General features: G+C 40.2%; 1 protein-coding gene across 2 annotated transcripts; it reads left to right on the top strand.

Moving 5' to 3' along the window:
* The first annotated feature begins 805 nt into the window (after positions 1 to 805).
* LOC148035572 (uncharacterized protein At2g34460, chloroplastic-like) lies at positions 806 to 42,638 on the top strand. Of its 2 annotated transcripts, XR_015690844.1 has the most exons (7): positions 806 to 992; positions 1,079 to 1,267; positions 39,813 to 39,929; positions 40,832 to 41,104; positions 41,194 to 41,607; positions 41,770 to 41,966; positions 42,052 to 42,638. XR_015690844.1 is itself a non-coding variant. In XM_087677537.1 (5 exons), the coding sequence occupies exons 1-5, from the start codon at positions 858 to 860 to the stop codon at positions 41,350 to 41,352; spliced, it is 873 nt and encodes a 290-aa protein (XP_087533663.1). In that variant the 5' UTR covers positions 806 to 857; the 3' UTR covers positions 41,353 to 41,768. The 2 variants fall into 2 exon arrangements, 1 of the variants encoding a protein (XP_087533663.1); XM_087677537.1 differs by lacking the exons at positions 41,770 to 41,966; positions 42,052 to 42,638 and having other exon boundaries at positions 41,194 to 41,768.
* The last annotated feature ends 29,451 nt before the right edge of the window (positions 42,639 to 72,089 follow it).

Here is a 72,089-nt window from a genome sequence, read left to right on the forward strand (position 1 = left end):
ATATTTTTTAGATATAGGTCTTAAATACAGAGGTAGGAAGAGAAAAGCTTATATAACAGCTATCCAATGCGTTAGTAAACCTGGGTTAAGAATCTATTCGGATCACCGAGGGATTCCAAGAATTTTGGGTGGTTGGTATTGATAAGATCAATCCAAATTGTTTACGCTTCTTTAATTTGTTCAAACCAATATAATCTAAAAAAAAGAATTGCTTATTCGGCTCGTCAAAGTGGTTCAACACATTGTTGTGCGTAAAAAGGACTGTGAAATGGTTCAAAGCATTTCGGTAGATTTCATTGGCGGAAAAAAGAAATCCATACGAACGATATTGTAACAAGGACTTATTGGACGTGTATTGGCAGACAATGTCTATTCAAACCAGAAATGTATTGCTATTCGTGACCAGGATATTAGTGATGGGCTAGCCAGTAATTTGGTCTATGCGAAGCAACCAATACACATAAGATCTCCTTTAACATGCAGAACCATTTTTTGGATATGTCAGTTGTGTTACGGTTGGAGTCTCGCCCACCATGACTTAGTCGATGGCCAGCTGCACCTATCATCCTTGGTGCTGTTAAATCTTTTACTCCAATGAAATGAAAAGAATGCATTACAAAAAGAGAGAGAGAGAAAGTGCCACGCTAATTAGAAATTTTGCATGTGAGAAAGAGAGAGAGCACCTGCCACCATGCTAATTTTCTATTTTTTAAATTCTAGCCTCCCAAGAAAATCATACATTTGACATGTCAGCGATGTCAGGTTTGTGGTTTAGGCTCGGGAAAAATAAGAGAGAGTATAGATATAGATTAGATAGAATAGGAAGTTGTAGTTGCGGTCGAAGTGGGCAGCGGTCAATGGCCGGCCTCTTCTGCCAGCAGCAGCAGCTATGCCTCGTTCCAGCAGCGATAACGAGCACGGGCTTTACGGCAGCCCTGCCCTTCCCACTACCGCAGCGGCCCAATCGTCATCGTCATCCTCTTCTCAGAACGGTCAGAATTCTCCCACCTATGTTATGATATGCCACGGAGCTAACAATCTCCAATGGCTGAAGCTAACATTCACGCGGGATTTGCAGGTGTGCCGCAACGGTGAAGCTCGTGATGCCCCTCCCTCCGACAGAGTGTTTGTTGCTGGTGCGACTGGCAAGACTGGTAGAAGAATCGTGAAGGAACTGCTAGCCCAAGGTGCTTATGTTCGAGCTGGAGTGCGGGACCCCGATGCAGCCAAGGCTATCCTGCCAGTCAATAATGCCAGCCTAGAAGTCGTAAGACATTCCAAACCCATGGCCTGTATTCCGAGTTATTTTAAAGTCTGAAAGGAATAGTTAGGCTCAGCTACACAAACAAGAAAACATCTTTGTCATCCTTTAAGCTACTCATGTGTGTAATGTGATGCCAGATTCGTGTGGGCATACAATGGACACATTCTTTTGTGATATTTGATGGATCACTTTGTATGTTATTGGGTGTAAGATAGGCCATATTCCTATGTGGTTGTGTGAGAGTGTGCGACGGAAGAGAAACACGAACACTGAGAGAAAGAGAGAGAGAGAGAGTGAGAGCGGAAGATGAAGGAAGAATACTGCACTGATTGAAGAAGAATGCTGATACGAAGGGGTGTTAGAGCGAAGCAATGCGGAAGTGAATGACCGTGACAAAGAGTGAACAGAGAGAGAAGAGAGAGAGAAAGAGACTGAAACATAGAAAATCTGCATTGAAGAATGCTGTATAAGAATGCAGAATTATACATGGGTGTAGAGGAAATATGTGTGTATGTCTCCACCACGAGGATCTCAATTTCTGTCAGCCCCGAGTGCAGTCTCTGTCACCAGCAGGCTGAAATCTGTCAGATGCAAGTGTGGAAGTTTGCTAGAAACTCAGCCTTATAAAGGCTGAAAAGAATGCCTGAAAAATACCTGAAATGATTAGGTTGGCTGCATCCGACAGTCTGACTGCTACCACGTGGCAGACTACCATGTGGCAGGAGATGACTCTCAACAAGGGGATGGACTGATTAGTCCTTGATGTAGCCAATAGTGTTAGTGAGGACACTAGATCAGGCTTATGACGATGGCAGCACCAAGCACGGAGTCTCGGAGTGTGCACATGCATATGACATTGTAGAGAGTGTGTGTCTACCAAGTAGGAAGGCTGATTGTAAATAGTCAACAAAACCAAAAACTAGCTGACTGTATGTTTAGGTGCAATTAATGTTAGCCGACCAGCATTCAATGTAGGTTGCATTGGAAAAATGCAAGAAAAATACCAGGAAGTCATAGAAAAATCTCAGATGGTAGGGACAATGTCTAACAAGTAGAAATAGACTGGGAAAAGCTAAAATTGACCTAGGATGCATATAGGAAGCCGACAACTTAAGGAAATGCATCTAAAAGCCAGAGCATGTATGTCTTTGTTAGACTTTGATAGGAGCTCACAACTAGGAGATGTTAGGTTGACATGACTAATATAGGTAGGATAACATCTCCTCTCAAATCTTGGGAGTATTTGAAAATCCAACAATCTTATGTGATAAAGCATAGGAGCCTAGGGTAAAGGCTTCGTGAAGAGATCTGTTGCATTGTCTGCTGTGTGATAGTAGGCTACTTGTCACGGGGACGTGAAATTTTGAGATGCTTTAATCTTGCTAGTAACATTTGATTAAGTTATTAATCAAATGTGCAAGGTTGTTCAGCACATGTGATGCACATGGGAGTTATTTCATGGGAACGGGCCAAGGACCCCGAGGATGCAGTAGGTGTTAAAGGAAAAAGTTGTGTTAAGCTATGCCAACTGGGTTCTGGTGGTCAGTTGGTGCCAGGATGGACCCTAGGACAATTGTTTGGTCATTAAGTGTTAGTGGTGACACTAGGGACTAGCATTAATTAATTAATTAATGCTAGTCTAAGGGTCAATAGAGGTTGGGAACCACTCCAAGTTGCAAATGGCCTAGCTAATTTCATTACAGATGGGCATGTTTAATTTTGGGCAGGGTCAAAGGGGCTGAAATTAATTTTCAGAATTAATTAATTCTGAAAAATTAATTTAATGGCTGAAAATGCATTAGGAAGGTTGCCACTTGGCAAAACTTTCCCATGCAACTAGGGAGAAGGCTGTTGGAGGGTGGTGGAAGCTGAATTGCAGCCATTCTGAGCTTGGTGGAGGGAGAGGAGGTGATCAGATTTGGCTTTGAGAGGCGACAACAATTGATTGCGTGCCGCGATAGGACAGGGGGCAGCGGGTTTTCTCTTCCGCCTCAAGAGAGGCGGTGGTAGAAGAGGAGGGCTCGCTAGTTGAGTAGCTGAGCTGGTGTTTTACCCCCCTTTTGAAGCTGTTGGTGCCACCAGATTTGTCATCAGAGCTATGAATCAAAAGATACATTTCAGCCGATTTCCCCTCTTTCTACAGCATTCTCTCATCTCCTCCAGTCTATGCTCAAGCATTCTTAGCCATTGGTAGCAGAGTATAGCCAAATTTGGTGGACAACAGAGAGTTTATTGCTATAAATCCTAAATTACAACAGTAATTAGGGTTTAGCAGCCACCTTGGGACCCGTGCCATCAGTCAAAGGCATTGTACACTGAAATCAGCACTGGAAATTCGTGGAATTGTGAGGATTTCAGATGCCAGCCCATCTATTGTGAATTTGGGGCAGCATTTGACCAGTTGGGGTTCCATTAGAGCAAGTCTTGGGTGGAAATCAAGGGGCAATTTGCATGAATGCCTTATTGATTATTGGAACAGCAAGGGGCTTTTGAATCAGCCAAGGAGATCGTGAAATCTCGGCTTGTAATTTATCCATCAGCAATTGAAATTAAAGAAATACCGAAAGGGGCGCCAGTTTTGGGGCCAACAGGGTGTCCACTGTCCAAGTTTATGAAGGTAAAGTGAGCATTTCAGTTTATGTTCATTTACTGATAATTAAGTGCTTAATTAGGTTAAACCACCCTATCCGAGAAGGAAGGTTGGTTTCACTATTGCTAACTCGGAATCCATGATGCGCTCTTAAACATAGTGTTACTAAACCTCAATATGCTTCTTGCAAGCATAGAAGCATGAAATACAGTGCTCTTCGCTAGAGCTAGAGCACTTTGGTTGTCCACATGCAACTCCATAGGTCTAGGCTAGGAAAAGGCAACATGCGGTGAAGCGAAACCACCTCCATAGCAGTAGAACATAATGTATGATACTTTGCCTCTGTAGAAGAAAGGACCACAATAGGTTGCTTCTTACTCCTCAATAAGTTAGCTACCGATCCAAGGGAGAGGCCAAAACCTATAGTGGAGTGTCTCGAACCCACATCACTTGCCTAGTTAGAGTCACTTCAACTAGAGAGAGTAATCTTCTCTCCATACTTGATCGAGTCCCTTGCAAATAACGAAGAATGTGCAAGGCCACTCTTCAATGCTTTTGAGTGGGAATCTTCATGAAATAAGACAACAAAGCCACAATAAAAGAAATATCTGGCTAAATGTGAATAAGCTAGATAAGGGAACCAACAAGATATTGGTAACAGATGGTGTCTGCAAGGGGATCTCTTGTTGTCAAAAGCTTGGACCTTGGGTCCATGGGGCATGAAATATATCGACAATTGGCCATATCAAACTCTGACAGCAACTCAGAGATGCATTTGTGTTGGAAAATAAATATGCCATGTGCCATCTGATAGATCTCCAATCTAAGGAAGAAGTGTAGAATCCCACGATCCATCAAGTCAAACTCCTATCTCAAAATCTCTGGGGTTTGATCAACCTCTTGAACATAGCTCCTTGTGATGATAAGATCATCCACATACAACATGATCAAGACATACGTGTCACCCTCAACCTTTTAGTATAGGTTAGAGTCATGAGCTGAGTGATGGAAGCCACTCTGTAGAAAAAATTGATCAATCCTTTGGTACTAAATTTTAGGAGCTTGCATCATGCCATAGAGGGCCTTTCACAATCTATAGACATGGTTCTCCTTCCTTTGCACAAGAAAACTTGGAGGCTAGGAGATATAAATCTCCTCCTTAAGGACGCCATTCGAGAAGGCAGACTTCGTGTCCATTTGATAAATAGGTCAGTAGTTGTGGGTTGCAAGAGCCAAGATAGCTCAAATAATAGGCATCTGAGCCGTAGGTGCAAAAGTCTCAAAATAGTCCAAATGTGCCCTAAACGCTTGGCAATAGGCCTAGCTTTGTGCTTATCCAAGGAATCATCTACAAGGTACTTGGTCTTGTAGGCCCACTTCACACCTATCACCTTCCGTCAAAGGTGGTAGAGAAGTCGATGCAGAGGGTGGAGGAGGGGGAAGAGTTGAATATGAAGAAGGGTTGTGAAGAGGCAACTAGGAAGGGAGGAGAGGAATTGAGGGTGGAGAGTCAGTCGATGACGGAGAATCGCTTGCAATAGAACCATCAATAGGATCCTTGGAGGTCGTAGCCTCGTCAAAGATCATATCCTTACACACCTCGGTCTTTCTTGTCATCGGGTCATAAGAGTCGATAGCCCTTCATGGTAGTGTTGTAGCCTACGAAGATGAGCTTTCTGGATTTTGAGTCAAGCTATATCTTCCTCTTCTTCTTGTCCACATGGACAAATGCACCACATCCATAGATGCGAAAGTGAGACACGGAAGGTTTCGTGCCAAAGAAAGCCTTGTATGGAGTCATGTCCTATAATGCGGAAGTCCGGGAGCGATTGCGGATGTGAACCACTGCAGTAGCCACTGCCTCATGCCAAAGGGAATGAAGAAGACCCTAATGCTTCAACATTGATCGAACATCTATTGGGCCATCTCTAGCATGGTCCTATTCGCACGCTCCACCACACCATTCTCCAATGGTGTGTTCGGATGGGAATACTCCACTCGAATATTGTGATCCTTGCAAAATTGAGAAAAGAGGTTAGAAGTAAACTCTCCACCATGATTTGCTCGTATGCCACAAACTTTGGAAGTAGTTTGCTTCTTTGCAAACACCTTTCACTTGCAAAATTAGGAGTATCCAAGTACGCTTTGCTCTGGTACTCTAGAAAATAAGACCACATATAACAATTGAAGTTGTCAACAATTAGCATCAAATACTTGGCCTTCTCAAGGGAGGCCATGCCCATAGGTCTCCAAAGGTCGGTATGTACCAAGTTAAGTGGGGTAGAAGCCCTCTTCCAACTAGGGCATAAAGTGTAAAGAGGAGGGAAATTTGGAAGTCCCTCCACCTTCTTCTTTTGAGAAGCTCGTGGAATAGCATCAATGTTCAGATGACCATAATGAGCATACCAAAGTAGCTCAAGCTTGTGGGAAGACCTCACAACTAAGGCTATGAGTGTATAAAGCCCACTCTCTTGTGAACTGGTCCAACGAACGACACTTGCAAAAGCATCCTCTATGGTCACTGGATCTTGTGTAAAGACAATGCAAGTGCTTAGCCGTGTAGGACCATGAGCAAACAAGAGGTTAAAACCCAAATCTAGTACATAAAGGACTCTCGTTGAAGAAGACTGCTTGTTTGGCAATAAAGGAATAGTCCCTACTCCTCAAATGGGAATGGTAGAGTTGTCACCAATGGTGATTGTGCCCCCTCTGGCACTCATATCGTGAAGCTAAACCTGTCTGTAGGTCATGTGAGAAGAGGTCCTACTATCCATGAGTTGAGGCTTCTCTTGTGTGGAAGAAGCAAGAGTTGTATTCTCCTCGACAAAGACGGACTTTGTCCTAGCTGGGGTGGCCTTTGAATCCTTTAAATCCTTCTCGTTTGGCTTCAAATGGGGTACTCATTCCAGCACTTCTACTTCGGATGAGTGCCCTTCCCAGAGCATGGGCACTTGGGCTTCTTCTCCTTCTCATCCTTCTTGTGCTCTTGTTTCTTTTCCTTGGCCTTTTTCTTTTTCTTCTTCCCTCCACTTATACATGTAGTAAATGCCTTGGTGGAGCTAGAACCATTGGTCCCAACCTCTTTGAGTCGCTCGTCATGCTCCAAGACAAGCGGTGAAAGCTCCTCCCATAAGAGTGTCTCACAGGTCCTCAATGTGAAAGGTTGGTGTAGAAGACATCGAACCGAGGAGATGGTAGTTGAGTCAAAAGGATCATAGCCATGTCTTCAAAGGATATCATCTGACCAAGAAAGGCAAGCTCCCACGCATGTCCTCCATCTTAGTGATGTGCTTCTTCATGGAGAAGGAGTGAGCATCCACAACTTCTTTTTTCAAGGGAAATCTTGTGTGCAAACGTCTTGTGCTAATACAAAGGTGCAAGCTTCTTCAACATTTCCATTGAAGTCTTCAACTTGCGAATATGCACAAGGACAAAATCTTGCAAACTCATAAAGAGAAAGGATTGAGGGCTAGAGAGTTGAGCCGATTCCACAAGACTACATGGCCCATAGAAGTTCCATCTATGGGATTCTTCTTAGGATAGGGGATAGAATCAGAAACAAGCTTCCAAAGATTGAAGGTGTCAAGTATGCACTCCACTTTATATGACCACAACGAATAGTTCGAACCATCTAGTTTTTCTTCTTTGGCTAAAGAAGGTAGAACATGCAATTGCATTGAGGGTATTAAGGATGACACCTTCATTGCGGATGGAGCCTTCTGTGATAGATGAGTAGAAGAGGGATGGGTGCAAATGGGAGACTCCTCTCGTTGACAATAATCATGATAATCGTGTCTCCGTTCAGAAGAGTGTCTGGAAAGAAGCTCCTTCTCAGAGTCATTAAGGCTTGTAAATTGGCAAGATATCGTCGATCCTACAAGTACCTAGAAATCTGCGTTTTGATGGAAACAACATGGAAGGTAGGAAGTGGTCAGCTACAACGATTATAGATGTGCCCCTTGCACATAGAAGCTGCCGCTTGCCACTAGAAGGATGCCACTTGCTCTAGGAAATTGTCGTCCCCACCCAAAAATTTGCATTTTCAGCAAAACGTTGAGAGGGAGGGGCCACTTGATGCCTCAAAGTTGTTGCCTATACCTAAATGCTACCGCTTGGCCTTTAGATGATGTTGCACTGCACCAGATGGGGTTGCTTGGCTGCCAAATGGGGTTGACTAGGCTGAAAACCTCTTGTAGAGGTTGCACCTGCTAAAAACCTTTGTTTTGATGAGTGGGTTGCTCCTCAATGAGAGATCACCTGCTCCTTGAAGAAGAAATCTCCGAATTGTGTTCTCACTTAGGCGATGATACCATGTGAGAGTACGCAACGGAAGAGAAACACGTATATATATATATATATAGAGAGAGAGAGAGAGAGAGAGAGAGAGAGAGAGAGAGAGAGAGAGAGAGAGAGAGAGAGTATTCCACTGATTGAAGAAGAATGCTGATACAAAGGGGATGGATTGATCAGTCCCTGCACACAATCCATAGTGCTAGTAAGGGCACCAGATCAGGCTGATGACAATGGCAGCACCAAGCACGGAGTGTCGGAGTGTGCACCTACATATGACAGAATGAAGATTGGAGAGTGTTTGCCAAGTGGGGGAGGTAGTCTATAAGTAGCCAACAAAGCCAAAAATTGGCCAACCTGCACTCATAAGTGCAATAAATGCCGGCTAACCAGCATTTAATGCTGATTGCACTGGAAAAATGCCAAAAGAATACTAGGAGGCCATAGAAAAATCTCAGATAGCAAGGACAATGTTTGGTAGATAGAGGTAGACTAGGAAATGCAGAAATTGACCTAGAAATGCATACAAGGAATCTACAACTGAAGGTAATGCATCTAAAACTGCTCGAGCACCTATGTCTTTGTCAGACTTTGACAGGAGCTAATAACTAGGAGATGATAGGCTAATAGGTTGGACATGAGATTCACTTCTCCAAAAAAGGATATGGTAATTTTAAAAGGCCTAGGGATCTATAAAGTGCAAATTTAAGGGATTGGAAGATATAGGTCATTATAGTTAAGATCATGTTAGCCTGCTCTTTATCATTCTCAGTCTGTCATCTCCTGGTTGTGAGCTCCTGTCAGAGTCTAACAGGAGACAGAGGAGCTCTGTCAGTTCTTTAGTGGCTGTTTTCATCAGTCCACAGCCTGCGGGAGTCACACAGCCCATACTGGGCTGTTATTGTGCAGTCGGCCCAGTTTTCTGGGCAGGTCGGCCAGATCTGGCCAAAGTCGGCCAGATCTGGCTGGTCGGCCAAATCTGGCCAGGTCGGCCAGATTTGGCAGGTCGGCCAGTTTACTGGCCTGGGGGCTATATATAGCAGCCCCCCCAGTCATTCCAGCATTGTATTCTGCAGGTACAGCATTGTCTCCGTCTCCGGCATTGGTGCTGCCATTGCTTCGAGTCTGTTCTGGTGCCCTCACTGACGTTCCGGGCTGCGTGCAGGGACTGCTTTGTCCATTTCAGTGTATTCAGCATTCATCTCAGTCAGTGCAGACTTTCTTCCTTCATTCCCTGCTTTCTCTCTCCTCTCCTCTGTGTTCGTGTTCTTCTTCTGTTGCGCACTCTCACATGGTATCATCGCCTGATTGAGAGCACGGAGGACATACCCTCAGGAGTGAGATACCTTACTGCTGCTGCCATTTGATCAACAACTGCCAGGCGACTTCTTCTGGAGGCTTTTCAGCCTGTGTTTTCTGTCCACGCTGTCTACAGAGTCTACCACGTCATCCAGCGACGCAACAACCCTGCGTTTTCCACCAGGCTGTCCCTCCTTCTACTGGGCGACTCATCTACAGCCTGCGTTTTGCTGTTCTGCTGGTCGCTTCCATTCCAGGCGGCACATTTCCTGCTGGCAACTCCTTTCCTGCCTGTTTCCTGGTGCTGGTGGTCTCTTTTCTGGTGATCGTCATCAGTTATTTTTGCGTTTTGCAGATCCAGGTGTTAGTAGGCATTCTCAGCCTGCGTCTTGGTGGTTGGTGACCACATTGCTGGTCATATTTCACCATCGGCACAACTTTCTTTGGTATTTTGCAGATTGGAAGATGTCTTATCAGTTTTCAGGCTTTGATGACTCAGAGGATGAACTTCTTTCTCATCATTCCTTTGAGCGGAGGCGGGATTATCATGAGGTTCGACGTCGGGAAGAACCTCCTCGCACTCGTCCTTCTTCAGTCCATGCATCTCAGAGGGTTCCATCTACCGCGAAGGTCTCTTCCGTGAAGACTGCTTCAGATGTGCGGATGCCTTTCTTGATTCCCTCTATTCAGGTGCCGATTCTCCCTTCCTTTCCGAAGGAAGATAAGTTGGATGGTTCCAACTACTCCCTTTGGTCATGCAAGGTGGCCTGCATCCTTGATACATTTGACCTTTGGGAGCTTGTTTCTTCACCCATTGACCGTCCCCCCTCGGATTCGTCCGATGGCACCTCTATGGACCGTGCAGCCTTATGGGATAGGCTCAACTCTCGAGCCCGTTCCTTTCTTTTTATGAGTCTCCATGATTCCGTTCTTGTACATGCTCACAGGTTACAGACTGCAGCGGAAGTGTGGAAGAAGCTTGCGTCTTTGTATCAGCACAAGACGTTTGCCCACAAGATTTCCTTGGAGAAGAAGTTGCGGATGCTCAGTCTTGATGATTCTCCTTCCATGAAGGAGCACATCACGAAGATGGAGGATATGCGAGGCGAGTTAGCCTCTCTTGGTCGTATGATATCATCTGAGGATATGGTGATGCTTCTGTTGACTCAACTGCCATCACCCCGTTATGATGTTTTCTATATCAGCCTCATCACTTCGAGGACCCATGAGACACTCCTATGGGAGGAGCTTTTCCCGCTTGTCTTGGAGCATGACGAGCGACTCAAAGAGGTGGGAGCCAGTGGCTCCACCAAGGCATTTACGGCCGGCACAGGTGGCGGCAAGAAGAAGAAACAAAAGAAGGAGAAGGCCAAGGACAAGAAGGAGGACAAGAAGGATGCGAAGGAGAAGAAGCCCAAGTGTCCCCATTGTGGGAAGGGCACTCATCTCGAGGAGAAGTGTTGGCAGAAGTATCCCCATTTGAAGCCTAAGGAGAAGGACTCGAAGGCGGCCCCAGCCACAACAGAATTTGTGTTTGTGCATGTCTTTGTTGAGGAGGATACAGCCGTAGCTTCTACCACACAGGAGAAGCCTTGGCTCGTCGACAGTGGAGCATCTTCACATATGACCTTCCGTCAGGATTGGCTTCAGGATCTTCGTTCCAGAGGGGGTACCGTCACCATTGGTGACAATTCTACAGTCCCTGTTCGAGGCGTGGGGACTTTACCTATGTTTTCTAACAGGCGGTCTTCCTCCGCCAAAGTTCTCTATGTTCCTGATTTGGGTTTTAACCTATTATCTGTGCATGGCCTTACTCAGCTAGGTACCCGAGTCATTTTTACACAGGATGCAGTCACAGTGGAGGATGCTTCTACAGGTGATGCTCTTTGGACAGGTACACAGGAGGGTGGGCTTTATACTCTCACAGCCTTGGCTGCGAGGACTTCCCATGAGCTTGGGCTGCTTTGGCATGCTCGGTATGGTCATTTGAACCTCAATTCTCTTCGGCGGGCTTCTAGGAGGAAGATGGTGGAGGGACTTCCTGATTTCCCTCCTCTTCACACTTTGTGCCCTAGTTGCTTGAGGGGTAAGCAGCATAGGTAGCCTCACCCTCAGGTTGCTTCTAGGAGGGCTACTTCTCTGCTTGAGTTGGTTCACACCGACCTTTGCGGACCTATGGGCACGGCCTCCCTTGGGAAGGCCAGGTATTTGATACTGATTGTGGACGACTTTAGTCGTTATGTGTGGCCTTATTTCTTGGAGTACAAGAGCGAGGCGTACTCCCGTTTCTGTGAGTGGCAGGTGTTTGTGGAGACCCAAACAACTTCCAAGGTTCGTGGCATTCGAGCTAATTACGGTGGCGAGTTCACTTCTCACCTTTTCTCTCAGTTTTGCAGGGATCATGGTATTCGGGTGGAGTATTCCCATCCGAACACACCATCAGAGAATGGTGTGGTGGAGCGTGCGAATCGGACCATGGTGGAGATGGCTCGATCTATGCTGGAGCATAGGAGTCTTCCTCATTTCCTTTGGGGTGAGGCGGTGGCTACAGCGGTGCATATTCGCAACCGCTCTCCGACTTCGGCTTTATAGGACATGACTCCTTATGAGGCTTTCTTTGGGAAGAAGCCTTCCGTGTCCCATTTTCGCATCTTTGGGTGTGATGGTTTTGTCCATGTGGACAAGAAGAAGAGGCAGACGAAGTTCGACTCTAAGTCGAGAAAGCTTATCTTCGTGGGTTATAGCACGACCACGAAGGGATATCGGCTCTACGGACCCGATGATGTGGAAGGTTGAGGTGAGCAGGGATGTGATCTTTGATGAGGCTTCGGCCTCTAAGGATCCGATTGATGGTTCCATTACAGATGTTTCTTCGTCATCGACGGACCCTCCCCCACCTTCTCTACCTTCTCTTCCTTCCAGGATACCCCTTAGCACCCCCCCTATTCCTCCTCCTTCGGCTTCCCTTTTCCCTTTGGTGGATGTGACTCCGTCTTCTACGAGCTCTTCCACCTCCACTTCGGGATCTTCACGGGATACACAGCCTTCTTCTGATGCGGAGAATCTACCTTCACTCGGTGAGGGGGAGTCCCTCTCCGATTTGGGTGCTTTGCAGGTTCCGGAGACCCCCCGGTCTCCCTCACAGCAGCAGGAGTCTCTCAGGATTCCTTTATGGTATCGCCGGCTCATGCAGGATTCAGGTGTTACTCACTTTCTTGCTTCTTCTACAGGTCCACGTCGATCAGCACGTTTACAGGCCCAGCGGGATAGTTCACTATGTGTGAACTATGCTCTTATGTCAGATTCTTCAGGATTCCGAGCCTTCCACTATGGAGGAGGCTCTTGCACAGGATATTTGGCGACAGGCTATGCAGGCCGAGCTCGATTCCATCGAGCGAAACCATACTTGGGAGCTTGTTCCGCGTCCCGCGAAACGGAAGGTGATAGGTGTGAAATGGGTCTTTAAGACCAAGTATCTTGCAGATGGCTCCTTGGACAAGCATAAGGCTAGGCTTGTTGCCAAGGGTTTTGCACAGCGCGCAGGCTTGGACTACTTCGAGACTTTTGCTCCTACAGCCAGGATGTCCACCATTCGAGTTCTTTTGGCTCTTGCTGCTCACCACCGTTGGCCTGTTTATCAGATGGACGTCAAGTCTACTTTTTTGAATGGCATTCTTGAGGAGGAGATTTATGTTTCACAGCCTCCTGGTTTTCTTGTGCAGGGGAAGGAGGATCATGTCTACAGGCTGCGGAAGGCTCTTTATGGCCTGAAGCAGGCTCCTCGTGCTTGGTACCAGCGGATTGACTGCTTCTTTCTACAGAGTGGCTTTGCGCGCTCCGCTTATGATCCCAACCTCTACTTACGGGTTGTGGATTCTCTTTCTGTGTTCCTTATCTTGTATGTGGATGATCTTATCATTACAGGGAGTGACACTCAGCAGGTGGAGTATACTCGGTCCATTCTTCAGCAGGAGTTTGACATGACGGATCTAGGGATTCTTCACTTCTTTCTAGGCCTGGAGATCTATCAGATGGCACAGGGCATTTTTATCTCGCAGCACAGGTACATCTCCGAGCTTCTTTCAGAGTTTGATATGGCTGCGTGTCGGCCTATCTTATGCCCCATGGACCCAGAGTCCAAGCTTTTGACAGCTGGAGTTCCCCTTCCAGATGCCACTCGTTACAGGTGCCTTGTCGGCTCTCTTATCTGGCTGCTTCACACTAGGCTGGATATCTCTTTTGTGGTGGCTTTATTGTCTTCTTTTATGCAGACTCCTACACAGGATCACTTGCAGGCAGCCTTGCGGGTTCTTTGCTATTTACAGGGGACTCGATCCTTGGGGATCATGTATGGAGATGGGATTACCCTTTTCTGGATGGAGTGATTCTGATTGGGCAGGTGATGTGGATTCGAGATGATCCACTACAGGTTATGCTTTCACCCTTGGATCCGGTGCTGTTTCTTGGAGCAGCAAGAAGCAGCCTACTGTGGCACTTTTTTCTACAGAGGCTGAGTATCGGGCCCTATGTTCGACCGCTATGGAGGCCGTTTGGCTCCGTCGCTTACTAGCGGAGATTGGCTTTTCCCAGACCGGACCTACGGAGCTGTGCGTGGATAACCAGAGTGCTCTTGCTCTGGCCAAGAACCCGGTGTTTCATGCTCGCACGAAGCACATTGAGGTTCAGTATCACTATGTTCGAGAGCGGATCGTGGATTCGGAGCTGGTGGTGGTCTATTGTCCTACGGCGGCCAATGCAGGCGATCTCTTTACGAAGCCTTTGCCTCAGGCTTCTTTGCTTCATCACATGCGGTTCTTGGGTCTTCAGACCCTCCCAGGATTTGAGAGGGGGTGTTAGCCTGCTCTTTATCATTCTCAGTCTGTCATCTCCTGGTTGTGAGCTCCTTTCAGAGTCTGACAGGAGACAGAGGAGCTCTGTTAGTTCTTTAGTGGCTGTTTTCATCAGTCCACAGCCTGCGGGAGTCACACAGTCCATACTGGGCTGTTATTGTGCAGTCGGCCCAGTTTTCTGGGCAGGTCGGCCAGATCTGGCCAAAGTTGGCCAGATCTGGCTGGTCGGCCAAATCTGGCCAGGTCGGCCAGATTTGGCAGGTCGGCCAGTTTACTGGCCTGGGGGCTATATATAGCAGCCCCCCCAGTCATTCCAGCATTGTATTCTGCAGGTACAGCACTGTCTCCGTCTCCGGCATTGGTGCTGCCATTGCTTCCAGTCTGTTCTGGTGCCCTCACTGACGCTCCGGGCTGCGTGCAGGGACTGCTCTGTCCATTTCAGTGTATTCAGCATTCATCTCAGTCAGTGCAGACTTTCTTCCTTCATTCCCTGCTTTCTCTCTCCTCTCCTCTGTGTTCGTGTTCTTCTTCCGTTGCGCACTCTCACAGATCAGACGAGTTATTAATTGGATTCAATGATTATTACCACTTTGGCCTTTTTCTTTTTGTGCCATCTTAAGATATAAAACATTGCATGGACTTTTCTATTTGGTAAGATTAGAGTTTCCTATGAAAGTTAGAAAAAGCCATAGTCATACATGTGCTGAATTGTTAGCGATATAGCAACTAAGAATGTGTTTCTTTTAGTTTGAAACTTATGAAACGTTTTTAAAGTACGAAATGTTTCTCAGAGTAAAAAACGTGGGGTTTTTTTTTAAGTTGAAACCCAAAACATGGTTTTTTTGATAAAAACTGTTCGGCAATGTTAAACATGATGATGATGATGTGTAATAACTCGTGAGGGCTAAAGATTTTGGATGAGAGACTGATTTTGTTTAGTTATTGAACTTTGTCAATCTAGTATCTATTCTTGTCTTGAGAGTTGATTATTATACAACTTTAGTCTCATTTATGATAATTATGATTCATTCTCGATTTTGTCAGTTTGTGATTCATTCTAGTATCTATTCTTGTCAATCTAGTATCTATTCTTGTCTTGAGAGTTGATTATTATACAACTTTAGTCTCATTTATGATAATTATGATTCATTCTCGATTTTGACATTTGTCAGTTTGTTTTGAGATGAGAATCATGATGTTGCAACTTGATTTAGTCCATATTGTAGATACGCTATTTACATGTTTATTTCAATTTTCTTTGTATGATATATATGAATCATAATGTTCGAGTTCTAAACCGTAATATAGCTTGTCCAAAGACTAACTTTGATATAAGTGACAAGTCAATAATGGATCATGGATATGTAATGTATTATTCTCAATTGACTCTATTATTACTCAAGCTCAATTGGCCATTCTTTGTTTAAAAGAGAGTTCCATAGAGGTTTAGAATCCCTTTCCCTAGTCAAATCTATTAAAAATCGCTATATAAAAAAAGCCGCTTTTCTTATTTGATCCCTTTTTGAAAGAAACTTACGAAACACATTTCTAACTTTTTGTTTCTAAACGTTTTTGATGTTTCTGGCTGCTATGGTTAGCGATGTAGACTTCATGGGTGTTTGGGGATTTATTTGGCTTTGTACTTATGGGAAGTTGGGTAGTCCGTTTGGGGTCTAGCTCATTTGTCTAGGGTCTCTACCCAATGTCTATATATACTCCGTTCCTCCATTCTTATAGTATTGGATTCGGGATCACATCTACTTGGAGAAAGGGAGTCTAGAGGTTATGTTGGTCACCACATGTGCCATTTACCTATGTGGTGTTCTTTGCAATGTTCTCCATTCTTTATGTTCTTGGAGTCTATCACAACAAAGTCTCTCACTTCCATTGTTGTCCCCTATTCTGACATATTATTAGATATCTGTGTTGGTGTTCTTGGTCTTACATATCCTTGCCTTTCACTGCTATGACTTGTTCTAGGTGTTGGGCGCCAATGTCTATAACTTATTCACCTTGCATTTTTTGTTATTCACCCCTTCTTGCTATGGACATGGTGATGGTTCCTAGGGGCTTGTTGTTCACCGTCATTGTATAATTTATTGTAATGACCTTCCACAATGTCACGAGACGTAAAATTTTAAGATGTTTTAATCTTGCCAATAACATTTGATTAAGTATTAATCAAATGTGCAAGATTGTTTAGCACATGTAATGCACATGGCAGTTATTTCATGGTAACAGGCCAAGGATCTCGAGGATGCAGTGGGTGTCAAAGGCAAAAGTTGTAATAAGTTATGCTAGTTGGACTTTGGAGGTCAATTGATATCAATTTTGACCCTAGGACAGTTATTTGGCCAATAACTGTGAATGGTGACACTAGGGACTAGCATTAATTATAATTAATACTAGTTTAAGGATCAATAGAGGTTGGGGATCACTCTAGGTTACAAATTGGGCTAGCCAATTTAATTATTGGTTGGTGAAATTAGTTTTTTGAGTATTAGAATAATTATTAAATTAATTTTCAGAATTAATATTCTAAAAATTAATCTAATAAGTTGGATAATGTTGAAAAATAGGTTTAGAAGGTTGCTACTTGGCAAAAATGCCCATGCAAACAAAGAAAACGTTTTTAGGGGCTGGGTCTCAACCATTTAGTTAGTCTACGCCTTGAGAGAGAGAGAGAGAGAAGGCAAGGGACAACATGGAGATACCTTCTAGGGGCTAGTGACAACATTGCTGATCATGTGACAACATTTTGGAGGTTCCTGACAGTAGGTGACTGCATTAAATGCAGACTGGAGCAAGCAGAAGGCAGATTTTAGATTATCCTTGCGAAGAAAATGAGATTTCTTTCTCATCTTGGCTTTCTCTCACATTCTCTAGTAATTTCTCAAAAGATCTCAGCATCTCTTAGTTATTTGGAGCAGATCTCAGCCATAGTGGTGGACAATAGTAGGATTTTTGCTGTAAACTCTAATTTTTTGTAGAAAGTAGGGTTTGATAGCCACCTTGGGACTCGTGGCAATAGGAGAAGGCATCGTGCATTGAAATCAGCACCTGAAATTCGTGGAATTGATAGGGAATTCAAATGACAACCCATTCATTGTAAATTGGGATAGCATTTGGCTAGTTTGTGGTTCCAATTATGCAAGCCTTGGGTGAAAAGTTAAGGGGCAATTGGCCCAAATGGCTTGTTGATTGTTATTACAGTGAGGGACTTTTGGAACAGCAAAGGAGATTATGGAATCTCAGCTTGCACTCATTCCATTAGCAATCAACTTTAAAGAAATACCAAAAGGGGTACTAGTTCTGGGGCCAACAGGGTGTCCTATGTCCAAGATTATCAAGGTAAATTGTGCATTTCAGTTTATGCTCAGTTGTTAATTGCTATAATTAAGTGCTTGATCAGGTTTGACCACCCTATTTGAAGATGAAGGTTGGCTTCCCATGATCTAAGAGGAGGTGTTATTGATGTACATTTCATGGGTGTTTGGGCAATTCGTTTGGCTTTGTACTGGGTGCCTCATGGGCAATTGGGTAGTTCATTTTGGGGCTAGCTCATTTGCCTTGGATTCCTCCCTAGTGTCTATATGTACTCCACTCCTCTATTCTTGTAGTATCGGATTAGATCCACTTGGAGAGAGGAAGCTTAGAGGCATTGCTAGTCACACACATGCCATTCACTTGTGTGGTTTGTGTAGTATATCTCTTGTATTGTGTCATGGATTCCATTCCTTGTTTGTTCATTGTTTGAGCTCTTTGTAATCTTTGCATTGTTCTTCTCTGTTCTTTGTATTCGTGTAGTCTATTATAGTAGTGTCTCTCACTTCCATTGCCGCCCCCTATTCTAAGATGAACTTGGATTTGTGAACAAGCTGGTTTGTCTAGGTTTTGTAGCTGCAGGCATCCACTCTACCATTTCTTTTAGATTTCAAGCAAAGGCAATTTTGTGTGTTAGTTGTGGGGCTCCTTATAGACCCTTGAGACTATGAGCTGGCTAGAAGATTATGAGCTGGTTAGAAGTGTCTAGAGCCAAGATTCTCAGCTATGCCAATTTCTTAAAGAATTGAACAACATTAAGGGTTTGCTTTTTACCAAGAGCAATTGTGCAAGATGAGATTTAAAGCTGATAATCACATTAAAGTTGACAGTCAAAGTAGTCCAAAACCTATCGAGAAAGCTAGAAGACACAAACACAAAAGCTGAAAGATGAAAGTTAAAATGCATCAAAGGTCTCAAGGAGCAAGCACGATCTATCACAAAGCAAAGTGAGTTGTGTAACTCCTCCAACTTGCTAGGTCATTATTAGTAAAAGCTATTGTTAGCACAATTGCATCAACTTGTTTTTTAGGGATTTATTTTCGTAGCATCATTGTCGAGGTCTAATTTTGGGGTAATGTGAAGGGATTGACCACGTGAATAGTAGAGCATCTTTCAATCAGAAGAACGCTTGTGCTAGTGTACCGTATCAATCTTACCTTTTTACTCCTAAAAGGCTCCTTGCATTGTGCAACCTTTGGCAAAACTGCTCTTGATTCCTTTAGTCTAGAATGTGAATACGCCATGAACATCTACATGATGTTGTAATTTGGTTCTTTATTGGCATACTTGTGGGTCACAATGACTTGAGATCCAAATTCCAATACTTGAAGTCTTGTGGTATTTCCATTGAGAGGCTGTCTAGGTTCATGAGAGTCAGATTACAAGGGGATTCTAGGCCATTTGTAAGGGTGCTAGGGAGTCCTTACTTCCTTGGACTAAGAAGTTTCTTTTGGAACTGGTTCAGTCTATCCGCTTCATGTTGTGGAAAAAGAAAGGGAATGGTTTGGGCCACGTGTGGAATTCTTGGCAGCATGTGACTACTCCTAAAAGGATGGGGGGAGTAGCTTTGTTGGATGTTAATTTCCATATGATTGCTTTGAGATTGACACTTTTGTAGGCTTTATGTGTGTAGAGTCATCTTGGACAGATATTGCAAAATTTTTTATTGAAAAGACTAGTATCTCGCATGGTCGCATGGTTATTCATGTTTCTTAGTTGCATGTGCTGAATTCCACGAGGTCTACTAAGGTCTCCCATGCTTTTTTCCTTTCTCTTTTGATTACATCGTGGCAAGAGATTTTGCGTTTCGCTATTTGGCACCCTCCTGATCTTCGTGAGGAGGAGAATTCACTGCAAGGAGAAGTGTTGACTACCTCCAGGTTGTTGGACTAGCATGATAAAGACTTGCAGTGAGATAAGTTTAATTGGATGGCTCGCTTGGGGTTGCAGATAGTCCATGATGTGTCATTCCTGGGCAGCCCTGTCTTTATTCTTTCCAATGCATTGTTCAGTACTTTTGGGTGCCTCGTGGCTATCATGATATTTGGTCGTCCTTATAGGAGAAGCTTATGAGATACTCTCCATTGCTTGCTTTACAACCCTCGTCTCTTTGGCGATATTGGATGTTTGTGCTTCTTGATGATTTTGACAATAGGTTAGCTAAGCAGATCTATAATTAGATGTTCAAGATTAAGAGAAGGGACTTTGGAAAGGCCAATAAATTATGGCATATTCGAGAAAGTAAAAAGAAGCTCCGTGCCATTTTTGGCGTACTCGGAATGCCTTCATTTTTGATTCTGTCTCGAGCATCCATGGTCATGTGGCACGTGTTCGTGGTTTATTGTTATGGCAGATCTCCTCTATGGTTTCAGCTGACCTGGTTCTTCTTGACGTTGCTACTTCTTGGTTGGATATTGTTCGCTCCACTCCAGGTGTCCTTTTGTGTGATATTTGTGTGTTATGGCTTAGAGGCCTTTCAGCTTGATTTGTGTCTATTATGTTTTTCTTAGCCGACTTAATAGTTTGATGTAAATATTGCTACTTAATTCAATTATATTCACAAAAAAAAGGAGAGAGAGAAGGCTACCATTGTTGCTACAACAATTGAGAGGTCATTTCTAGCTAGCAAGAGCAAGGGACCCTCTAGGAGCTGGTGACATGCCTAGACTATAGTTGTAGGTGATAGCAATTTGAGGGCTATTTCAGCCAAGCAACATCATATTTGAGGTGCTTTATCAATGGAGATAGCTTTCATGGCTATCTAGACAGGGCGGTAGTAGATTTCTTCCATTTTCTTTCAATGGAAGTTTGGTTTTCTCTCTCCTTAGCATGCTCTCTCATCCTCTAGCCTATTCTCATCCTTCCTCCGCAATTTCTAGTTCAGCCATTAGAGGTGGAGATTTTAACTAATCTCTAATGTGAAGTCTAATTTACAGTAGAAATTAGGGCTTGATAATCACCTTGGGAACATGCTAAAAAATTGAAGGCCTAGAGACTTAAATTTTAATCATTGAAACTGAGGCGATTTTAGGAGATTTAAGTGGCCATTCAACTAGCAAACATTTGAGGCTGAATTTGTCACCCAAGGAGCACAAGTGAAGGCCAATCCCTAAGCAAAGCAAGGGGCAAATTGGTGTGAAGGCTCGCTGGTCATTTTTGACAATAAGAGGCAATTGCAGAGCGAAGGAGATTTAGGGAATCTTATTATATTCCATCCAGATTGCAATTCAAGATAAACAAATATTGCAAGAGGCGCCCATTTTGGGTCCAATAGGTTGCCCATTGTCTACCCATTGTCTACCCATTGTCCAAGATTAAGTGGTGACATTTGCATTTTCAGTTTATGTGAATTTTATGCTTGTTGTAATTGTTGATTAATCAGGTCATTACTACTCTCTCCAAGAAGGAAGGTTGGTTGCATGGTTTCATCGGCGGGATAGATATACCATCAAATTCTCGAGTAGGTGGGGCCGAGGCACTTGTGTGCAAGCTAGTAAAGTTGCATATTGGTGAAATTGTGATGAGCTGAGTGCATTTACAGGAAGCATTCATATAGAGAGTTGGATTCAAGTCATGATGTCCCTCAATTTACTGGGTTTTTTAATTCTTTCAAAAAGAATAGCAAGGGCAAAAAGAGAAAGTCATTTGCTAGAGCTTCGAGATAGCAAGTTGTATTGAAGGAAATGCCAAAACCGTCTCAAGATGCTCCCAAGGTTGTCAATGAGCAAAAGCAACTAGTATCAATGAGGCAAGACACGCAAATGCAAGGCCATCTTGGTAGTGTCAATGCAATGGATTTTGAACAAGGCATGCATGCAAGTATGGGGCAGCTGGGATACTTTGGTGGTGGTACTATATTTCATGCTATTGTGGGTCAAGGATTGCATACGGGGATGCATGGTACAACTCCTTATGGTACTCCTTATATATGCAGCAACCAATGCATGGAATGCAAGGCCCAATGTATTTGGGTATGGCAAGTGGAACGCAAAACCCTATGTATGGTAGTATTGGCATGATGCATGGGGCACAAAGTGGCATGTATGGCAATGCATTTGCACCTCTTGGTATGTATGGGCTTAAATGTTGGTCATGCAAATGCTTCTTATAGTGCCGGTTATGATACAAAGGCAATGAGTGCACCCTATTTGTAGCAGTGAGTTGATGATAATTGGCTTCTTGAGGGGGCAGCAAAGGACTATGATGAGGGCGGGAAAGGGGTAAAGTTTAAGGCCTTAAGTGGTACATAAGATAGGCTAAAAGCTTTGACTTTCATTTAGGAGTTTGATGCAACCTATTTGGAAGATAATTTCACTGAATTGTCTAAGACTCAAAAGATAGCCACTTTCTTGAAGGGAAATGCATTGTAGTGGTGGTCTGCACTCCTAATGCAAGGTATGTAAAGAAATACTCTAACACAGAAACATAAATAGAAACCGTACGACAAAGCACAGACTGATAAAAAAACACAGTTAGGGTTAGGGTAACTTAGAGACAATGAACACAGTGAATGAATGAAGTGATATGACTACTGAATATACGATGCTCATGCAGCAAACACACTATGCAGTGAATGAATACTGAACCTCGAACTCTTGTATCTCAAGGATTAGGGTAGGGGTAATGAGTTGGAGAATATGTCGTACTTTGAACGGATCCCGAATCGTAGCAAGGCAGCCTCTGGATATCGAACACCAACAAATGCAGCAGTGAGAGCTGGACTTGATGCAGACAGCAGTGAGAAGAGAGATAGACTAAAAACGCAGCCACGACAGCCTGTAGGAGAGAGAAAGACTAAAACACAGGATGTAGGATAGCCTGCAGGAGAGAGAAAGACTAAAAACGTAGGCAAGATAGCTTGCAGGAGAGGGAACTGCTAGACGTAGGTAGAACAGCCTGGGAACAGCTTGTAGGAGCTGGCGATTGCTGGAGGAGAGAGAAAACTGCCAGTCAACACCTGCAGCAAGTGGGCAATAGCCTGCACGAAGCAAATGCAGGGCTGTGATGACATGTAGGTTGTACGGCAGCAGGTCTGCGCAGGAACAACAGTCGCTTGGTTGGAATTAGCTCCAAATTGCGTGAAGAGGGCTGGAAATTAGGTGCCAACTGATGGAGATAGTAATGGACAGCTTCGATTGAGATGTCCTCCGCGAACGGGGTGTGGGCAGCAAGCTGAAACACTTGAAATCTGCAAAAATGAGATTAGGGCTGAATGGAGGGCAGCATACCTATTTATAGAAAGTTTGGGCCCTCCCAAAAGGATTTGTGCATATGGGACACAAAAACTCTCTAGGATTGCGTTTCTTTTAAATGAACAAGTTTTCTTCATTAATTAAGTATGTTTTGGGATTGTTTAAGTAAAGCTAATGCATTTTTAGCTCAACAAGATGGAGCATTGGCAACATGGGTACAATTTAACGAAATGTTTGCTTTTAATTGGTTGATGAGCACCTTTGAAATGGATATTGTGACTACTTGGAAAAAGTTGGATGTATCACAATGAAAAAATTTGAAGTAATATAATAAGAAGTTTCGGGATGCATTGCTGCTCAGGACTTCTTATCGAGTTTTCACTCTTCATGAGCAAATGGGTAAGTATTGTTGTGGGTTGCCTAAAAGAATTAGGGATTTTTGTATACAGACCACTATGACTAGTATGCCACAACTTATAGAGATGGCAAGTACAGCCAATGCTTTGTTGTATGGAAAAGATTCATGCTTCCAAGATGGTGACCATACTCTAATGATCATACACTGATGCAAATATATGGTTTTAGAGCTGTTGTGAAAACCATACCCATCTGCATACCAACTATAGTGACTAGTACACTAAATAATGACCTTTTGGCAAACGTACTATCAACAAGCATTACCCTGGATGCATGAAGAATACACCCAAGATGTCAAAAGATGATGTACTAGCGAGAGAGTAGGGTTAGCGGAGAGGAACACGGAGTGAACTCCGCAAACATGGAGAAGAGAAGAGAAGAGAGAAGAAACTCTGATGAATGGAATGATGAAGTTCTAAATCATGGAGTGAATGTGATACAAGGGAACAAGGGTGCCGTAGCACAAGGAAGATGATGAAGACAGCCATGAACCACAAACCACAATGTCCTTTTGAAGGGGTGTGAGGGTAGTGGAGAGGCTGGAGAGAAGAGGTGACGGACTGAATGAATTAGCCGTGAGGAATGAATGAGAGAGTGGCCTATAAATAGGCCCAATCAGTCTAGGATGGCGCCCCTTTTTGGGGCTGCAAACCCTAAATGCAAAACGTAGAAACGCAAAAAGGCAAACTGCGGGTGAAAGGTTTCTCAACACTCCCTCCCCTCTCAAGCCCAAAAAGGGGAACAAGAGGAGTGAGGTGGGGATGCAATGCTACATGCTGAAGAATGCTCATGCAACAGGTGCCACTTGGAAAGTGTCCCTCCTGGGAAATTGTTCACTTACCCAAGCGCCCTAGTATATAGATGATGAAACCATGCAATGCATAGGAGGAATGTCGAACTTTGTGTGGTGCCGAGAACCATAAGGATAGGCCCGTACTCGATCTTAGGAGGTGGCTCCATGCTGACCAAGGGATGAAGGCAAGAAGAAAAGGAGGAAAAAGATGCAGAGGATCTCGAAGATCCAAGATTTCCACTGGAAAGGGAACCTGCAGTAAAGAACAATAGACAGAGTGAACTAGAGAACCCGAAACTCAACCTTCGGAGAGAAGCCACTAGCTTCGTGCATCCATGCTGGAAGGAATACGAAGGCCTCGTCACCAAGTCGCGGTTGAACCTACGAGGTCCCGATCTAGATGGTACCTGAAGATCCTGGGTATCAGTAGAAGAGATGACTGGTCGAAGACAGGCACCCCAAGAAAGTAGAGGATGGGTGAAGAACTTCATGTGTGGGTTCCCCCTCTGAGGTGGGAGGTGGAGGGGCCCCTGCTGAAGTCAAAGAAGAAGTAGATGCCCCCTTTGAGGGCAAAGAAATAACATCCCCCTCTAAATCCCCCTTTGAAGTAGATAGGGAATCCAAAAACTCATGGATTACGGACTCCGAAATGTTTGATGATGAAGGAAGTGCCGCCGGTCGTGCTGAAGAAGGTATTTGGGGTGCCGAAGAGCTCCCAGAGATGGCCTCTCGAACTTAAGTAGTCGGGGTGGGGAAGGGTGGGGCTCAAAATGAGCAAGAGGTGGGCAACAGTCGTGGTCTCTTAGTGGAGCAGATTGGGTAGCCGAAGAAGAGGAAGGAGTCAAGCAGCCACTGTCTCTTGAAGGAGCAGACTGACGAGGAGACGATATCAAACAATCACTGTCTCTCGATGGAGCGGACTGTAGATCCGTAGGTCGTGGAAGCAATTGTACTTGAAAATAAGTGGGAGAAGATTGCCGCTGGCATTGCGACGATCTCCAGGAGGTCGAAGCGCCAATCGATCCTCCATGTGATTGAAAGGACTTAGTGCGCATCAGATGCATCTTAGTGCCTTTAGCATAGTACTCTGATAGCCGATGCAGAACAATCTCTATGGCCCAGAGAGGAGAGGTGACACAAGGAGTGCTTGGTGGAAGACGCATGTACTCCGGAGGGATGGGGAGAAAAGGTTGATGTAGATAGTCTTTGGTGGGATGACCGTTCGTGCCATAGTAGGAACACCTAGTAGTCTGGACATCTGTTGGCAATGAAGCCATGGATACCAGTGTGCCTTGCTGAAGAAGGAAGAGGTCAACCACCATGAACCACGAACCGCAAGGTCTGCCTCAAGGGGTGTGAGGGCAGTGTAAAGCATAAACCACAATGTCTGTCTCAAGGGGTGGGAGGGTAGTGGAAGGGTCGGAAGTGAGCTGCCAGTGGGAGGAGGATGTGACCAGTAGGAAGAGGTTGCAACCAGTAGAAAAACGCAAGTGAGGAGAGAGAAAGACTAAAAACAAGGTAGGATAGCTAGCAGGAGAGAGAAAGACTAAAAACGTAGGCAGCAGGTAAGAGAAAGACTAAAAACGCAGGCAGGACAGCTTGCAGGAGAGAGAAAGACTAAAAACGTAGGTAGTAGGACTGTGATGACGTGGCAGAATGTACGGCAGCAGGTCTGCATAGGAACATCAGTCGCCTGACTGAAATCAGCTCCAAACTGTGTGAAGAGGGTTGGAAATCAGGGGCCAACTAATGGAGACAACAATGGACAGCTTCGGTTGAGATGTCCTCTGCGAACGGGGTGTGGGCAGCAAGCTGAAACACCTGAAATCTGCAAAAACGAGATGCTGATGCAACGGAAGAAGAAGAGAAGTGGATGTTGAACCCGCCATCGGTCTTTCCCTTCACTGGAGTGGAGGATCTTTGCTGCTATGTGAGCAGATCCAGCTCTGATACCATGTCAAAAGATGACGTACCAGCGAGATAGTAGGGTTGGCGGGGAGGAACACGGAGTGAATTCAGCAAACATGGAGAAGAGAAGAGAAGGGAGAAGAAACTCTGATGAATGGGATGATGAAGTTCTGAATCATCGAGTGAATGTGATACAAGGGAACAAGGGTGTCGTAGCACAAGGAAGATGATGAAGATAGCCATGAACCACGGACCACAATGTCCTTCTGAAGGGGTGTGAGGGTGGCAGAGAGGCTAGAGAGAAGAGGTGATAGACTGAATGAATCAACCGTGAGGAATGAATGAGAGAGTGGCCTATAAATAGGCACAGTTAGTCTAGGATGGTGCCCCTTTTTGGGGCTGCAAACCCTAAACGCAAAAAGCAGAAACGCAGAAACGCAAACTGCAGGTGAAGGGTTTCTCAACACTAGATTCACTATATACTAGAGTAGTCCATCATTAGAGGAGTGGAAGTGCTACCTCCCCCTTGTGCATCAAGCAATGCTCTATATCTTCTAAGCTCTACTAAGCCTGACTAAGCCCGATCTAAAGTCAACTCTCCAATCATCCTTTTGGCATCCATCGGTGAATTTTGAAATTCCACCAAGTACCTCTTGAAAGCTTTACCTCTAATCTTCCTTATTTTCAGCTTGCTACCTACTGGGAGAATCCCTTGCCATATGCCTCTCTTGTTCACATACAAAGCATTTATTTGCAGCCATTAACCCCTTGCATTGTGGAAGTGTTTTTCAAGTTTTTACTTGTTTTTGCCTCTTCTCAGCCCTATTATCAAATCTACCCCTCTTTTCAGCCTTGGAAAACATCCCAGATTATGATCATCAGAGGCTGATTATTAGTTGTTGGTTTTGAGCATATGGTCGTTAGTTTTCAATGGTATTCAACTAGTTTTTATGGACAACAGCATGTGAAGCAATGCCATTGATAGTACAATCATGGTTTATGCTTAGTTTATGCTTGACTATGGTTGTTTCGTTAGAATACTTTTGAGATAAATTTAATGGATGCATCCATAGTGGTTTTGGCAGCGGTTACAGTTCTTTTTGGTTAGTTATGACGTAGTTATGAGAGCTGGAAATTTCTGCAGGAGTTGGGTAGTAGCAATGTGGAATAGTAATGGCCGATGTTCTTTGACTATGATGCCTATGGTTTTTTCAATTTTAGTATTAGTTTGCTTTTGTCACATGGCAATGCAATTGAGGACGATTGCAAGGATTCATAGAAATAGGAAATGATCGGAACGGCCCCCTCGGCAAGTTAAAACGTTGTTCTTGCCACGAATTTGTCTCAAATTGCATCCGCATCTGGTGAAACATTCCCTGTCTCGTTCTTAACAAGGAGCGTGTTCCTTGTTAGGAACGGGCAGGGAAAGCCACATGGTATGCCACTTACCTTGAAGCTTGGTTGGCTTTCGCTGGTTTTGCGCTTGCAGTCCTCGGCTCTGTTTGCGCGCTCTCGCTTGCCTGTTGGTCCCATCAGCTCGTGTCTCGCAGGTTGTGTCAGCTCCAACCCCCGTGTCATTTATTGTCCCCATCCCATTTGTAGGGCCATTGCCTTCTCTTCTCTCTCCCTTCTCCAATTTTCCACTTCCCTCTTCCTTCTTCCTCCACTTCCTTCTCTCTCTTCTTCATTCTTTTCCTCTTCTCTCTTTCCTTTTCCCTTCTCTCTTCTAAGTTCTCCCTCCCTCTTCTCCCCTCTCTTGAGTCTCTTGAGTCTCTTCATAGCAGCCAACTCTTTAAACTTTTCTTCAGCCATTTTTATTTTAGTTTTCAGCTTGAAATGGCTTCATCTTCCTACCTCGCTTGTCATGCCAATGGTCGAGGAAGAAGATTCGATGATTGGTCATGGTGGGAAGAGGCAAATGCTGACCGCCCATTGAGTGGTGGAGGATCTAGACTATGGGCTTGTAAGCTTTGCACATACAAGCAAACTAGTGGAGCAAACAAGGTAGTCCATTGAATTGAGCATTTTTATTGATTTTAATTTTTTGAAGTTACTTAAATATCAGAATATAGAATATCAATTGCCACTTGTTTCGTCTATACATAATTAGGTTGGAGCTCATCTCCTATATGAGCCAAATTTAGAGGTATAGTTTTGTCCTAATGTGACCTTGGAGAAGCAAAGGGATTTTTATGACCGTGTAGCAGGCCAACAAGCTTATCTTGTATCTAGATCACGACGTGTTGCAATTAACCTTTCAACTTTTGTGATACCACCTTCATCAAATGTGTCTTGAGCAGGATCAGTTATCAGGAAGTACTATAGGCATTGCATCGGCCATGGCATTAGTAATGCCACATGTTGCATGTAGACAAAGTACACTTCATGCTAGTTGGGATTCCAAGAAAAAGAAAGAGGTGGATACATTAGTTGCATATTTTTTCTATCATGACTACATTTAGTTTCGTGTAGCTAGATAAAAGTATATCAAATTGATGTGCAAGAAGATTGGTGAATATGGCTCTTCATATGTATCTCCATCATCAGAGACCATATGCACCACTTTGCTCGACAAAAAGAAGTACCTTATTGAATAAGCAATAGTGACTAGAAAGAGCCTATGGGCTTAAAATGGAGTTTCATTGATTACTGATAGTTGGAGTGATACACACAATCGATCCATTCATGGCATGGTTGCTTATTCTCATGGGGAGATGTATTTCATATCTTTACATGATGCTTCAGGGATAGAAAAGTCGGCAGATGTACTTGGAGTAGAGTGGGTTACAGGTATTGAGCTTATTGGCCTAGAGTATGTTGTGGGATTAGTTGCAAATGGAGAGCTCGCAAATAGGACAACAAGAGCTATCATTCAGGGATATTATCCGCATATCACAGTTTCATATTGTATAGCTCATTGCTTGAATAACCTACTAAAGGATATTGGTAACCTATTGTGGATTGCGGGTGTCATTGAGCAAGGAGCTCAAATGATTAGCTTTGTTCTGAATCACCAATTTCTTTGCCATCAGTTTTCTTTGGGGTCGAAGAAGATGCTTCTAAAATACTTTGATACTAGATCTGCCTTTAACTTCTTAATGCTAAGCAAATTAAGAGAATGTAATGGTGCCTTGATGTAGTTATTTCTTAATGATGAGTTTACCTCATGAGCATTGGCAGATACTCCTATAGGTATCTTATGCTTGGAGAAAGAAAATAACACCGCTTTTTGGAATGATGTAAAGTAGATAGATACTATGGCATTACCTATTTCGTATTTATTGAGGGTTATGGAGACTATGCAACGTTGCATTGGCAAGGTATACGAGGCTATGGATAGGATAAATGTAAAGATACAAGAGTTGGCACTAGATAATGAGGCATATGAGTAGATACACCATTTAGTTGTGACGAGGTGGGACTCCTATAGTTCACCCATGCATGTAGCTGCATTCGTTGTGTATTATGGAGACTTATATTGTCTTGTCTAGTGCGTGATCATGGTATTGGACGAAAGATCAGAGACCAATTATAGGACCTTTTGGGGTTCTTTTGGTTGTGGGGATGCATAGGAGGAACAGTGTAAGATTGAGATAGCTTTGTGGTGGAAGGACTATGGCTTAGATGGTCCTAAGTAAAAGGAATGCAGGAGACGCGGGAGAGAAGAGTACACACAATGTGGGTGCTGTCAACAATGTCATGACAACCTTATTGCACTTTCATATATATATGAATAAAGAATATGGGCGGTCACTGTACACGGGCAGGTCCAAGGCCTTTTACCCCAACAACCTCCCACTAAAAGGCCAATGGGCCAGGGAGCGAAAAAACAAAACAAAAGAAAAGAGACAGGGTGAGGAATCATGACATCTCACCCAACGCCCAATCGGAAAGCGAGCTGTGCAATAAGTGGTGGGAACCTTCTCACAAGAAGAGTCAAGCATCCTTGAGTCCAAGACATCCAGGAGGCAAGTGATCCCGCAGCTCCATACAACGGAGCAATCTAGCACAACTCATGAGTGTAAGGCTGTAGATCATCATCATCAGAGTAGCGCATAGCATCAGCATGGCACATACAAGACAGCGGAGATCATCCAAACTCTCCAGAGTCAATCACTGAAAGAGGGCCAGCATCCCGGACACAAGTCAGATGGGGTCTCAAGACAGTATGCGGCCTGAGCGAAGCGGAAGACTGACATATGACTGTAGAATCAGCCATAAAGCACACTGAACGTGTATCAAGAGGCCTAAGAGGTGTCTGTGTCTCATAAAAGTCAGTATGACGGGTGCGTAGAACCTGCTGGGCATCCAAATCCCAAAACTTGTAAGCTGTAAAGTCACCATCTCCATAACCAAGGAGAAGATATCTGCGTGACATAGGCTCATGTGGCATATTGATAGTGGCCTGGCAGCCAAATATCCTCAAGTGATCATAGGAGGGTCTCATACCACTCCATGCCTCATGCGGTGTAATACCGTCTAAAATCAAGCACGGCGTCCTGTTAACCAAGTAGACTGCTATCATAAGGGCCTTAGCCCAAAAGCCATAAGACAATCCAGCTGTGGTAAGCATAGCAGCAACCTTCGCTTGTAAGGTCAGGCACATGCCATGGGCAATCCCATAATACCGTGGGCATAAGAAATCAATGCCATATTGCTGACAAGAGATCCGTAAGCTGGGAGAGATAGCATGACTCTCATAATCCATTTGCAAGCATCTAGGCCTGCTACCAACAGAATTCATAAACCTGTCAAGCATAGTAATAGCATCCTCAATCCGTACCAAAGGGTAAGCCCAAACACGGTGGGTAGCATGATCTATGAAGGTCATAAAACACGACGCTCCACCAAGTGATTGGAAAGGCATAGGTCCATATACTGCAACACGGACTAGATCTAGAGGAGCATGCCTCACACGATCGCCATAAGCCAAAGAGGCTCTGCACGGACCATGAGTACAATAAGGGCAAGTAGCATGGGGAAGAGTAGGCGATAAGCCCATATCACATAAAGCATCCATCTCAGTGTGTCGTACATGGCCTAGGCGACAATGCCATAACAATGTATGTGGCATTTGCGTAATTGCAACCATAGAGTCTCCCACATGAGAGACAAGCACTACATAATCACTGCCACATCTAGCACCTCTGGCCAATACCAAGCAACCACGACGGATTTTCCATGAAGTATCCCAAAGAGAGAGATAATATCTTGCACCATGCAACTGACTAACAGAGATTAGGCTCTTACTGAGCGTAGGTATATGCAAGACATTACGGAGTATAAGAGAAGATGCATTTGGCAAAGCCAAGTGTATATCCCCTGTACCAATAACATGACAATCCTGCTCAAGGCCCAAAGAAATACATCTGTCAACCTCCCTGTAATAAGAGAACCAAGCTCTATGTGGAGTAACATGACAAGATGCCATACTGTCTAAAAGCCAATCAAAGGTATAGGTTGTATCATTGAGCAAGCAATCTGCAGGGTAACTCGATGCCAGGAGTCTAGACTCAGCTGCATCATCATGGGTAACTACATGCACTATACCACTATCGACAGTGGTTTCAACTACTGTATCACTGACTCTACTCTCATGTCTAGTGCGGCGCAATCTTTTCTGCTCTCTAATCCACTTGAAGCATTTATGCTTTACATGCCCTGTCTTTCCACAATGAAAGCAAATAGAACCTGTAAGACCTGTAGAAGAGGACAACTGCTCTCTAATAGCATGAGTAGGGCTGTCCAATACATCCAAGGAGCTCAAAGAATCAGGGGAGCTCTCATCAGAGAGAAGAGGCTCATCAAGAGGACTGTCTGCATGACTACTAGAGCTGGAAGTCGTCATAGCATACTGCAAAGGGGACTCATCCAAACTAGAAGGGGAGAATACAAAGGCATCAATCACGGATGCAAAAGCTCCCACACGGACAAGCCTAGCAGACAAAAGCATGACATATCCAACTAGTGTAGCTCGCGGCCATGAAAGCATAAGTATGCCTCGGAGCCATAAATGCATAAGCATTCCCGAAACATAGGAGTATATATAACTTTGCAGTGCCTCATACCATGTACTGACATACATGTCCAGCCAAGAACAGTAGGTGGCAAATAAACTTGCAAGAATCTCCAGTAAAAGCCCGAATATCTGTGTAAAAGCATCTAGGTAAGAGGCTCTGTAAAATACATAGCAGTAGACCATGTGCATACATGGGTGGCCATAAAGATCAATTGCTCCCTTACATACACGAGCATAGTAGCCCAAATAGCATAGATGTCATACAACAGAGAAGCAGGATGGCCATAACTGTAAATCCCAAGCATTATCCAAGTCCACTGATTAGTAAGTATTCCGCATATCAAATGCAAACGAGCAATCACAGCTCAATAGGCAATTGCTAAAACAAGGGAGCAGTTCACTGCTCAATACCTGTAAGTGTATCCAAGTAATAGCCAAGATCCATAATTAGAGCATCAAATCCCATATAGCATCCAAGGTCGTAACAGAAAAAGCCAGGTCAATGTCCAACTGCTCAAGGGAATACTCAAATGAATGTCGAGACGAGCTCAAACAACTGCCATCCATAGCCAAAGCATAAAGCCTTCACCAAGACATCATAACCCGCACTGGGTAGCCTAGGCATAAACCATGTCATGACAGTGAAATGCTTGCTGCAGGGAAGTGACAATGAACCATAAAATCGAGCTCTAATCTTAGCTCAAAACAATTTCGGAGCATAGAAGAACCATGTGGCATTATCCAAATGCGTGAATACATCAACCCAAGTAGCCTGGAGCACCCTGTAGGCAATAGGCATAACCTGGCAAATCATTAAATAGCTTCAGCCCTGAAGTTTCCAGCAGCATATAACCTCTGTAAACTGAGCAAATCAGTGCTCAATCCAAGCTCAAATCCATAGGCATACATTTCCGCATGTATAGGCACCAACCGGGCATAATCGGGCATCAAATGCCAAGACCTGTAAGCATAAAATTGAAGTAACAGGTGATTGCCCTGTTTTGGACAGATCTGGGACTGTTCAAAACAGTCAATGACTGAGCTAAATCAGCTCCAAATGCGTCTCACATAAGAGACATAACATCCACAAGTGATCCGGTATCAATAGACATCAGTAGAAGCATCACATAAGCCATAGGCATACAAATACATGCTGTCTTAGACCTGAAATCTGCTGCACAATATTCTGTCATCAGAATTTGGCAAATCCGACATCACCATCGCGTCCGGAGTGAGCCAAAACCCCAACTTAGACTCTTATCTTGCCTGAATCGAGTTCCGAATACCTGAGATATGACAAAAAGAGTGATTTTTGAGCCATTTTTGCAAACAGGCGTAAATAAAATGTGAGCATGCTGCTGTACTTGAGGGGCCAAATCAAGGTGGGTAGGGGATAAGCAAGAGCCCAATGAAGGCCTACACAAGCCTAGGACAAGTCCAAGCAAGAGGTGAAAAGAACAAGCTTCAATGATGGAAGCTATGGCTGCCTCTTCATGAAACCCAGCTGTTCATGTCAAAGAATGGTTGAGAACTGAGTGAGAAGTAAGCTCTCATACCTTGTGTAGATGCCGGGAAGAGCTCGCGAAGGAGTGGCTTTGATACCAGTTGAAAGGGATGCAAGAGACGCGGGAGAGAAGAGCACATACAATGTAGGTGCTGTCAACAATGTTATAACAGCCTTATTGCACTTTCATATATATATATATGAATAAAGAATATGGGCGGTCACTGTATACGGGTAGGCCCAAGGGCCTTTTACCCCAACACTAAGTTGTAGCAGCTAGCCATTCGTATTTTGAGTTAGTTAGTTAACTTCTCTTGTTTGGAGCAATTGTGGAGTACATATGCTCACATTGCTTCAAAGAAAAGGAATCATCTTGGTGTGGAAAGGGAAAATGATCTGGTATTTGTTAGTGCTAATTAGAGGATTTGAGAATGTTATGTAATAGTATGAAAGCAAAGCCCGATCCATTCATAGAGTGGAAGATGCAACAAGGAGAGTAGACACATGTTGATGTTGAGGGAGATGCAACAGATCACGGTACACATGATGATGAGGCTAGCACTTCAGGAGTAGCTAGAGCAGTCTCAGACCATGAAGATGATCTTTGATTTATTTTGCTTATCATGAGTCTCATGAAACATATATATGATCATTGATGACAGGGTGACACTCGGACTGTTGTGCCATGCTGACATTATATTTGTATTAGCAGCCTTGCGGTTGCTCTTTGGGCTATATTGGCATGATGCATTTTGCTTCAATCTAGAGACTAGACTTCATATTTGTAGTCTTTTTTGGCAGTGGGCATGTTATTTCAGCTTTAGACTTTAAAGTTTAGTTCATTGTTCATTGTTTTATGGCATATGTATTATGCGTTTTATAATTGACTAGCTTGATTCTTGAGCCTTGTAAGTTGTAATTCAATTTATAATGACTAGTTTTAGAATGGTGCATGATATCTTTAAAGTTAAAACTTAAGATGATTTGTCCTTGTGGATTATATACCTTTATCTTAATATTCCACATGGATTACGAGTGAAACATTAAATTTTTTTCATGAATTTTAAAATTTTTAATGTTGTTCCCATTCCCACGTCTTCATTCCCTAGGTTCGGCGTCCCTGTCATTGTTGCCATCCTCATTCCTTGTTCTTGTTTCATGTTTCAATGCAAGGATTTCAAGGGGGAGGTATGTCACAAGGATATATATTTTTAATGCTTAGCTTTGGCATTATTAAGTTGTGCACATGTGAGGAACACATGTGAAATGTAAGTCAGTTAAGTGACAATTAGACCATAGTAACCCTAGTGATTAGTCGGTGATATTGGCAAAAGTTATAATAAGTTATGGTTAACAAGTACTAGGTGCCAAAACTTGGCTTAGAATATTTAATTAGCCATTAGTATTGGTGGTGACACTAGGGAATCAATATTAATTAATTAATTAATGCCAGTTCTAGGCTAATGAGTGGTCAAGTTTTTGAGGTTGAGGTTGAGGTTGAGGTTGAGAGAGAGAGAGAGAGAGAGAGAGAGAGAGAGAGAGAGAGTCATTTTCCTTTTACGAAAAAAAAAGAGAGTCATTTCAGTCTTGTATAACTTGTTATATATATAGAGAGAGAGAATGCTGCCAATAGGAGACCCTCTAGGAGCTAGTGACATGCCAAGAAGAGACTACAATAGTAGATAACAGCAGCAGCAGCTGGAGGGTTGTTTCAGCTAAGCAACATCATTTTCGGGGTGTTTCATTAGTGGAGATAGGTTTCATGGTTGTTTAGACAGGGCATTAGTTAATTTCTTCCATTTTCTTGCAATAGAAATTTGAATTTTCTTTGCTCTCAGCATTCTCTCTTATCCTTCCTTGTGGATACAGCTTTCATGGCTGTCTAGACAGGGCAATAGTTGATTTCTTCCATTTTCTTGCAATGGAAGTCTGAATTTTCTCTGCTCTCAGCATTCTATCTCATCCTCCAAGCTATTCTCATCCTTCCTTAGCAATTTCCAGTAAAATCAGCCATTGTAGGTGGAGATTTTGACTAATCTCTACTGCAAAGCCTAATTTACAGAAGAAATTAGGGTTTGACAATCAATTCGGAAAGCGCAATCAGAAATTGAAGGCCTAGAGACTTAAATTTCAATCATTGAAATTGGGGCAATTTCAAGAGATTCAAGTGGCCATTTAGTTAGTAAACCTTTGGGGCTGAATTTGTTACTCGAGCATAATTGAAGGCCAATCCCCAAGCAAACCAAGGAGCAAATTGGTTTGAAGAGCAAGAGGCAATTGGAGAGCAAAGGAGATTCAGGAAATCTCACTATATTCCATCTAGGTTGCAATTCAAGATAAAGAGATACTGCACGGGTTGCCAATTTTGGGATCAATAGGATGTTCTTTGTCCAAGATTAAGTGGTAACATTTGCATTTTCAATTTATGTGAATTTTATGCTCATTGTATTTGTTGATTAATTAGATCATTACCACCCTCTCCAAGAAATATGGTTGATGCTAAGTCTCTTGATGTGCCTTTACCGCCACATACAAAGCTAATTGCCCAAAGGATGATGCAGTTGCTAGTGCTATGAAGGGCATATTTTATGCATCAGCTTGTGGTTCTTTGATGTATGCCATGGTTGCAACTCGCCTTGACATTGCTTATGCAGTGGGAGTTGTTAGTAGATTCATGTCTAACTTTGGCAAGCCACATTGGGAAGTAGTGAAATGTATCTTTAGATACTTAAAAGGTACACACAAGAGAAGTGTATATGCTATGAAAAGGGTACACTAGAGTTGTAGGGATTCTGTGATTCAGACACGGTAGGAGATCTTGACACTAGGAAATCTACTAATGGGTATATCTTTACTTTGGTTGGTGGGGCTATCTCTTGGTGTTCAAGGCTGTAGAAAATTTGGCCATTGAGTACTAAAAAGGCTGAATATTTTTCAGCCATAGAAGCATCTAAGAAAGCTATTTGGCTTGGCCATTTGGTCAAGGATTTTGGTCTCTCTTCACGTACTCCAATGCTTGGTTGTGATAGCTAGAGTGCAGTATGTCTGGCTAAGAATGCCATGTTTCATGTATGTACCAAACATATAGATGTTCGGTACCACTTCATTTGAGAAGTCTTGGATGATGCTCTTGCCACACCCACTAAAGTCAAGACCCAAGATAACCGTGCAGATGTTCTCACTAAGAGTCTTGCAAAGGCCCAGCATGAACATTGTATCCGATTAGTGCGAGTCGGCTAGCTTAAAGGTACCACTTCGAGCCTTTAAGTGGGAGGTTGTTGGGTGTAAAGTCCCTTAATCTCTATTTATGAACTTACATGGGTGTGAACACACCCTTATTTGTATCCTAACATATAAATATATTTTATTCTTTGTGTATTGTGATGAGCTAGTACACTCATCTTGGGATTCTCACACTCTTACACTCAACACTGCTATTGGTTCACTTTTGACTTATATTCTCATTGCATACTCATCCCAACATTGGTGATCTCAATGCTGTAATCTTTGAAGCGAGGTTGTAGAAAGGTTGGGAGATGAGAGAGAATACTAAGGAGAGAGAAAATTCAGACTTTCTTCTCGAAGAACTGAAGAAAATCAATCATTTAGTGTTGTTGCCCCGTCTCAACAACTTGGAGATGCTGTCGCTTGTTGCAGATTAGTCTTCTCCTACCTCTTGCCGCCTCAGAAGGTCCTCCAATGGTTGCAGATCAAACCAGTAGTATCTCCTTTCTCTTTCTTGCAGACTGAACGTACTAAAATGCCTCTCTTTAGCCTCTAAATACGTTTTTCAATCTTGGCTAGGCATTTTTGAACAAGTGATAGCCTTCCCAAATGGTTTTTTCAGCATTATCCATAATTAAATATTAATTTTTAATATTTAAATACTGAAAATTAATATAATAATTACTTCGGTGCTTAGAAAAATAATATGATTGGCCAATTATTAAATTGATTAGGCAACTTCCATTCCCGAGCGTCTCTACACTATCTTTGACCATAAGATTAGCGTTAGGTACCATTAAATGGCACTTCTCTAGTGTCACCAACAATTAACACTTATGGCCAAATGAATGACTAAGGCCAACAACTAGCACCAGATACCACCAAGTACCTGTGTAACATAACTTATAGCAACTTTTGCCTTTGACATCCCGTGATTTTCTTGGGTCGTGAGCTCATAAATTTACTCTAACCCGAGTTACACCTCACATGTGCAACATTTACTTAATCATGTGATAAAAAATTAATCCACATGTTAAGTGAGGTTTCAAAAATACATGTTCTCATGATAGCTTGGCGACATGTTATTCATTATTTTCATTGCTGTGTTTTCTGACTTCACTCCTCCTTAGACTGATTCATCATTCTGCAGATCATCTTCATCCTCATTGTGCATTTCTAGCTTGTATTGCCACCCCAACATCTAGGTGATAGTTCCCAGCCAAACTTTTCGAGGCTGCATTTGTAGCAGATTCAAGCCGCCTACAGCAAGCTACACCCTCTTCATCAGCTTTCCATCAGACACCTTCGGTTTTGTGCATTCTTCTTTCTTGAAGGCTGCTCAGTAGTTGCCTATTTGCAGCCACTAATACAGAGAGATCTTCATTAGCCATTCTTGCATTTTCTTCTCTAGTTGGCTGCCTAGTCATTGCTGTGACAGCAACCATCATCTCAAAGAAATTTCAGCATGCTCTTCATATCAGACCCTCTACTTCTGCCCTTCAATCTTCTAGTGTCTACTCGAACATTCCATTGCCCAGAGAACTATATTTTGGTCCCTCCATAGAGCAACTCTTTCCCTTGTTATTGATACCTTTGCTCAAAGGATTGCATTCTGCTCTCTTGACAGTACTGATCCCCTCCAAGTGCTGCCATCGATTAGCTAGGACACTCATCTTTGAGTTTAGTTCCATTGTATCAGCATGATTCAGTGTCCATCACTCATTATTCTTCTTTTGTGTTTTTGAGTTTTCTTTGCCATAGTGTTTGTCATACAGTGTGTTTCTCCTTGCAAGCCCTACCTTTTCTCTACATCCAAGTCATGGTCCTCCTTCCCCTATGGGATTGACATGACAGGCATAGGGTTTTTGCTGCAATTCCACTTTCGGCATCAATACAGTAGAAAGGGATTGCTTCCTCTCTTTGTGCATCTAGGGATTCTATGTGCACATAGCACATGTATGGGTGTCATGGGCTTGTCTTCTTCTTGACTTTGCCACGGATGTCTTTTCTTGTTTTCACATTGATGATTCATGGCACATTGTAAAAGGGTGCTTGAGAAAGTGGATACCTTGATTGAGGGCATTGCACGAGGGAAAATGTGATGCAGAAGCATTCCCATTGTGCATTTTCCCTTGCATTAGCATTGTGTTTTTATAATGTCGGGCACTTGGAAGGGTGAAAATCCAATTGGGCAGCCTTGGAGGTGAAAACCTATGCATTTTGTGTAAGCATGCATCTCCTTTACTTCATTACGTGAAGCCTTGTGGGCTATTTTGGTCACAATGAGATCTTTAGCAGCCACCATATGCATGGCAACATTCTGTCATCAATATCCTTGGAGGGTGGATTTGCACTATGGTTCCATTTATATAAATTTAAAAGAGAAATCATGAGAGCCATCAATCAAAAAAGAAAAAAGAGCAAAGCCAGAAAATCAAATGGTGAAGAACATTCCTTCATCATCGTCTTGGGCCCCCTTTCAACCTAAGATGGGATGTTAAGCTACCTAAAAATCAAGCCACAAATTGTTATATCTAAGTGGCTAAATTATTGCCCCAAAATTTTGTACAATTATCTTATAAAAAGTTACTTTTTGGTAGGAGAAGTGGCTCAAAAGTTCTTCAAAGGGAGATCATTGGCAGGCCACTTCTCATGCTTCATTCCATCTCTCTTCAAAACATAGCCCTAGCAGGCACACATCATTGGTGTCCTGAAGGTACTGCTGCTAGTCATCATTGTCATCATCAAAATGGAGCCTTTTTGCATCGGGTGGTGGCCTTTTGCTTGTGTTAGAATTCGTCAGAGTACAACACACTCCTCCAACACCCCTTAACTACTCCATCCATTGCATCTCATACCTCTCGTATCTTGTTTATTTGTTGAGTGCATTCTTCATTGCATTCCATCTCTAAGTTCATGTGTTAGCTGTCTGTTGTCTGTTGTCTGTACTCATTGCATTCTCCACAGACCCTAGTGTATCCTCACATAACTGATCAGCCTTGCAAAAGGAAAACCTCATGCAACTAAATTAGGGCATGGAAAAGCAACAGTTGGAAAATTATTTTAGTGCTTTCGTACTTTTGTGCTAAAATGGGTTTCAAGTGTTACATGACATTTCATTTTGGTACTATGCATAGGTGCAAGCAGATGTTACAGAGAGCGCTGAAAAACTTGCAGCAGCTATTGGAGATTCCAAATCTGTTATTTGTGCTACAGGATTCCGGCCATCGTTAGATTTTCTGGCTCCTTGGAAGGTAAGTCAAATGCTTGTCATCCCAAGATCCTTTTACTTCTGCATCACACTCTTCTTCTCAATGAGTCCCATGAACATTGGAAAGCTATTCTGGGGAGAGAATATTTCTGGTTTATACTGCTTGCAGATATATCTCCTTCTTGAAAACAATTGGAGTGAGGATCAAACTTTTGTGCTTTGATAGCAAATGTTTTATCATGTACAAAGGTTCGTTACACATAGCAACTTGGAACAGTTTGCCAAATTTGGGGGTGCTTATGACATTGTGAATGTAACAAGCAAAGCATAGCTAACTGATCAGAAGATAAGGGCAAGAGAAACAAATGATGATCTCAGAGACCATAATCTAGCGGTTAACACTTCGGCTCATAATCATGAGGTTCTGGGTTCCAGTCTTGCTGGGTGCATCATTTGGTTGGGTACCTTTACTCACATAGTATGTTTGTGTAAATCTGGGCTCTTGCCCAGTCGAACACTTGGTTGGTCCTTGTTGGAAGGGTTGCCAAGGGAGGCGGTCCCAATGCAATGAAGCTCCACTGTTCATTTGGTTTGGGAGTTATCCTATATAGAGATAATAAAAAATGCCTATGTGGGTCCTGTTCCTGCTCTTGGCTAATATTTGGAAGGGAGTGCTCAGAAAAGAAAAGAAACAGATGATGTGCTTTACAAGAGGAGCAGAAAGGAACATGCGTACTGACTTTCTACTGGTGATTAGGATTCTTAAATGCATATTCCAGGAAATGCTAGTGTCATATGGTCGAAATGCAGAATCCTTTGGCGCTTTGATGAACAAATTTGGCTTGGAGAGTGAGAACATAAGAAATCACATTTTGCACATCTATGCATGCAAAGCAGTAAGATCCCTGTCTTTACAAAGTATTCTGACACTGTTGCCTTACACAGGTTGATAATTATGGCACTGTGAAATTGGTGGATGCATGCAAGACCAATGGTGTGGGAAAGTTTGTTTTGGTGAGTTCAATCTTAGTGAATGGAGCTGCTATGGGGCAGTTATTGAATCCTGCCTACATATTTCTCAATGTATTTGGTCTAACATTGATAGCTAAACTACAAGCGGAGAAGTATATAAGGCAATCAGGTATTGATTATACAATCATAAGGCCTGGAGGATTGAAAGATGAGCCACCTAGTGGCAATATAGTCATGGCTTCAGAGGTACGTGCAATTGCAGAGAAGTCAACCTGTTAAGTTTATTTTGGAGGATGGTAGTCATTGATACATGGTGTCTCTTTAAATGCATACAGGACACGCTGTACGAGGGATCCATTTCACGAGATTCAGTAGCCTTTATTGCCGTTGAAGCTTTGACATTGCCTGAAGCATCTTACAAGGTGGTTGAAATAGTATCTACGCCAGAGACACCATTGAAACCTGCAAGGGAGCTTTTTGCTGCTGTGAAGTAGGTAGCAAAGCTCAAGGGAGGCTGGGAATCAATGGCCAGAAGTTTTTACAAATGTGTTGAGCGTCTGAAAAGGTTATAGCTTGTGCCTCTGCAGAGTCTATCTGGGGGTAGGTTGACGTTGATGCCACAACTGAGTTGTTGGAGTGAGGACAATGCTGATGCATGCCTTGTGTGAAGTGATTCCCATCCTGATCATTAGCAGGTTAATGCTGATAGCATACCTTGTGAGAGAAGCTCTCATTCTTGTCATAAGCAGGTAATCCTGCAATTCCTGTATGATATGTGAGAGTATGTTTATGAAAAAGAGATGTACGTGAGCGAATAGAGATCCACCCGCCCTTTTAAAGAGATTACCGGACAACCTTGCAATTTTTGTAATCGTAAGAAAGAGGACAATAAATACAATTCTTTCATGCAGATTGGATTCTCATCGAAATTTGCAATATGTCTATACAAGTGCTTGGAAGTTGGTAGTCTCCATATTAGTACTTTGTTGCCCTCTTGACGGAGGATTCCGTATGGAGCCCTCTGGACGCTGTGGGTTCGTTTGTCGTGGGCTGTTCCTGGAATTTGCGAGTGTGCAGACCTTCGAGTCTAACTGCTTTCTTGGAATTTGTGAGTGTGCTGACCCCCGAGTTCAACTTCTTTCTTATCAAAAATTGGCGTTCTCTGGCGATAAAATTAAAGGATCCACTTGCAGGGCATGAATTTTGACTGGGTAGTCCCATGCTTCATCACAAAGCCGAGCCTTGCAATGGAAGATGATGGTGAGGCTGCTGGGGGATCAATTGAAGATGATGGCGAGGCGGCTGGGATCCCCTCAGTCTAATCTACATTGATGTGACTGTTACTGTTCGCGCCAATTCCTTTTGAAGGTGAGTGGCAGAGCGCAGGGTGGCCTTTTGAGATAGCGCAGGATGCGTCCCAACCGCTTGCCAATGCACAGAGTTCTTCTGCATCTGCGATTTTTGCAAGGTGCGAATGCGTATGTGAGATTAGTGGCGAGGAATCAACAGGGCGACGAGACTCAACAGCGATCATTAACAACCATCAAATCTTGCAATTCCAAGTTTGTGTTCTGCAAATTATCATGCTTTTCAATCATTGGAAAGCTTCTTAATGTGTTATGTGAATGCAAGATGTTGATTCCATACTATGTTGAGGCCTTTTAGAAGTTTCCCCTCTAAAATTATAGGTGGAAGATGGCCCTAAATTGTGAACATGCTTACAAAAATTCGAATATCAATCTTGTTGATTTTAAACATTGTACAACCATTGAATTTCGAAAGGTCAAATCAAATTAAGGCACAAAGTTTGTAATAAAGCTTTGAATCACATTTTGTCTTTTCTTGCCCTTTACTAAATTCGTCACACCAATTAGCCACTCTCAACGGCTCTCCTTTCGCTTCAATAAAATTCATGATTTTTATAGATCCCAAGAGATGTCTATCTTGGAAGGCACTAAAGGGGTGTGGGTATCTTACCTATCACCTTTGACTACATAGATGCTCCATTTATATTGACATCAAGGCCTAAATTTGAGAGGATGCCTAATATTTCATGTGATAGCTAAGTTTATCAAAATACCTTTCATTTACTTAGAATAAGATTATAACTATCTAAAAATCTAAGTATAATTTACACAATATAGTGAAAAATGATAAACATCTTCTTAAACAAAACACCTCATTTGACAAATGTAAAATTTCTTGTTTAGATGGGCAAAAATGCCAAAAACAAGAAAAATAGTTGTAAATTTTAGGCATTGATCATCAAGACAAGCCTATCCTTCCCATTACAAAACAAGATGAACGAGTCGATGATCCTCTCCTCCCCCCTCGTTTCGGATGTTTGTTTTCAAGTCATAACTTGACACCAGGCACAAAAAGGCAGAACAGAATGACATACAAGATATATCAATAATGAATCTTTGTATTCATGATATCGAAAGATGCAACATTGAGGCATATCTCAAGACTACACCCTTGTGACGTTGCATATGTGAGGGTTCACCACTGAGGATAGGGAATCACACGTGGAGTGGAAACCAAGCAGTGCTTAGAGTTACTACTACTCCTCATATAAGTCTTTTTGGCTCCAAAGGCATGGTATAACTACAAAGCCCATACTCTTACACTCACCCCCGCTTAATGGATTGCTATCCTTAGCAATGTAAGGGTGGTTTTTTGACTCATTCATGATATCGAAAGGTATTGCATTGAGATATAACTCAGGACTACACCCTTGTGACGTTGCATATGTGAGGGTTCACCATTGAGTATAGGGAATCACACGTGGAGTGGAAACCAAGCACTGCTTAGAGTCACTATTACTCCCTATATAAGTCTTTATGGCTCCAAAGTCATGGTATAGCTACAAAGCCCATACCCTTACACTCACCCCCGCTTAATGGATTGTTGTCCTTAGGAATCTAAGAGTGGTTTCTTGACTCATTCGGGGGTCTTAACACAGCTTATGCTATCAAACTGGTTAGTGTTTGCTGGCCTAGGACTTGACGCCTTAGTGGGGTCCTAACATAGCCTTTTGTATCAAGTTTGTCAATGTTTGCGGCACTATGACTTGGGGGTCTTAACACAACTTATTCTATCAATTTGGCCAGGGTCTACCCATCTAGACTTAATTCTTTTATTCTTTTTGCATTCCAGTTTACCCTAAACTCAATTACATTTGAGGAGTAGAGACTTTGTAGTCCTAACTTGAGGTGGCTTGGCACTTATGGCTTTGCATGCCAAGCTTTGTAGGCACGATTCCAAGTTGTCGTGTTGTTGGGGTCAAGGCGTGGTGGCGCGGTTGTAGCCATGATGTGCCATACCTTAAGGGAGGTAGTCCATTGCATTGCTCCTTGTTCGGTTCCTCCCTTTCTTTGTGTTGTTGCCTTGGGCCTTGGGGACTTGGATCTCTTGGTTTATTTGGCAAGACACTTTGCCCTCATTGCCAAGTCAACAACTTGGGTTGTTTTCCTTGGCCTCCTAGCTAGATCTTTCTTGCTTGCTTTGAACTTAGACAAATTGGTTGGTTTAGCTTGCCTTCTCGCAGGGAAGGTGCGGTCTTGGTGCATGGCACCTCTTTGGCTCATCTTAGCCTTATTTGGAGTTGAAGTTCTTGGAGGGGAATGGACTAAGTTGTCACACTTAGACCGGATTTTGATTTACGAAAGTAGAGGTATCCTTGAAGTTCTTGGGGTGACGCCCATATGTGTGATGCTTGGTGTGACACAGATCCATAGGAGTTAGAAACACTTATATGAGTAGTAGTGACTCTAAGCTTTACTTGGTTTCCATTCTATGTGTGATTCCCTATACTGAGTGGTGAACCCTCACATGTGTGGCGTCATGAGGGTGTAGTCCTGAGATGTGCCTCAATGTGTGTGTGTGTGTGTGTGTGTGTGTTGTATCTTCCGATATCATGAATACAAATATTCATTATTGATATATCTTGTGTGCCATTTCGTTGTGCCTTTTTGTGCCTCATGACATGTTATGACTTGAAGTTTAGTGAAGGTTAGTAACCAAAAAAAAAAAAAGGACGGTTATTGATTGTCTTCTTTTCTTCTTATATTAGCCCTTGTCCTTTATGATTCGTGAGCCAAATGCAATGCATTCTAAAATATGGTTACTAGAACAATCTTGGGCATAGATCATAGTGGCTTATAAAACATTTGGTCAAATTCTTAGTATCTTTAACTATTTTATATTTTAAGGGTATGGAACTTTGCATTTATTATGTTCTCTCTTAGTCCTATTGCTTTCCTTTCTACATTGTTGCAAACATGTTACATATGCATTAGTAGTGATTTTCAAATCTTGAATTTTATCTATTAGTTTAAATATAGTTTTTGCTTTTTTTATATTCTAATCATTGAATACAAAATTGTAATTATGTGAAGGCATGGTGACGGTGAAAGAACTTAGTCAAGGAGTGATAATGAATATGATGAAGATGACATGATTGAGATGATAGAGGGAAAGAGTAAGGACACAAAGATGGAAGGGAAGGGGATGATGAAGATGACATAGATGAGAATATTGAGGATCATAGCTCTTGTGCAATCCCTATCTACACTCTAGCTACAATTCTCTTATGGCCCTCCCTTGTTTTTAAAATTATTCTCCCCCTTACTTGATCCCTACTTATACTCGCTTTCCTAGTGGCCCTCCCTTGCTTTAATTAACCTCCTCCTTTGTTGAATCGGGGCTTCTTTAATTTTAGCTTTTTTTTCCTATGACAGTTGATATACATTTTAAAACGTGTCTAGTTTTCTTGAATTTCTTCTAGTTTTCGTTCTAAAATCTTGTATTCCAACAATGTCACTTTGTTAGAGAGAATACTTGATTGATGCCATCGAACCATTGTTTGATGTCAACTATTGTCATCACACACACACACACACACACACACACACACACACACACACACACACACACACACACACACATGCAACAATAGGAAATCAAAGACAAAAGTAGATGCTTTATGGCAAACTATGAAATGATTGGTCCATGCAATCAACCATTTGACCTAAAGTCTCTATCAAGCATTAATTTTTTATTTATAGTGAGCAATGACTCACGTAATGCACCATTACATACTTATGATAATCCACAAACATAATTTAGACACAATTAAATAAATTTCTTCTCAAATACGTATCAATTGGATCATTGCCTTCCATTCACATACTTTGATGAGAGACATCCCCTTCACATCCATAGGCTTTTAGTTAAGAGTTGAGTTGTTGGTGTGCTATCAAAATGAAGTTGTTAGAATACTTTTTTTGTGTGGAAATTCATCATTAATTTAGATAGTTTACTCCACTCAACATACATATAAGTCATTGCAATTCATTTTAAATGTGAGTTAAGGATTGAATATTGTGAAAGATATTCACAAAAACACATTCTAGTAAATGAAGCTATACCTAAATGGAAAATAGGGCCATAAAAACATATATATTAAATGAGGCATTCGTATTTCATGTATCCTTTCTTTTTTCTTGGTTGTAGTTTAATTTAATCTTGTTATAGTAGGCAATCTATGAGATCTTATTTTATCTATGTATCTTTTCTTGATTGGTATATCCTAAATCTATCTAGAACTTGCTATCAACTAGGCATAAACAACACTCAGGGTTCTAGAGTCTTTGACTTTCAAATTAAAGGACTTCCATTAAATTTTATTTCTTACGAGTGGCCTCTTATTTTACACGTGATGGGGACATCTTCCTTTCACAACAACAGTGCATCTTAAATACTTGATTCTTTTTTTTCAATGGCCCAACCATTTTTATCACTCCAAGAAGTGTCTTAATCTACTTTTCCATGCCTTTTGAGACTATTTCAATACACATAAATTCATCAATGTAAAATCTATCTTTTATTTTGATAGGTGTTTCTAAACTCTTTGCTTTATATAACAAATAGATAATTTTTTATTTTGACATTGGTGGGTAGAGGCCTTGCTTTTGTTGTTTCAACATTAGAGGTCTTGCTTTTGTTACATGCTCCTACATTAAAGGTCTTGCTTATGTTAGACTTCGATATTCATTAATAATCTAATTGCAAATTCACTACCAATGTATACTCATGTTCATGATCATTGCATCACCTTCTCTTGAAATCACCCTTTTACACCACATCCACTCATTTTTGGTAGGCCCTTGTGATAATATCACCCTTTTTTTGAGTGAGTCACCTATTATTGTTTCAATAGTTAAACTATATTCACCATATGACACAAATGTAAAAAAGAGTGACAATGATCAAGGATGTATTGTTTTAAGGTTTTTCAAATCTTACTTTGCATTAAACTCATACATAATACATAAGAATTTGTATTAGAGCTTCAAGTGGCTAAACAAAATGCATGTTATGTGCATGGCACCCTTTATTTGTCCCTTTAGATTTCTCAATGACCATTCAAAAAAAGGTGGTGTTGACCTCAATTTCATGGACACCCAGATACGAGTGTTGGTAACTCTATTGTTTTGGCCCTGGATAGGTCAACCAAATGGTTTCTAGCTCTCTTTATTGATAGCTAGTACACATGTGGATATAACGAGTAAAGTGAAATTCTCTTATGTAGCAAGAACCAAGGAATAACTATTTGCTACAGAGAATGGCTAACATGGAAAACTGATCCGCCGTCACCTTGTCATAAGGTCTTCCAAATGTAGATGTATGAAAGTAGAGAGTTCACACCATGCGGGCATTGATTATGAAATTGTGAAAATAAGGGCTAATGTATGCAACTATAAGTGAAAAAAAGAAAGTAGTCAAAAACATTGAATGAAAAAGGAGGTGAATAAGAAATGAAAATTAAATGTCTTAATGTGATTTGACCCATAGACGTGTAATAGACCTAGAATATAGAAAAAAAGAGAAATGGATAGAGCCACATGACATTGACAAGTCCATTAAAAATTCAGGACTATTTATCGAAAATGAAACAAAAAGGTTTAAATTGAATCAAAAGGAGATGAAGGAAAAGTAGACTACCCTCATTCAGGATGATTGAATAATAAAAAAGGGGCAAGCTTTGACAAAATCAGGCTATTATGACTTCTAAGGTGTTTTAAGCTCACTCTTGAGCTTCCCTACAATACTCGTGTTTGGTATTTTTCATTATATTGAGCTTGCCTACATCACTCATGTTTGGATTGTTTCGCATGTTTAGATTGGTTTTTATAAATTTTAATAAAGGTGTACATGAGCATTTCCTTTTTTCAAGGTATAAATTTTCTAATGTTGGGTTAAATATTAGAAGGAGCTAAAATAATTACTCTCTCATTGCTTTTTGTATATATAGAGCACGTCCTTGCTCGACTCATGATAGTCATGATTAGTCGTCTCTCAACCAATTTTTAGTTGATCTCAACATTTAGTAGAAAGGTAACTCAACTTCCAAACATAAAGTTTTAACACATCATGAACTTTACTAATTGGCATGATCAGAAATCTCGGTACAAACAAATGCTATGATCTTGCTTTTTGATGATTACATCACCCTACATTGGATGGATATGTGGGCAATCTACAAGAGGTTCATGGCTTGAATCCCATAGTGGCTAAGCTTTGCATTGCACTACTATTTTGGCAATAATTGAGAATATGACATTTGGGTTTTTGCATTATCCTTTCGGTGATAATTGAGGGTTTGAACTTTGGGTGGGCACTACCCATGTAGGTGAAGATATTGGGATAGTTCATCCAAACATTCCAAAATAAAATACTACATTATGAGCAAAGCCTCCATAACGGAACTTGTATTTTTGAAAAATAAAAAGAAAACATTCTAAAAAATGTAAATATTTATAAATTAAAAAATATTGTTATGAATATCTATTTTGAACCTCCTGTGATTGTGATTATGACACCCTTTGGCATTAATGGTGTAGGGTCTCGGCCACTTTACACGACTATAACTACATGATAGCCATGATTGAATCTAAATCCAAATAAAAAAAAAGCTTAGTGCTTGTCCTTTTTCCTCATTTTTTTAATTCCTCTAGTATTTTTACCACCTTTGGCTTGTTCCTCTCTCTCTCTCTCTCTCTCTCTCTCTCTCTCTCTCTCTCTTAGTAGTAATGGATACAAAAATTCAAGGTGACCAAGCTCTCAAATCACATCCATATAAGTGTTTAATTCATTCCAAAATGATGGAAGATGGATTTTTACACTTAAAAATAAAAGTAGTTGGATCACCATATAACAGGTAAGATGCAAGAAATGACAAAGGTGTGAGAGATCATTCATCTCTACTTGGAAGAGTAGAATCAAAGGCTTTAGACTTGAAGCAAATAAGGATCACATAAAAGATATACTAGTACAACATGTGGTTACTCATAGAGAGTTACGTTTGGAACTTGGAAGCTCAAACCTTCGAATGTACAGACTTAATTGTAAGTATTTGATTCTTAATTTTGATATTTTCTCAAACTTTCTATTAGGTTCTATTATGATGAAATGCATTTGTTTTGTAGATCTCTACCCATCTTATCTTGACAAGGAATGGCAATTGATTGAGTCTATTTTTGTTGATGTGATTGTTATTATTGGAGAAGAAATATAGAAAGGAAGGAAGAAAACAAAGCTTGTAAGGAATGGGGCAATCTTTTACGATCATTCTTATATTGTACTCACATAGCATTGCCAATAGGTGCGATTTCTCTCCTTTGTACTATTTTAAATAGGCTGTGAATAGCCTTTACTAAGCCCAATCATGAGTAAAAGCTACATCTGTAAATATTTTGTGAGATATAGATGCAGCTCTTGAGCAAATACCAAGGACGTGGGAAAAAAATTGCAAGAAATTCTATCTTGTCTCACTAGCAAGCATGTTATTCATTTTGATAGCACCACATAAAGAAAACAATAGAAAAAACAACAAGATCTTCATGTAGCATCATGTAAAATATCTCCCATGGATTTATCTTCAATTTAGCATATCACATCTTCATAATGACAAACCAAGAAGGAAATGAACAAAAAAATGATTGAATAGAAAATCATCATACAAAATTCATTCATCTATTTTACAAGTATCCATAGTCTTCATCTAAATATCTCACAATTCCACTCTCAAATACAATGGTTTTGGTATAGAAATGGCTATCTCTCTTACATACTCTCTATCACTCATATAATGGAACACAATAGAATGAATGCCCATAACTCTAATTCGGTCATGGAGACACCTTTCAAGAGGTATGGTTGATCCGAAAGGTCACCAGAGCTACTATAGTGACTCTTTACAGTAGACCAATGATACAGTCACTTCTAGTCTTTAGCTTTAGTCTTCAACTCTTACTTCTTAAATTGAACTTGCTACTTTTAGCTTGTATTATTCTCTTTTCAAGGAAGAAAATATTTTCCAAGCTAAGAATTCATCCAGGGAACACATATATAAGTATACAAAGACTAATAGAAGATATATAGAAGCTCAACATAAGGTATGTAAAGTCAATAAGCCTTAATAAAATCCACATAGTCCAAACCAAACCCATACTAATCTATCAAAATACATCAAAAAAATCTTCAATTATATCCCAACATATCCATTCACAACACAAAGTTTAAATAGAACAAAAATAGAACCTTAGGCAAATAGAACACATAATGACCAAACAATAACTAATCAAAAGCCATTAAAACTCTTCAAACCAAACCAAATCTTCAATGAGCCATCCAGACATTCTCAACCTAAACAAACACTCACCAAGGCACTCTCAAAACCAATAAAACCTATCCAATCAAGCATCAAAACATCCATTTAGCTCCAAAAAGCAACAAAGAATAGCTAAAAGTCAAGTCTTGTCACCCCTCAACATATCCCTAGACTCAGCCTAGGGAGCATCCTCATGACCTTGGAAAAAAATATATATCAGTCTGATAGTTAGTTATTGAGACTTTATAATTTACTCCATCAATATCTCAAACATAACCATGACCCCAGCATATCTTCATAAATAACTTGGATCTAAAAATATGTATGGAAGGAAAATAGAAGATGAACGATTTCATTATTAACCAAATAAATAAACTCAAACCATCAAAGGATATAAGAGTTTCTTCATGTCCACACACATCCTTCTTTGGATCAATCAAAGAGATCTTTATCTTGAACCACCATCCAATCGATAACCTTCAATTGCATTCTCAACACTTTGACAAGGATAATATACACACACATACACACATAGACAATAGATCCACATAAACATTCAAAATCACATACATACACAATATAATAGTCTGAATGGTGAAGGCCCTAAAAAATGGAGAGAGAAAATATGGTTTCATTAAAAATTAAGATACAATAAAATCTAGAGTATTCATGTGTGTGTTCATACATGAAAGCAAGATACCAACAAAATGGATAGCCAATCTCACAGAAACATATTTTCATTGAGCTTGTGCTCTAGCAAATTTTGAAAGTTGACGAATTCTCCCACGACCTTAGAATGAGAGGCCAATTAAAAATTGATTGGACTAAGGAATCTTGCAAAATTCATCGTCTTTGATAGAGTATGCCACTATCAAAGCTTGGGGTACCCTGAACAAGTTGAGGAGGGAGATTGATATATTTAGAGGGTTGAGGTAGTGGATTAAGAGTGGAGCAATGAAGAGGTGGATATGATAAATCATAAAACGAAGATAGGTGAAGAGATAGGGATGCTGGTAAAGGAGAGAAAGAGAACAAAAATGTCTGAAGGAATTCCACCAAGAAGGTGGATGGAATATGTGAGGCAACTGGAGGAGGATTGAAAGGAGTAGAAAAGACGTAGGATCAACAATAAAAGAGCAAATAGTGAGAACATAAATTTGAGGCTTTGTGGTAGGAGTGAAAGATAAAATAGAAATTTTATTTGGATGAGACTTAAGAATGGAAACGTAAATGGAAAGATGATAGGAAATCTATTTGATAAGTATAAAAGTCAATGGGATTAGGTGGATAGTTGGAACAATAGTAATTAAATACTTGAAAGAAATGCATAAGCAAATAAAGGGTTGTTAGCAATATGGGAAAGGACTTTAGCATGCAAAAAGGCTAGATATTAGACTTATAAAAAGTATCATATCATTAGCATTGGACCATTGCATCCTCTTTCAAAGGTGGGTTTCAAGAATGTCCTCTACACCAAGAAGTCTATTGAAGATATGTTTGAAGGCCATATCATAAAGTCATCTCAATAGAATGAACATAACCATATGTATTCGTGTCCTCATTAGGTATTGGCAAATTATCCCTGAGATACATGAGTGAGAGCAAGTGTATCTCATGGTAGATAATATCATTTATCACTCGATCCAAAACTGATTTGAGCAAATCGGTCAGCCCCAAGGATTGTGTCATCCATCTTTTGGGGGTTCTAAATCAATAGTGCTTAGAGAGATATACAAATGATAAAATTATTGATGATATTTAATTTAGAAAGATAGTGGAGGTGACGCAATTTCAACATAATGAAGGAAATCTTCATGCAAACAATCCATGTGCTCTATTAAAGATGCTCTATCTTAACAAAGAGGCATCACATAGCTTAGCTTGTTGTCATAAGTCTTCAAGATCCTCCTTAGACGATATGAGAGCAGGAACCACAGGAGTAGGGAGAGAAATGAAATGTACAATCAATTTTGTATGTAACTCCTTAATGGTTTTTTTATATGACTCAACAATAACGTGAGATTATTGCAATTCGTCCTCACAATTACCAAGCTTTGTAGCTAAGGTTAATATCAATTAGGGTAGAATGTTTCTCATTGGTAAGTGAAATGAAACATTAACGTCTTGTGAAGCAACTAACTTGGCTTCCAACTTCTTGATACGACCTTTTGTGAATCCATAAGAGCCATAGCCTCTATCATCTACTTATGGATATCACACGGGGTTGCTTTCTCTAAGGTTAAATCCTCCAAGATTTTACCAAGCTAGCTAGTCAAGGAATACCCCTTGTCATGTAAGGATGTATAAACTCTTGTGTACATAGATTGAAGACATGAAGTAATAGCTATTTCCAAAGTAGATTGGACATTGGAAACCAACGTGGGAGCATAGGCCTAGCTAATATTGTCTAAAAATCTAACATGATTTGATGATCAAGTTGACATTTTCTTTATGTTGCAAATATGTTTGTGCAAGATAGGAATGAGGGAAGGGAATTGATAGAAATAGTAGGTACATGAGCCTGTGGGCTCATCATTATCCGAGTCTTCCTACATTGAAGAAGGAGAAGGAATTGAAGGTGGATCTTGTGTAGGAAGAGCAAGAGGATCTGGTATAGCGACTCCACTAGTTGGAGGTGTGAATGAGATTATCCTATGAAAAAAAACTCTATAAGACACATTACTCACAACTGGCCTTTCTAGACTTTCTAAAAATTCTAATCTATTTTGGTAAAGAGGAATTGGGCCTAGTTTTCACACTGAGAATTTTGACAGAGGCAGTGAAAAGTTCCTTGGATAGACATTTAGATGTTGGTCTGCTATACTCAAAATGGCCCTATAAGAACTGGTAGAGCTGCTTCCATTCGGGAGAAAAAATAGCAGACATTGATACACCTAAACTGCTTATGACTCTACTAAGCAACAATTGTGTAGAAGTTTCCTTCTAGTAGAGGGCATCCACAATCAGCTCAACTCATAAGAGATGTGTACCACTAGGCATATATGGAGTAGAAATGGGTAAACACAATGCCTCACTAATGTTGGTAGATGATAGATAAAAGACACCACCATACACCAGTTGTATATGACATTTGTAAGATGCGAGAAATGAGTAACAAAGCTTTGTATCCATCAATGGAAACTTGAGGGGGGCTACAAAGTCTCATGGGACCGCACAATGATTATAGTCAACATCAAGAGCAAAGAAAAATCGTGTAGAGGATACCATTCACACTACATATGATAAAAATCACACACACATAAAACTAGGAAAAATAGGGGAATTCCTATACAAAAGCATATACCATAACTGAGCAAAAATCAAGATAAAGACCAAGAATGGACAAGACTAGACCAAACATTTCCAAGTAATCTAGATTGTATGAAAAAAGTTTGATATGACTTATGCACATGTGAAATAGAAATCTTCATGATATGCATACAATCAAGCACCTACAAGTATGTAGTCAGTCACACAAAATAAAATCGCAAGCACATTGCATTGATGACACTGACCATACCATACATATGAGAATTGACTTGCACAAAAATCATTGACTAAAGACAAATACGACAAGGACCAAGAAGACTAGACTTGACAAAGAAACCCCATCCTCATTTGTGCCTTTTGTAAACCTAAAGTGTGGTGTAATGGATGGGTGAAGGCTAATCGGTTTCAATTTAGTTGGTGAGAAATTATTCATTAGTTCATTTTAAAGTTAATCCATTAATGCACAATGAATTATAATTAATGCATCCTATCTCCACTCAGACTTGACTTGACAAAGGGTCTTTATAATGTAGTTCATTTTTATAATAAGATGTGTTTTGCAATGTATGCATGCATGACGATGGGGGTTAATTTTAATTATAAAGTATTATGTTTGTAACACACATGCATGTGCACATGTGAATGGTGGGTTTTGTTTTTTCAAAATTAATTTTAAAAATGATGTGGATTTAACATAGTTTGTTTCTTTTTAATTACAAATATTTAAGCAAATTTTTTCAATTTAGTGGTGCAAAGATCAATTGATTTTTTTTACAAATAATGGTGTATTATGGTGCATGTGAAGGAAATAAAAGAAAGGAACTTGGCATGGTATGGGACATCTACAAGGTTTGATGGCACTCACGATGAAGAAGATGCAGTTCCATGAGTCCATGGCTCGAAGAAATCTGTAATAAAAGCAATAGATGAGCGATTAACGAATAATTCACCACTTGCAGAATGTACAAAAAAACACATATACCAAAAATTCCAAAGAGAAAAACAAAGATATGGTTTGGGTTTTATTTTGGTTTTACAAAGAAGGGTTATGTGTGCAATGTGGGGAAGGGATGATGGGGTGTTGGTTTGTATGTGTTTGTTATTGTTGTCATTTTGGTTTTAAAAAGGAAGTGGACATGTGGAAATGTGTGAGCGAAAGATAGGGGGATGAAATGAGTGTGATTATTATAGTGTTGTGTATTTTTTTGCTAAAAAACAGAATATAATAAGAATATGTGGGGACATGTTTGTTTTTTAAAATTTTTCTTTTTTGGATATAATAATTAATTTATATATATTTTTGGGTTTTTTTAAAATAATATAGGTGTATTCAATTGTATGAATGTGTGTGTGTGTGTGTGTGTGTGTGTGTGTGTGTGTATTGGTCATTTAAAAAATTATTTTTTGGGTGGTTATTATATATATATATATATATATATATTCATTGAATGTGCATGTTTTCTTTAAAAAAAGATAGGATACAAAAAAAACGTGTGAATTTACATGTGTATTTATTGAGGAAAGAGGCATTTACGGAGTTGAGAGTATGTGAACACCCATATCATTCCATGCGCAAGACCACATCTGTGTCCCACACATGAACAATAGTCCAAAAAACATGGGAATGAGCAATGGAAACTGCATGCAAATAGCGAGTAAATGAGACTCTCGAGTTGCCACAAATGAATGGTCATGTAGAAGTGACACACAAAAAATAACAACAAACAAATCCGCATGCGCAACTCTTGGGTGGGATGTTTTTGTTGCACGAGAAGGGGGCTTAGGAGGTGGATATAGGTGGGTCTTGTTTTTTTGTTTTATTCTTTGTGGGGTTTTTGGTTATTTGTTTTCAAGTGGGAAGGAGGGGCTTAGGTAGGGTTTATTTGGGGGGGGGGGGGGGGGGAGCGAGGGTAGGGGAGATAGGAGGGGTTTGATTGTTTTTTTGTGGGGGGTGGAAAGGGGGGCCTAGGTATGGGTTATAGGGGTGTGGGGGGTGGTGCGTTAATGTAGGGGGAAAAAGAGGGGCTATGGGGTAGGGGGTGTTTGTGGTTTTGTGGAGTGAGTGATTTGGGAGGGTGGGTGGTTTGGGGGGGTGACTAGTGTTTTGGGGTTAGGGGTGGGAACAAGGGGTTGGTGGGGGTAGGGAGAGGAAAGGGTGGTTTGGGGTGGCATGGTGGAAGAGCAGGAGGTAATGGGAGGGAAAGGGAGAAAAGGTGGTAGGGGTGGCAGCCTCTAGGGAATGGGCACTTCACTGGTGGGGGGGGATGGAGATGAGTGGTGCATAGGGCGAATGACAAGTAAGAAAGGAGAGAGAGGGGAAGAGGGAACGAGTGAATGGTTGAAGCGGTGTTTAAAAAAAATGAATATTATAATTATTTTTTAAAAAATTGAAAAGTAAAATTAAGTGCCTTTCCCCTAGTCTCATCCCATTAATGGGTGATGAGAAGTAGAAAAATTTACCATGATGGGGATTGAAACCATATTAATGGTATAGGGAGATATCAACTAGATGATAAATGAGCTAGGGGAAAATAGGACATGTGAAAACATGAAAAGGCCAAAGTTCACGCATAAATGCACTAATAAAAATTTGAAACATCATGAAAATTTATTCTGGAAAATTCATAAGTCGGATTGTAACATAGCAAAAAAAAAGAACTCTATTTGAAGGGCCAACAGGGTGGGTGCATTAGAATCTACTTCCGGTGCTAAAAAGTTGCATTTGCATGGAAAATAGTCAAAAAGTGCAAGAAAAACTTGTAAATATGGTAAAAAATTAATAATTGACAATTTAGTAGTTGAAAAGACAAGTAGTAAAAAGAAAATGTGTCCAATTTCAAAGTAAGAAAAGGGCTATAATATGAAAATTGCCTTTCAATAAGAAAATGCCATGTTTACATGAAAAATTGTGAAATCATTTAGGAAGGAATAAAAAGTGAACCATAACTCTTAGAATAAGGGGCATTAAAAAGGAAAAAATGTATAGTCCAAAGGGATAGATAGGGTTGTGAGGCAAAACCCAATTTTGATGCCAAATGGGTGCATTCAAATGTAAATATATCAGAATTGCGTAAAATATTACGAAAAGTAATACTGGTCAATCCAACAAGGTGTTGTAAAAGATAAATTTTCCAATCCAAAGGTGTAGACATGATCATTTAATCAAAATTTAATTCTAGTGAGATAAGGATGTTCACATGGAACAAGATAAAAATAGGACAAATAACCAAATATCCATTGAAATAGCTTGGTTAGGAGGGCTAATGTGATAGGCAAACAAGGAAGGGACCCCATAAGACATCAGAAAGAACACCTTACAAAAAGTCAAAGAGGGATTTTTCATGAAAAACTGCATATATGACTCATAGGGATGCATTCCTACACTTAAGACCTTATGTGTTAAATGATGAAGACAGACATTGCACTATAGACCTATGAACTTTCCCACCCACACGTTCCCATTGAAGATGACAGTCACACACAAACACATGCTAAGATAGGATTAGACTTGGTCCATTTGGAAATTTGTTGGTTAATGACAATCATTAAGTTGGATAAGACTTCAAGAGGCACTACAACTCGCTACAACACACATTGATCATGGAAGAGACCATCTAGAAGTACCTAGGGAGATAGCTTTATTGTTGGAGACCGCCATGTTGTTGTCGATGAAACGCACATCACTCAACTTATCAATTGGTTGGATTGAAAAAGAGGGTAAGAATATTGGTCAATCCTTGGAGAGGATAGATGACCACTTTGTTGAGACAATGAAAAAGTCTTGTTTTGTACATGAAAACATATCAACAACAAAGAAAAGGAGTCTGAATTGTTGGGGGTTAAAGGCCGTGCCTAGCCACCCACATTGATTATGAACTTGGTGTCTGCATAATTGTACTTTGCAAGTGGCAGTTACCCATCAATATCACTTTATTCTTTACTCTTTCTATGACAATAGAATAAGGGAAGGTAGGTCACACATTGTGAGTGTTGGAGTTTCCATATATTGTCTTGCTTTCTCTCTTGCTTGAACCTCCATGGCTCTTACATTCTCTTGCTTTTGATTGTGCTCTCACTCTTTCTCTACCTTTCAAAAGGGGGCATTCGAGGAGCTTCACCCACATTAATTTGAGCCTGAGAAGTGAGGTCCACCTAAAACTTTCTTGGCAGCCACCAATTGAGGTATGCATCACTCCTATCTTTCTTTGAACCTTCTTGGCTCTAATCAGGTTTGCTAAGGACAACCAATAGTATCCCTAGGATAGCTAGTGTGATTTGCACCAATTTGGGTAGCTCTATTCTTGAGATGACTAACAACAATCATCCAGCTCTTGCTTGAGGTCTAGGATCATTGACCACTTGGTATCTTCCCTAGAATTAAATGCTTCCATTTGAGTATTTTTTTGAGTAGTTAAGATTAGTCATTGACCTACTATTTAGGATAGTCCTACCATATACTCTTTGGGCATCATGTATTTGAATAGATTAATGCTTATTTGATGTTATTTTAATCATTGGTTGATGCTTTCATGCCTGGGAAAGAAATTTGGGTCCATTAGATCTCGAATAGCCCTACCATTGAAGGATTCTTTGCTACTATACTCTGTGAACAATAAGCTTAGAGGTCAAAGGCTTATGTATTGAATGTCTACAAGCACTTTGGATATGCTACATGGATGTATTGATGCTTGGCATTGATTATTATGCTCAAATATGCTTATTTTGAGCTCTAAGCTTTGGATTTGAGCTCCATTGGATACATACTTGCGATGGCTACTTGCTTTGGAGCTTTATTGGTTATAGGGACTTGGTCATTTATATTATGCATATGCTTTCGGATGTCCATTTGATGTCTCTTCAGTTTCCAAATACTATGAGGCACATGTATTGAGATTTTCTTTGCTCTTGGACATTTCGAATTTGCTTCCATGGAAGCACTTTGATATTTTTTCATTGCAAATCTTGGTTTATTTAAGACAATAGGAGTCTCTTGCCTATGTATATATCTTCAATTGGTTTTGGTATTCACCAAACTTACAAACATTGATGATTGTGGGCTAACCTAGTACTTCATCTTAGAGGGTTTTCCATTTTTAGATGCATTCTTGGTTATATACTTGAGCTTTACTATTCATTGCAAATCTTGGTTTATTTAAGACAATAGGAGTCTCTTGCCTATGCATATATCCTCAATTGGTTTCGGTATTCACCATACTTACAAACATTGATGATTGTGGGTTGACCTAGTACTTCCTCTTAGAGGGTTTTCCATTTTTAGATGCATTCTTGGTTATATACTTGAGCTTTACTCTTGCCTATGTATATATCCTCAATTGGTTTCGGTATTCACCATACTTACAAACATTGATGATTGTGGGTTGACCTAGTACTTCCTCTTAGAGGGTTTTCCATTTTTAGATGCATTCTTGGTTATATACTTGAGCTTTACTATTCATTGCAAATCTTGGTTTATTTAAGACAATAGGAGTCTCTTGCCTATGTATATATCCTCAATTGGTTTTGATATTCACCATACTTACAAACATTGATGATTGTGGGCTGACCTAGTACTTCCTCTTAGAGGGTTTTCCATTTTTAGATGCATTCTTGGTTATATACTTGAGCTTTACTATTCATATGCAGTGAGCTAGTTGGAGATTGATGGATCTTTGTTGCTTTTGGAGATCTCTTATGCATAGATGGCTTATGTATATGCTACTCTTTTACTTGTGATTGTATCTATGTATATGACATCTTTGGGTCTTTGATAGCATTTGATACCTTGGTTGTTTATACATTTTATCCTTGACATTGCTAGTTGCATTGTATATCCTTCTTGCTACTTCGACATCCTTAGTAGTGGAAGCTTTGTATTTCGGTCTTTTTCCTACAACTATACACTCATTTATTATAGTTTTATGGATAAGCATGCTAAAATTCAGCTTTGATCAGTTTCTTTGAGAGCAGACACTTGTATTAAGCATCTAATGCTTCTTGCTTGTGGATAGCGGTATATTGGCTCAATTTTTATCATATTGCATGCTTTTTGGCTCAAATTTGGGGCTGATTTATTGCTGGTTAGTAAATATAATTGCAAGTTTTTCAAATGATTCCAATGACAGTGCTATCTTTAACATAGAGAAGTTAGATGGCAATAACTTCTAATATTGGAAGACCCAGATTTGGCAAGTATTGATGCAAAAAGAAATAATTTAGACCATTGAAAACCAATGCAATAAAGTTAGAAGATTGGTATAGAGATGATTAGATGAGCTATGAAAGTTCACCATTATCTTGTCTCTATTCAAGTAGATTTATTTCAATGTTATTATGGTTAAAGATGGTGCTTGCGATGTATGGAAAAAGACATGTTATCTTTGGGATAAGAAAAGTCATGCCTCATAATTGTATTGGCTAAAGAAGCTTGTGGATCTTTGTATAAACAAGGGTACTCTTATGTCCACTCACTTGAATGAGTTCCACTCCATTTTTAGCCAGCTTACCTCAAAGGACATTGAATTTGAGGACAATATAAAGTCATTCTTCTTGCTTGTTACTCTTCTAGAGTCTTGGGAGATACATTCTATATTGTTATGAGTACTAATTCTCTTGAAGATGGCTTTAAATGCTCTGATGTAGATGGAGCCTTGCTTACAAATGAAGTGACATGAAGAGCATTGATGCAGCTTGTACTTCTCATGCATTTATAGTTAGAGGCAAACATGATGGCAAAATGATAAATGAACGATGTGGTAGAGACTCACAGCCTAATATGGGCAAGTCTAAGTCTTGTGGGTAGTCATGCAGTAAATCTCATGGTCCTAAGTTCTCTCTTACTTGTTATTGTTGTGGGCAGTAGGGTCTCATAAGATCACAGTGCATTTTTCCTAAGTCTACTATTTATATTGATGAGATAAATGCATAATTTGGAGTATAGTTTAGATAATTACATACTACTTCTTCACTTGATGCTAGTTAGTCGAAACCGATGTTTAGTTCTCTTACTCTCAATGTTGGTGTCTTGATTTGGGGGCTTCCTTTCATGTGACTCTACACTCTCATTGGTTTTATACCTATTATATCTTATCAATTTAGCTAGATTGAGTGATGATCACGTCTCTAGTTAGGAGAGTTTTGAGGTCTTGAAATATAGGATGTAGAGATAAAGTTCTCTAGACCAATGAACGCAAAGCCTCCATAATGGAAGTTTTATTTTTGAAAAAGAAAAAACCACATTTTATAAATAGAATGGATACAATATTACTACAAAGTTGAATTATGAATATCTATTCACATCATCTCATAATTGTGATTATGATATCCTTTACATTAATGATATAGGGTCTCATTCACTTTATATTTATACTATATTTAGAATTATATAATAATGATAATTGAAAATAAATTCAATTTTCAAAAAATCTTAGTGTTCATATTTTTTTTCCTTGTTTTGTTGTTCTCATCACTTTTCTTCCTTAGTGGTAGCCTGTTTGTGTGTGTGTGTGTGTGTGTTCGTGTGTGTCCATGTGTGCGTGTGCGCACGTGCCATGGTTACAAAATTTTGACCTTCAACAAAATGTCCAAGCTCTAAAATCACATCCATGTCTATGTTTAATTCATTCCAAATAGATGAAATATGGATTCCTACCATTATTAGTAAAGGTAGGTGGTGCAACAATCGAAATGTAAGAAAAGACAAAGTTGTGAGAGGTCTTTTATCTCTTCTTGGAAGGGTAGGATAAAATATTTTAGACTTAAACCACTTAAACCAAACAAGAATAGCATAAAAAATATTTTAATATAACATATATTCATACATAGAGAATTGCATTTGAAACTTGGACCTTCAAGTCTTCCATTGCATAAACTAAATTGTTTCTCAATGCTTTTCTTTTACTAAACTTGGTACTAGGTCTTATTATGATAAAATTTATTTTTATTTGTAGATCTGTATCCTTGTAATCTTGAGAAATGATAGCCATTTGAGTTTATTATTGATGTTATTGGTATTATGTATGGTTTGGTTGAAAAGAAATGTACAAAGGTTTAAAAAAACAGAGCTCACAAAGAATGGAATATTTTTTAATGACCATTCTTATATTATCCTTATGCATAATGGCCAATGGAAAATGATATCATTGCTTCCTTTTCCTGATTTTATAAGCCTTGGGTACTCTTTGCCAAGTCCAACCACTAGTGAGAGTTACATATGTAATATCTTTTATGAGATACATGGAGTATTAAAACCTAATATCTCAAGTAGGCTAAGCAAGACTCCTTTGTTTATGCTTATTAATGTGTTTATTTTTTTTCTAATGCTAAGATAATAAAGTAAATAGCCATGATATCAATCAAGAGGTTAGCATTTGATCATGTCTCACAATTTATCGATGAGGGGTGGGATACCAAGAGAGAAGGTAAAATAACTTGCAAGATAGATTAATCTTGTCGCTTTGCAAATACATGCTTGTTACTCAACATTTATCCTTAGCTTTTATTACAGTAGATGGCATTATGTTGGTGGTAGTCTAGTTGCATTATATTAGAATCTTGAGGATTTTAGCAAAGATCCTATAGTGGATCTCGACGTTTGGCTCAATGAGAACATTATTGCGATACTAAAGGTTAGATCATCATGTACACTACATCGAGTGAGGTTGGATTTACAAAGTGAAGATATTGAATTACCATGTTTATTTCCATTCCAACTTAGCAACAAACGGGTAAGTTTGTACATCAAGTTATATATAGCATGTATATATATCTGATTTCACTTCTTGACTGCTAAACATCAATGCTATTTTTTAAAAAAGATATTATACATGATATTTTATAATATAATATACAACAACTATTTTTTAAAATAAGAAACATCCTTTTCAAGAGTTCTTTTTCCTTTCTTTGATGCTTTGATTACTTTAGGCATTGAGGGTCCCTATTTCTCTATTTTTATACTCTATATCCCCTCCTTGTTTGTGCACTACTTGTCTCCTTGTTCTTCTTGTATGCAATTAACAAGCATGTACTTGAAAAGCTTTGCTCATACATACCAAACATGCTTACTACTATAACAATAATTTAAAACTATCATACACTTGAAAAAAAAAAGAATGTTAGTTCAATGTTATTTTGCAATGCACTATCTTTTGAGTGAAACACCATGTTAAAGTTAAACATATTCCACATTACCTTTATAAGTTTGTTATTATTAAGATAAATAAACTCAATTATCCTCCAATCACAAGAATGAGTATCATCTTGATGAGGGATCTAAAAAAAAAACACAAAGCAAATTATATAAATTATTTATGGTAGTTTATGGAATAAAGTATCTTGATGTATTTTGATAAAAAACTTACCACAACTTGTCTATACTCCATTTATACAAAGGGATTAGAAGGCATATGAGGCTTTTTTGTAGCACTTCAATCAACCTTTTTGTAGCTCTATTGAAAAAAAAAAGAGAGTACTTATAACAAATAAAAGTTCAAATGATTAAGGAGCCTTGAGATTATTCAACTTATACATTAGCATTTCTATGTATTCTTTTTAAATAATTAATAACAAAATACTACTTATCTATGTAATCATTAGTGGTTAGATGAGCATAAGATTGAGGTGGCCAAGATCCCTTATGCATCTGCAGTGTGGGCAATTTGATGTATTCCATGATAGCCACTCGCCTTGACATAGCATTTGTAGTGGGAGTTGTAGCATGCTATACGGCTACACCTGACCGATGACATTGAGACAACATAAAGGTTTTCATGAGGTCCATGCAAGAAGGCATTGCAGATATGCGCATTTGCGATGCTAGTCAAGATGCTACAATCATGGGTTACAATAACTCGAACTATGCAAGACATACAGATAGTAGGAAGTCCACATTTGGATATGTTTTCACTTTTGTTGGAGGTGCTGTTTGTTTGATATCTAGGGTGTAGAAATGCATGGCCTTGTCTACTGAGGCAGAGTAAGGGCAAAGTATTGTAGCCACTAAGGCTTGCAAGGAGATCCTATGACTAGATCATTTGGTGGTAGACCTTGGTATTACTATTACTCCTACATTGCATTCGGATTCTATGAGTGCTATTCAGTTGGTCAAGAATCCAGTATTCCATGTGAAGATGAAGCACATTGAGAAGTACTATCATTTCATCAAGGAGGTGCTAGAGGACAAGTCTATTGAGATTTTTCAAGATCTTGATTGATGAGAATCCTACAGATCTACTCACTAAAAGTTTCTCAGAGGAATGTTTTGCCTTCCTTAGGAAGATGACGGGCATAGGATGAGATGATATCTATTCCTCACCTATTGTACTTTATATACATTTATACTTTGTTACTTTAATTCAGAGTGCTGATGATATTGCTAGTATGCGTAATACTATTTTTTATGAGGTGAAAGATATGATAACCAAAGCCTAGCAATCATATACCAAACAAGCCAATAAGAAAAGACAAGCAATGAATTTCAAAATTGATGACTATGTTTGGTTGAGAATAGAAAAACGTAGACTACAAAGTGTAGATAGACACTTGGTTGTGAAATTAGCCCCTAGATTCTATGGACCATTTAGGATCATTCATAAAATTAATGACAATGCATTCAAGTTAGAATTACCACCTCATTGGAAAATTCACAATACATTTCACATTAGTTTATTAAGACCTTTTAGAGGCCAATTACCTGTACACCCTGTTTATGAAAACCCACCTTTGTTAGAGGAAGAGACTGAAATACTTGAACTAGAAGCTATCATAGACACTGACTTTATGACCACTAGAACTGGCTGAAGATATTCTAGATATCTAGTTAAATTTAAGAACCATCCTGTAGAGGAAGCACAATGGATGCATGCTAGAGACTTAAATGCTTTCCCCACTCTGTTAGCTCCACATTGAGCTAATAGCAATTGAGGTCAATTGCTATTCCACCCCGGGGGTATGATGCCAGGAGGCAAATTTCACGGTGGATTCTGTGCCACGGTGGATTCCGTAAATTTTGATGACCGGGGCTCATACACAAAGTGGATTCTTTGTGCGAGAAGTTGATGGGGATGCCTGTCCTTTTCGGGCGTTTCATTAATTTAGTGTGTACATGGGTGATTCCATAGCGGGTGATTCCACAAAATGAATATTAAATTAATAAACGTTTATGAGTTTAGAGTGCGCACTCGTAATAAATTAAGGTTAGGATTTATTTCTAACCAGTTGATTTATTTATGTAGCTGAAGACTGCTAGGTATTCACTTTTGTCGGTTTAATTGTATTATTCTACTAAGAATTGTGAATGCTTCAGTTGATGTGTAGAGATAGCAGCAGTGGCGGAGGAAAGCATTGGAGGATAGCGATTATTCGATTTATGGATTATATTTTGATAGGCGCCACGCCTATATTTTGTCACGCCTATTTATTAAGGCGTCGAATATTTATTATTATTTTGTAAGCGCATGGACGCACGATTATGTTATTTCTATTTGGACATTGTATTGGGTGTGCCAGACTCTTTGGGCACCATCCATTAGCTTTATTTCTATTTTTGTGTTAAAGCAAACTCAAAAGCTAAAAGCTTGCTATTTTGTAATTTGGGCTATTATTTGAGCTTGAAGATGAATAATACATAAAATACATGCTTTGTGGAGCGCTCACACAAGGCATGGGGGGAGATTTCACCCAATTGGTCTCTTGCTCTTGTCGTTCATGCTTTTTACCTTGTAATTTGTGCAAAAAGTAGAGTTCTATTGTTCTTGGGGACCTTCTGGCATTCACTACGCGAGTGTACAGCATCCGATCTGCACACCAGTTAAACTCCTCAAGGGTTGCTTCTTTATTAAATTTAATGGAGAATATATATATAACTAGATGAAATTCATCAATGTAAAGCAACCAAACCAAGAAAAGGAGCATTACCATGGAGATTTACAATTAGAGGGGAATACATGACTCGTATCAAGGGGGACAAGCTTCAAATCCTTTGCAGTGTAAACATCGCTACAAGGGATTAGGCATACAAATGGCCTAATTGACATATTTTTACATTAGGAAAAAAACTTACAAGTGTATCTACGATAGTGCTTAAATACGCACTAGAAGACCTGCACCATAATACACATGTATTTTAGCAATAATAAGCATGTATTTTTTTGCATTTTCAATGTCAAGGCTATAGGTATAATGGTTGGCACCGTACTTCTAGTCCATATTAGTAAATGTTTTGTCCTCTAGATTTGGGAATCTCTTATACATAGCACTTATTATTTCTACCAACAAGCTTGCTTTTGTTGCTTGAATAATAAAAAACAATCTTTGTGTATGGCATGCGTGACACCATGAAGTTAGGAATATACCTCCTTTCCATGGCCATCCATCCTAAGGCCACCCTGCTCATCTATGTCATATCACATCTTCCTTCACTAGGGGAATCTATTGGCTTTGGGGGTATATTTGGAATCCCTTATATCCTTAAGGATCCTCCACCTTCTCCACTTTCCCTTATCCTTCGGCATCCTCTACTAGTGGATGGACCTACCATGGGAATTTGTGTGATAGGAGGACGTGCCACACGACTCTGTGATGGCATCCATGATACAGTTCCTTGAGGAGATGGCTCATGTCATATATCTATCCATAACATCCTAGATGGTTGAGGACAAGAACATATAGTCCATGTAGATGGGTGTGATCCAAAAGATTGAGGTGTAGACCCTTCAAGTTGTGTGGCACTCTGTGATCTAGATGGTTTGACATATAATCAAATACCTCGTCAATGGTGGGGTGCACCCAAAGTAAGCCCACATCTTTGCCATCATCTCTTCTCGGCTATAATTGTAGGATGATGAAATCGATGAGATCTATAACATGGCAATGATCAAACAAATATGCATTTACAAACAAGCATCCACAATGTATTGCAATTTTCATACATAGTCCTACAAATGCTATTTTATTATCTTACAAGTGAATGGAAAAAAAGCACTAGAGGACAAAACATATCTTGATGTGTGCTTGAAGAAGAAGATGCTATAGAAGCAAATACAAGCGTAATTTAACAAATAAGAAAACATAAGTAAAAAGACTTTGTATAAGAATGTATGATTAACATTATTTACGGTTAACATCTTTCACTTGCAAGAATCGGTTGTTTAGCATTGTGGTGCCACTTCGATGTCAATAGTATGACATGTTTTTTGCCCTGTGACTACATGTTTACTTTTGTGTTTACCAATGCATGCACCTATGGGGAAAAGTATTCAAAAACATGTTAGCTCACACATGTGAAGCCATGTTCTATCTATGTTTGCCATGACGATGAAGTAACTAGGAAAACAAGCATTTACTAGAGTATTTACTTGTGTAGAAACTTGCAGGGTGAGGTCTATGTATACAATTGTGTTGATGCACTTGTGTAGACAATGAAGAAAACCCCTAATTCTTATTTGACAGACTATCACAAAACATGATAGGCTTGAGCTATAGATCTCACCTTTGACTATACATATTTTTTCAAGTAAGCATAAAGTAATAGGCAACAATGGAAAAGACAAAGGAACACGGAAACCATTGAATAACAAAGCTTCATGAATCCTTTGTCAAAAGAAGAAAACTAATAGAGAGCATACCTTGTATATCTATTAAAGAAGGGGAAGAAGAGGAGAAGAGCAAGGGATCCTCATACATGTGGATTGAGAAAGGTAATGCTTCTCCTCTGCATGGGATATCATTCTTTATTCTTCTTTTGTTTTGCTCTTTGAAACAATGTATCAAAAATCAGTTTGAATGCCATTCACGTGGCATGTTTTGATGGCTTTGAAACACAATAAATAAATATTATGCATGCATAGTGATGTGTTTGTAAACACCTAATAGAGATGCATATTTCATGAAAGTGCATGGGTTTTTCATGGCACATTAATTGATTCCTCCACATCCTTAAGCTTTCTCATGGTCTAGAGATAGGGATGATGAAACTTTGTGTTTGTATTATTACTCAGCATAGTTGGAGCAAAAGATAAAATGTATGTGTGATTATTGTCAAGGATGCATGTGATAGGCACATAAAATCATAATGAACCATATTAGCATGTATAGAGAATGGAATCCCAAAAATCAACAATAATGTTCTTGTTAAATTAAGGGTTAAATGATCTCCTACTTGAATTGAAGAGATTTGCTTGTAGTGGCTTGAATGTTTTGCTTGTTGAATGCAAGATGACAACCTAAACCCACACATTCTACCATATTCACGACAGAAGTAGGCCAAGCGCTAAGGAGAGGAGATGAAGATGTCATAATCAAGAAATTAGATCATAATCTTGAACCTCCTTAAACCTGATCAATCTACCTCTCTAATGATTCTTTAATAAATATTGGCATCTAAGTCGATAAGGGCATGTTGCTCTTGGTTGTATTTACACCCATGCATTACTTCTATCCATTTTCCATTCTCATCCTTTGTATTATAAACATAGATAGCTTTGACAAAGTCTTAAGGACATTGTTGGTGATTTGTAGATTCCATTAGAATGATTCATCAAGTATAAATGTGTAGTTTTTAGGAGGAAGAAGGTAAGGAGTTGATTGTAAGAAAGGGAGGAATGATAGCTATGGAGCACTAAGAATGGTAGCTATGGAGCACCACAATTGACAATGGTGCCTTTGGGGCTATGGTTATGGTAGTGGAAGGAAGGAGGTAGTGGAAAGATTTGATGGATGGATTTGTGAAATGGAGAGGGAGAATGCCAAAAGAAGTAATAGTTCTTAGATAACACACAAAAAAACTTTTCTTTGACTATACACAACATGAAATGAGTCTTAAAAGGAAAAGCAGACCTTTTGGGAGAGAAGGGGGAAAATTGTTTATATTTCCTCCTTGCTTTTTGACACCTTGTGGGGCCCACCTAGCATGGGGGCCATGTTGTTTGTTATAAGTAAAACTGAGAGAGAGAGAGAGAGAGAGAGAGAGAGAGAGAGAGAGAGAGAGAGAGAGAGAGAGAGAGAGAGAGAGAGAGAGAGAGAGAGAGAGAGAGAGAGAGAGAGAGAGAGAGAAGACAAGCATACTTGTGGTGGGCCTAAGGGGGAAAAAGGAGTGGAAAAAATCTGCACACCATCCCCTCTCCCATTGGTCCATCTCAAATCTCATGTCATTGGGAAAGTCATTAACTCTTAAGTTAAAGGGCCCTTTTTTAGTCCATATTCCCCCTTATGATAGTTTATAGGTTTATAATGTTCATGATATAAGAGTAAGCCAAGATAACAAGTTGTAGGTGCCTCTTGGAAACACATGATACCACTAATATAATTGACAAATACTAGTTGCATGTGTAATGAACCATTAAATGTACATCGATATAAGTTGCCTCTTGGAAACATATGATACTAGTAAAATGACTAATGTACACCAATCACATGAAGGAACTCTAAAAGATCTCTAAGTTTGTATATGTATATGTGTGTCTCAAAATATAATTGAGTAGATTTTAAATGCAAAAAGAAAAGTGGAACATGACACAAAATGAGTATAATCTCTCTATATGCATTCCTTTATGGATGAATTTTCAAAATATTAGTTATTTTTCCTAAAATAAGCAATTAATAATTAGTCTTTCCACAAGGTAATTTTTCTTTGCTATGTTCTCATAATGCTAAATTATTCCAATATTAGCTACTAATGGTTAAAAAATTATTTTATTATCAAATATTTTTCTAAGGTTTTTGAATAAAAGAGCCCCTAGCATATCTACATAAATCAAATGATCAACAATCCCTATTGAAAGTTAATGTGTGTGTGTGTAGTCATCTATGAAGTGAAAACCTTGAATAAATATCTCAACTAGGGGACCAACATTTGTTGCATCTCTAATGTTGCTAGGAGGCACTTACATGATGGGATAGGTGCCTTAAATGGTTCTCCCTTGTGTGTATTGTCGAAGGGATGAGTGCCTTAAAAATATTTCCCCTTGATGTCATGGCATGTTCTCAAGGGGATGGTGGACATAGATGGTTTTCCTTAGGTAGAAAGTTTATGGAAATGTCCATTCCTACTAATTTTTAACTTGCATATATATGGTTGATTTAATCCACTTCTTGATAATTTGATGAGATTTGAGCTAATTGATTATTGCGAGTTCAATATCTTATTTTGGGAGTTTGTATACACTTCATAGTCAAGGCACCTCAAGAGTGTTCTTGGTCTACCTAATTATTTGTTATTTAGATAAATCTTCTACATGATGTGTAGGGCATGCATATGTGTATTTTCATAAAGACATTTGTTGGTATTTGTTTGTTTAGAGGAATTGAGAGCAAGACATAGTTGATTGTCTTTCATACTCTATAACCAAGCATTAGAAAGAAAGTAATTTCTTATTTGTTATTTTTGTTTGAGTATTTAAAGCTCACATTCTCTATTTTCTTTATATGAATGTAGGCCTATTCACCAAAGATGAATGGAAGTAAGAAAAGTACAAACTCATATCCATATATCTCATGCATTCAAGCACTTATAAAAAAATCGACTAATGTATACATCTATACTATATATTAACGGGAGGTCGGGGGCTGCTGCCACGTGGCAGCCCCCCGACCTCCCCACGAAGATGGCGGGGGTAGGTGCCACGACAACACTTGCCCACCTCAAGTTGCGTCCTGGATCTACGGCTCGACCTGCTCCTCGCCTCGACATGCTCGACCTGCTCCTCGCCTCGACATGCTAGGCCTCAACATGCTGGACCTGCTCGCGCTGGCGTGCCCTCCTCGACCCTCCTCCTCGATCCTCGACCCTCCTCCTCGATCCTCGACCCTCCTCCTTTATATTAGGAGTTCTGTCATGATAGCATACCTGAGGGAGGTCCAGTGCACTCTGCAACCAGGTCTATATTATCTCACCTCCCTCTCTCTCTCTCTCTCACTGCAGCGATGGTGGCGAGTATTCATGAAAAGACTAACCAAGCGAACAGATCACGCGATTGGTGGCATGGTGACAAACTAGACTGCAGAAGGCGACGACTGTTTTTTAGCGAGGTGACGAACTGGGCTCTAGAAAGCCCTCTCACCCCCCAAATCATCGAGGCTCTATAGTTCTATATACATCCTGACCATTGATTAGTGCCAAAGGGGGCACTTTAGGGCCACTTTTTAGTACCATAGGTGTGTATATGTGTGTGTGTGTGGAGAGAGAGAGAGAGGGGGGGTAGGCTACCCCTCCTTAGTGTTTGACTATCAACACACTCTAGATGGCTCATCTTCAATGACTCTTTCACCACTAGCTAGCCAACCTTCCCTCTCCTACTTGAAGCAACACATTTCCTCCTCCCACCATGCTATTGAAGGATAGAATAGTGTTCCCTAACGATGCCACAACTTGCTATCATTATGCTCCACCAATATATATTTGTCATGTTAAATTGTATAATTATGTTTTATATAATAACGTTTGTATATGCTTTGTCTCAAGGGCGTTTTGTAATAGGAAAATTTTCTTTCCCTTGAAAATAATGTTTAATTGGTTTTATACGTGCATGCATTCACACATGTGGAATTTGTGCTACATTAAAGTTGAATGGAATGTATAATAGGCCTTTTAGCCCATGTGCAAGACCCAAGTCCCCATGTGAAAAATGCTTGCGTGGTCTCAAATTCTCTATCTTATCTTTACATCATAAGGATGATTTTAGTGCTATGACTTTTTTTTTCCAAATTGAACTTAGGAATTCAAAGTTTAGTAGGCTCAATAAAATATTTTTGGAAAGAAGAGTCCCACAATTTGAAGCTATTCTAGAAAGTCCACATAGGATTTCTCACATATTCAATGCATGGCTCTAGGTCACATATAGTAAAGATTCTTTAGGTTCCTTCTAAAAGCTATATTTGATAGCTTACAAACTAAAAAGTATAGCTCTAGGTCTCATTTTCTAGGTGAGTCCTTTTGTGTAATGGTAGCTATTTCTATAATTTTCTTAAATAGGTCAAAGTTCAAAATAGCAAATGCATCTTTCATAACTAACAATCAAATTCAAGGAATATATTTACATAAGAGGCAAAACTTTCATGGCCAACAAATGATATAGGAGGTTGGTAGATTTGTTTCTTTCTCAATGCTTCTTTGTGATACCTTCACAAAGAAGTGGTCTTAAGTTCCTTACTAAGAAAAAGGGAGAAGAAAACTATAATGCATGGGAAAGAAATGAGGAAAGTAAAGTTTATTTAAGGGAAAGGGTTAGCATCTTGGGAGAGTAGCTATAGACCTTGGTTTGAGTTTCTTAAGGGCAAGGATTAGCATCAGTT

Source organism: Lygodium microphyllum, chromosome 5, assembly GCF_053477565.2.
Source record: "Lygodium microphyllum isolate KBCC chromosome 5, Lygodium_microphyllum_v1.1.10, whole genome shotgun sequence".
Taxonomy (NCBI): domain Eukaryota; kingdom Viridiplantae; phylum Streptophyta; class Polypodiopsida; order Schizaeales; family Lygodiaceae; genus Lygodium; species Lygodium microphyllum.

Bases quoted from the DNA above. Each gene is read 5' to 3' on its own strand.
- LOC148035572 (XM_087677537.1), top strand. From the start codon at position 858: ATGGCCGGCCTCTTCTGCCAGCAGCAGCAGCTATGCCTCGTTCCAGCA. The intron at 993-1,078 runs GTCAGAATTCTC...CGGGATTTGCAG, and splicing joins GTCATCCTCTTCTCAGAACG to GTGTGCCGCAACGGTGAAGC. The intron at 41,105-41,193 runs GTACGTGCAATT...AAATGCATACAG, and splicing joins ATATAGTCATGGCTTCAGAG to GACACGCTGTACGAGGGATC.